We start from the raw sequence: 69,736 nt of genomic DNA, 5'->3' as shown, positions 1-69,736 counted from the left end.
GAGATTCTGTGTGTGGTTGTGTGTGGTTGTCCACATGAGCGGCCAACTGTTGTCTTCCACACTGATTTCTCTGACATGCAATCTAGATCATGCTCAACCGAGCACATGCTGTAGAGCACAGAGACTCTCTCTCTCTTTCCCTCTCTCTCTCCCTCTCTCTCTCTCTTTCTCTCTCTCATTAATGTAGCTGCACTATCCAAATACAGTAAATGATCTGGTCAACTCTCTCTGTCCCGTCCCCTCTCTCTCTCTCTCTCTCTCTCTCTCTCTCTCTCTCTCTCTCTCTCTCTCTCTCTCTCTCTCTCTCTCTCTCTCTCTCTCATAAACACCCACTGCAGGCCACGTGCTCATAGGCACAAAATGGCTCTTGAGCACAGAGACTCGATGAGAGAAGGAATATTAACATACAGGGAGGATGGAGAACGGAATAGAATGAAAGGGAGAGAGAGGAGGAGCTGGAAATATAGATTATAGGAGATAGAGGGGGCAGTGAGGGAGGGAGAGGGAGAGAGAGGGAGAGAGAGGGAGGGAGGGACAGATGGGCAGGGAGAGGAAGACAGGTTGATAAGGGGATGAGATGGAGATGAGATGACAGACAGATCTGTTGAAAGTATGTGCGACTGACACACATAGGGACCCAGAAATAAGTGAGGGAGGACAGGAGGAGGAAGAGGAGTGGAGAGGGCAGGAGGAGGAAGAGGAGAGGAGGAGGAAGAGGGGAGGAGGAGGAAGAGGAGTGGAGAGGGCAGGAGGAGGAAGAGGAGAGGAGGAGGAAGAGGGGAGGAGAAGGAAGAGGGGAGGACAGGAGGAGGAAGAGGAGAGGAGGAGGAAGAGGAGAGGAAAGTAGAGGAAGAGGAGAGGAAAGTAGAGGAGGAGGAAGAGGAGAGGAGGAGGAAGAGGAGAGGAAAGTAGAGGAGGAGGAAGAGGAGAGGGCAGGAGGAGGAAGAGGAGAGGGCAGGAGGAGGAAGAGGAGAGGGCAGGAGGAGGAAGAGGAGAGAAGAGGGCAGGAGGAGGAAAAGGAGAGGAGAGGAGGAGGAACAGGGGAGAGGAGGAGGAAGAGGAGAGGACAGGAGGAGGAAGAGGAGAGGAGGAGGAAGAGGAGAGGAAAGTAGAGGAGGAGGAAGAGGAGAGGGCAGGAGGAGGAAGAGGAGAGGGCAGGAGGAGGAAGAGGAGAGAAGAGGGCAGGAGGAGGAAAAGGAGAGGAGAGGAGGAGGAACAGGGGAGAGGAGGAGGAAGAGGAGAGGACAGGAGGAGGAAGAGGAGAGGACAGGAGGAGGAAGAGGAGAGGAAAGTAGAGGAGGAGGAAGAGGAGAGGGCAGGAGGAGGAAGAGGAGAGGGCAGGAGGAGGAAAAGGAGAGGAGAGGAGGAGGAAGAGGAGAGGAGGAGGAAGAGGAGAGGAGGAGGAAGAGGGGAGGACAGGAGGAGGAAGAGGAGAGGAGGAGGAAGAGGAGAGGACAGGAGGAGGAAGAGGAGAGGACAGGAGGAGGAAGAGGAGAGGAAAGTAGAGGAGGAGGGAGAGGAGAGGAAAGTAGAGGAGGAGGAAGAGGAGAGGGCAGGAGGAGGAAGAGGAGAGGAGGAGGAGGAGAGGAGGAGGAGGAAGAGGAGAGGACAGGAGGAGGAAGAGGAGAGGGCAGGAGGAGGAAGAGGAGAGGAAAGGGCAGGAGGAGGAAGAGGAGAGGAGGAGGAAGAGGAGAGGAAAGTAGAGGAGGAGGAAGAGGAGAGGGCAGGAGGAGGAAGAGGAGAGGGCAGGAGGAGGAAGAGGAGAGGACAGGAGGAGGAAGAGGAGAGGACAGGAGGAGGAAGAGGAGAGGAGAGGAGGAGGAAGAAGAGAGGAAAGTAGAGGAGGAGGAAGAGGACAGGAGGAGGAAGAGGAGAGGACAGGAGGAGGAAGAGGAGAGGAGGAGGAAGAGGAGAGGACAGGAGGAGGAAGAGGAGAGGACAGGAGGAGGAAGAGGAGAGGAAAGTAGAGGAGGAGGGAGAGGAGAGGAAAGTAGAGGAGGAGGAAGAGGAGAGGGCAGGAGGAGGAAGAGGAGAGGAGGAGGAGGAGAGGAGGAGGAGGAAGAGGAGAGGACAGGAGGAGGAAGAGGAGAGGAGGAGGAAGAGGAGAGGGCAGGAGGAGGAAGAGGAGAGGAAAGGGCAGGAGGAGGAAGAGGAGAGGAGGAGGAAGAGGAGAGGAAAGTAGAGGAGGAGGAAGAGGAGAGGGCAGGAGGAGGAAGAGGAGAGGGCAGGAGGAGGAAGAGGAGAGGACAGGAGGAGGAAGAGGAGAGGAGAGGAGGAGGAAGAAGAGAGGAAAGTAGAGGAGGAGGAAGAGGACAGGAGGAGGAAGAGGAGAGGACAGGAGGAGGAAGAGGAGAGGAGGAGGAAGAGGAGAGGACAGGAGGAGGAAGAGGGGAGGAGAGGAGAAGAGGAGGAGGAAGAGGAGAGGAGGAGGAAGAGGAGAGGGCAGGAGGAGGAAGAGGAGAGGAGGAGAGGAAGAGGAGAGGAAAGGAGGAAGAGGAAGAGGAGAGGAAGAGGAGAGGAGGAGGAGAGAGCAGCCACATCTCTCAGTGGTGTTGGACGGGCAAAGCTGTCACTCCTCGTAACCATCAACCACAGTTACAAGAGGGTGTCACGCACACACACACACACACACACACACACACACTCACAGACACACTAAAATGCACACACAGTGACACAAATCCTCCCCTGTAGCGTACACTCTAGCACACACTCACACACACACTCACACTCAAACACACACACACACAAACACAGAAATGCACACAGAATCCCCAACACACACATCAGGTGCAATACCGCCTGGACACATATCTAGATTCCCATGTTTGTGTTGTCAAATGATGACAACAAGACATTTGCTTCTGTCAGTCAGATATAACCAAATGGTTTCCCTTCTTGCTTAACTAACTGCACTCTCAAAACACGCTTCCTAACTACGCCTGTACAAACACACACATATACAGCTTTTGATCTCCAATCACAATGTGCAATAAGGTAAGACACACACACACACCATCACACGCACACACTCGCCTGCTCACAAGCACACATTTTTACACATACGACCATACACCAAAACATTGATATACAGACATAGGAGAACAGATTCTGTCATCATGTGATCAGTACTGTGTCTCTCTCTCTCAGATAACGCCCCCACATAGAACTGCCTGTCATCAACACACATATCCATTTCCACACAGCTCAATCGAATCATTCTAATATGTTCTGGATCTGCTGACACACAAACACATCAAAGATCCGCCCACCAAGTGAAATTCCAAATTCCATTTTTATCCACATGCACAGGCGGCTGCTGTGGTCCACACGCAAGAACACACTCTGTCCACTTTACAGGTCTGTCCATTTTTATGCCACGAGCACGAATGCACACACACACACACACGCTAACACACACACTAACCCTCATTCCATCTTCGATCCACGGCCCCGAGAGCCGACAGCCCATCGTCACAGCAACAGATGAGTGCCGTCTCCAAGGTTACCCTGGGTGCAAGCGAGTAGGGTGAAGATGGGGAGGAGGAAGAGTGAGGAGGACGGTGGAAGGATCCAGAGCTGGCAGAGACCTGGGGAGAGAGAGAGAGAGGCAAGGTTCTGAGAGCACTGCTCCCTCTGACAGAAACCAGGGAAGTCTCGGCTCTCCCCCTCCCTCACTCACTCTCTCTCTTTCTCTCTCGCTCTCTCTCTCTCTTCCTCTCTCTCTCTCTCTCTCTCTCTCTCTCTCTCTCTCTTCCTCTCTCGCTCTCTCTCTTCCTCTCTCTCTCTCTTCCTCTCTCGCTCTCTCTCTCTCTTCCTCTCTCGCTCTCTCTCTCTCTTCCTCTCTCGCTCTCTCTCTCTCTTCCTCTCTCGCTCTCTCTCTCTCTTCCTCTCTCGCTCTCTCTCTCTCTTCCTCTCTCGCTCTCTCTCTTCCTCCCTCTTCTCTTCTGGGCCAGTCTTGCATTGAGGCTCCACCCCTTCCTTTCACAGCGAGTACATAGTATCCCTGCTGGAGTGAGAATCCACACACACGCACACACACACAAACACACACACACACATAGGGATACACATAGGGATACACATACACAGGGAGATACACACACTCTCTCTCACATACAGATACACACGTTTGCAAATGTACATGCAGTGGAGCCCACACACACACACACTCACCTACACACACACCTACACACCCAGCTGGTCACCTGCTGTGGGTTACCAGGCTGTCTCATGTGCAGACGGAGAGGATGCTGATAGGTGGAGGAGGAGAGGATGCTGATAGGTGGAGGAGGAGAGGATGCTGATAGGTGGAGGAGGAGAGGATGCTGATAGGTGGAGGAGGAGAGGATGCTGATAGGTGGAGGAGGAGAGGATGCTGATAGGTGGAGGAGGAGAGGATGCTGATAGGCCCCTCCCCCCCTGCAGGGGTTTCCTCTCAAAGACGGAGATTCTTCTCTCTATTACCTCCCTCCCTCCCTTTTCTCCTGCTCTTTATGAATCTCTGTCTCTCTCTCTGTTTGTTTCTCCCTGTTCTGCTTCCTCCCTCCTCTCTTTCTCCTCCCCCGTTCCCCGTCTCACACAATCACAGACTAATTCTCTTCTACTGTTCTCTTCCCTCTTAATTGAGAAATACAGTTATTATTCTTTGTTTGCCTCTCCCCCTGCCTCCCCCTCCCCCCTGCCTCCCCTCCCCCTGCCTCCCCTCCCCCCCTGCCTCCCCTCCCCCCTCCTCTCTCTGTCCCTGATCCCCACTGGCAGGTCCAAAGGGTTTGCTGTGAGAAGCTGCAGTATGTATTTTTAATGATGGATCTCCCTGCCTGGAAATCACACAGATACAGTTTAGATCCATAAAGAGTCCACCAGCACCATCCAGAGCACACACACGCTAGAACATACACACACATAGAGCATGCACACACTCACACACACACACGAGAGCACACACACACACATGCTAGAGCATGCACTGATGGAATAGTGAGATGGAGAGATGGAGAGATGGATGTAGGCTTCATTACATCTGACTCATCCACTCTGGCCATGCGTTGCCCTGGTTACCAGAGTTTGTTCTACGACTGAGTGTAAACCGTCATGGTGTGTTGGAGCCCACACGTGCCTCTTTGGCATGGTGTGTGTGTGTGTGTCTCTGTGTGTGTCTGTGTCTGTGTGTCTATGTTAGTGTCTAAAAGTATGCATTTACATGATGCTTGTGTGTGTTTCAAAAAAAGTTCTACTGACTCAGAGCTCACAGCTTCATGCTTGGAAATGTTTTAAGATGTGTCTCTCTCTGTTTGTCTTGACAGGAAGAGAAGAGAGAAATATGTGTGTGTGTGTGTGTGTGTGTCGGTGTGTTTGAATGTGTATGTGTCAGTGTATTTTATGGGCATGTAGATGTGTGTGTGAATGAGAGAGCATAGGTGTGTGTGTGTGAGCGTGTGTGTGAGTGTTTGTGTGTATGTGAGCGTGTGTGTGTGTGTGTGTGTGAATGAGAGAGCATAGGTGTGTGTGTGTGAGCGTGTGTGTGTGTGTGTGTGTGTGTGAGAGAGTGTGATGGTGATAAATGAGCTCAGCAGACCTCAGACACACCTCTTCTTCAGTGCTGGTTGTGTACAGTGGCAGACAAACAAGAACTGATATCCACGTGCCAGAGACCCACACACACACATACAGACACTCACACACGCACACACACTCACACACACACAATCACACACAAACACACACACACGCTCACACACACACACACACAGACACTCACTTGTCCTACTCTGTGCTTCTAGAATGGTTGATCTTCCAGGTCTCCATGAAGATTCTTCAGGCTGCATTAATTATCTACAGGCCGCTGCTATAAATAGCTGTGTGTTTTGTTCTCTAAAAGCAGTACACACACACACACGCACACACTCGCATGCACTCCAGTTGACACAGTGTGCCAAGACAAGGAGCCAATCACACTAATCAGAGCCCTGGGTGAGCTTGTGGAGGAGTGAGTGTGTGACCGTGTGAGCGCCCGGCACCAACAGAGGACTGAAACCAAACACAGTCACACAGAGATCACGCCTGGTTCACAATAAGACCTTTTTTGCACGCATATGAAATCATCCGTGCATTTAGAGAAATGAATCTTCTTTTGATCAAACCTCTTGGTTTATAAAACTCAAATTGTCTCAAACTGGAATGTGTATGTATTGATTATTCCAGTAAATGAACATGACAAATAGTGCATCAGTAAATATGAACCCTCAATGATCCAACTGAACCAGAAGCTTCCAGAATCTAGGGGGCTTTTGTTCTTCATTTATATATAAATACGTTTCTTCTTCATGTGTGAGGAGAAATGGTGGATACAAATACAAATGTATGTAGTTACACATTCTGAGCACATTAACGATGGCACAGGTATTTATTTTTAAATAGACTTAAATACTGATAGCGATGGTGAGGTTTGGATAGAGGGGACTGGTGTTCCAAAGAGATGGCCCTCTGTCCTTTAGGGTATATTGACCAAGAGTTTCTGTGATAATAGAGCTGGATATCAAAGTTCATGAAAAAGAAGTTGTGAAACAGGAGGGCCGCAGGTTCACACGGTTTGACACAGTTGCCTCTTTAGTTGTTGACAGAGTCTTTATAAAGATTTTGGGGCAAAAAATGTTTTGGCCCAAACAATGTTATAGAAAGACATGCACAGTGCTGGCCTGTATACACATGTATCACACTGTTTAGCTACTTTAATACTGGGTGCTACAAGACAGGATTAATCTACCAGTGTAACTGTTACATGCCTCTTTTTTCTTTTCCCGTGCAGAGAGAATGAGGGGAGGAAGGACTGGGGAAGGACTGGGGAAGGACTGGGGAAGGACGGGGGAAGGACTGGGGGAAGGACTGGGGGAAGGACTGGGGGAAGGACTGGGGAAGGACTGGGGAAGGACTGGGGAAGGACTGGGGAAGGACTGGGGAAGGACTGGGGGAAGGACTGGGGAAGGACTGGGGAAGGACTGGGGAAGGACTGGGGAAGGACTGGGGGAAGGACTGGGGGAAGGACTGGGGGAAGGACTGGGGAAGGACTGGGGAAGGACTGGGGGAAGGACTGGGGGAAGGACTGGGGAAGGACTGGGGGAAGGACTGGGGGAAGGACTGGGGAAGGACTGGGGAAGGACTGGGGGAAGGACTGGGGGAGGACTGGGGAAGGACTGGGGAAGGACTGGGGGAAGGACTGGGGAAGGACTGGGGAAGGACTGGGGAAGGACTGGGGAAGGACTGGGGGAAGGACTGGGGGAAGGACTGGGTTGATTAAGGGACAGGGGTGCAGGGAAGGAGGGTGAGGCGGGAGAGAAACAGACAGACAGAGGGAGAGAGACAGAGAGACAGAGGGAGAGAGACAGAGAAACAGAGAGACAGAGGGAGAGAGAGACAGAGGGAGAGAGTACAAGCTGAGATATGTCCATGACAGGCAGACAGAGAACAGTTGCAAGGCACTTCTGCAGATAACATGTAATACACACACAGGCATCCTGCCATCATTGGATTGAAACTGTGAACACATGGATGGTGTTGAGAGAGTACATTTGGAACATAACAGCTGTCATTGTAAAATCATGCTGATTGAGTTTTAAATAAACAAGTTACATTTTAAATCACAACAATAACGTACAGGACTCTTGGGAGTTGCAGAGAGGCTAACATATATACAGTATACATACATAGACTAGATACATAGAAACATATACAGAATATATGGGCTAACATAGATATAATATTTGTACACTGGCTAATATAAAATAGTATTTACACGTAGACTAACACAGATACAGTACATACACAAGCTAATTTAATACAGCAAAGCACAGATACAGTGTATATAGGCTACCATAGATACAGTATGTACTGTATGTGTATACATTGTGTTTTTAAAAGGTGATCGTACATGTGCTAATGAGTTGCACCTTTCGCTGGTTTGCAAAGGTCTTCAAGTTAACAGTCTGGTGTTGCCGGGTTACACCCAGCCCACAGTCTATCCAGACTGGATTCAACAAACCGCTGATTGGGGTCACAAATAAGGCCTCTGGAAACAAGAGCATTATTTCATTGTTCATTTCACTGCCTATTTAGTTGCTAGGCTACCTTAATCACATCGGGAACTGCAAGGTAATTGGGTCCCTATTATTACTGGTGGGATGTAGCTGGTAAAACCAGCAATTACTTTGGTAGGTGCTTAATTTTATAACAACATGCATTGAAGATAATTAATGTATGGTAGAAAATGAGCTAATGTATTTTAATATCTGTGTGGAAAATACTTCTACAATACATCCTGCATTTGGATTGGATTGAGAATGTGTTGCCAGTCCATCTTTTCTTGTTGATGGAATGCACACCGCAGTCAATTTAAAGATTTGAAATGATGGTCTATTTGTTTGATAATAGAGGGGGAACCACGCTCTGCTGAACCCATGTAGTGGTGATGTGGGTCAGTTGGTCTCAGATGACCTTAGTGTCGGTTCTCCTCAGAAAGCCTCACCTCATTTATTCATTTGTTTTCTTCTCCAGGACTGTTATCTCACGGGGGATACACAGAACTGCACTCCCCTTCAGCTTGTCTGGAATCCCTCCTTCTCTGAGCACGCTCACACGTCAACAAACACAGCAGACGGATGCTGGGGCAAACACACACACAAGCACACTGACACGACCACAACTATACACACAATACCAGGTGCACAACATGACAGACGCACACACATACGTACACACAAGCCCACACAGCCACACACACGCACACTAACTGGTTGGCAGAACTATACAGTGTTGTGTGGCCCTCACCGTAACCCTCATTTATTTTCCTCACTTCTGTCAAACCGAGTTAGATCCCAAACCGCTCTCCAGCGCCCGTACACTAGCATAGAATGACATCGAGGCTGGCTAGACCAGGGTTGAAACCACAGAAATGACGCTACCCAAACCCTTCCTTCGCCATCTCCTTTTGTCACACCCCAACGACTGACCACCTTTACCTGACACACTTCATCCTTTACATCCCACCTCTGTCTCTGCTCTCGTCTGCGTAGCTGCCATGATCAATTATGTGTTCACCATATTTAGGAAGCACACGAGGGCAATGGCACCAAGTAGCACTTGAATAGGTACTCGTCAAATCAACGGATGACCCAAACAGAAAGCATGGAAGTCGATCCAGAGATGTTTTTAGATTGTGTGTGGGCGTACGCTAGAGAGGGAAGACGGTAGTAACCGTTACTCAGCTGAAGGAGTTAGCAAACATTGATTGGAAAGCTGAGAAGCCTGTTCAGGTCTAGCTCATAGCAGAGAGAGACAGAGAGTGTGTGTGAGAGAGACGGAGAGAGAGAGAGACAGAGAGAGACAGAGAGAGAGAGACAGAGAAAGAGACAGAGAAAGAGACAAAGTAAGAGAGAGACAGAGAGAGAGAGAGACAGAGACAGAGAGAGCCAGAGAGACAGAGAGAGACAGAGAAAGAGAGAGTAAGAGAGAGACAGAGAAAGACAGAGAGAGAGAGACAGAGAGAGACAGAGAGTGTGTGTGAGAGAGAGACAGAGAGAGACAGAGAAAGAGACAGAGAAAGAGACAGAGGAAGAGAGAGAGAGAGATAGAGAGAGAGAGAGACAGAGAGAGAGACAAAGAAAGAGACAGAGAAAGAGACAGAGAAAGAGAGAGAGAGAGAGAGAGAGACAGAGAAAGAGAGAGAGAGACAGAGAGAGACAGAGAGAGACAGAGAGAGAGACAGAGAGTGTGTGTGAGAGAGAGACAGAGAGAGAGAGACAAAGAGTGTGTGTGAGAGAGAGACAGAGAGAGAGAGACAAAGAGTGTGTGTGAGAGAGAGACAGAGAGAGAGAGACAGAGAGTGTGTGTGAGAGAGACACAGACAGACAAAGAGAGACAGAGAGAGTTTCTGTGCTCTCTCTGTGAGAGAGAAAGGGGGACAGAAGGATATCGTGAAAAACATGAAAAAGAGGTTGGAGTGAAACAAAGGAAGGAAACAGAGAAAGAGGGGGTAGAAAGAAGGGGAGAGAGAAGGAGAGAGAAGGAGAGAGAAGGAGAGAGAGAATGGGAGAGAGAAGGAGAGAGAAGGAGAGAGAAGGAGAGAGAGAATGGGAGAGAGAAGGAGAGAGAAGGAGAGAGAGAAGGGGAGATGGCGTGGGTGGAAAACATGAGGGGCTTGAGGCAGGTGTCAGGTCTCATCAGTCCAACTAGAAGAAGTGCTGAAGGGTGTGTGACTGTGTGACTGTGTGTGTGTGACTGTGTGTGTGTGAGTGTGTGTGAGTGTGTATGTTTTCTAATGTCTGAATTTGATGCATTTTAACAATGTGACTGTGGGTGTGTGCTGATACCAGTTCCTTAAAAACAGTCCTGATGAATTTGAGTGTTTCCTTATGTTTTACTGTGGCATGAGCGTGTAGGTTCGTGCAAGTCTGAATGAGTGTGTGTGTGTGTGTGTGTGCGTGCGTGCATGAGTGTGTGTGACTGTGTGTGTGTGAGAGACAGTGTGTGTGAGTGTGTGAGAGAGACAGTGTGTGTGTGTGAGTGTGTGTGTGTGTGAGAGAGAGACTGTGTGTGTGTGTGTGTGTGTGTGAGAGAGACAGTGTGTGTGTGTGTGTGTGTGTGTGAGAGAGAGACTGTGTGTGTGTGTGTGTGTGAGAGAGACAGTGTGTGTGTGTGTGTGTGTGTGTGTGTGAGAGAGAGACTGTGTGTGTGTGTGTGTGTGTGTGTGTGTGTGTGTGTGTGTGTGAGAGACAGTGTGTGTGTGTGTGTGTGTGTGTGTGTGTGTGTGTGTGTGTGTGTGTGTGTGTGTGTGTGTGAGAGAGACAGTGTGTGTGTGTGTGTGTGTGTGTGTGTGTGTGTGTGTGTGTGTGTGTGTGTGTGTGTGTGTGTGTGTGGGCCCGTGATAGTACCATATGTGTGAGAGCAGAGACCAGCTGGGGGTATTCCAGCGTAGGTCCACAGAGGGCCTGTGGGTGGCAGCACAGCGCTGGGGTCAAGGCTCACTCTGTCAGGACAGGAGGCTGCCCTAAGGCAACACCAAGACTGTACAGCAGAAAACACTGGGTTGGGGTTGGCATATCTTGCAGCAGACGCCAGGCCAACATGCAGCATTGGCTGAAAATCCCTTTGAATGTTCCCTGCCATGCAGTCAATTTGATGGTTTGACATCAAGTCAAATAAATGACTGGGCTCTGAAGCCGCAAAAAAGATTCCTCAGAAAGATTTATAATAAGGTTATAAATGATAAACCAGGAAACTGTATTTTAGGTCTACTTCCTGGTACCTCTGATGATGTCACTGACCAAACCTGTGTCTTTGTGTGATTTTAGTGCTGACTTTAGGATCAAAAAGGAAGTTATAAATGTCCTCCTGGCAGTCCCTAGTAGAATCCCCAGAGGTGACTGACAAAGCATGCAATCTAATGGTGGTTTTGTTGACATTGAATTCACATTTGATAAGGGCTGGTGGTTACACTGTAAGGTGAGGAGAAGGCCAATGAAAGAATGAGTGTGTATATAGCTTGATGTGTCCTCCTTGACTTGACTGTTGGTCGGAGGTGTTTGTCATGCCTGACTTGGGTGCTGGGGGTGAGGGGAGGGCCCTGTGTGACAGATGGTCGAGCGACAAGTCTGTCTGTCAGTCCACAGAGACAAGTCTGTCTGTCCATCTGGCCAGCTCTGAGGCTCAGGTCTCTCCCTCTCTCCCTTTATCTCTCTCTTTCTCTCTCTCTCTCTCTCTCCCATGATCTCTCTCTCTCTTTCTCTCTTTTTATCTCTCTCTCTTTATCTCTATCTCTCTCTTTATTTCTCCCTCTCTCTTTATCTCTCTCTCTCTCTCTCTTTATCTCTCTCTGTTTATATCTCTTTATATCTCTCTCTATTTCTCTCTCTCTCTCTTTATCTCTTTCTCTCTCTCTCTCATCTGTCCTCTGGCGAGCCTTACTCAGCTGAACCATGGTAACAGTGGCTGGGGACTGTTGAGTGTCTGTAGGCTTGTCGGCACATGGTCCCTCCATGGCCTGCCCTGAACTACTGTAGTGCTGTACTGCAGTCAGACATCAGAGCACACGCCACACACACACACACACACGCATTTACACAACAACAAATCATTTTTATTCGTGATAATATTTGTGGTTCAGATGCATTCATGCTGAGGGAAAAAAAGGGGAACATTCAGTACTTGGCCATGTACACACAGTTAGTGTTTGTCTGTGATTGAGTCTTGTTTGTATCACCGACAGTACTGTATCTCATGTGACAGTACTGTATCTCATGTGACAGTACTGTATCTCATGTGACAGTACTGTATCTCATGTGACAGTACTGTATCTCATGTGACGTGCTCTCGTTTTGTGTTAGCTCTTGTTGTGTTAGATGTTGACATGTTTAAGCACATAAGGGAAGGGGAGGTTGTTCTGATGTCATCTTTGACCTGTAGCAGTTCAGCCCGGCTACAAACAGAACTCCCACCCCAGTATCACACACTCCATCACACACACTAGTGAACACACACACACACACACACATGAGCAGTGTCACAGACTAATGACATCCTGAGATGGTTAGGGCTTGGGTGAGGTTAACTCACTGTAACTCCAGGGGAGTCTTCAGAGACTGTGAGGACTAAGAAAGGGCATTTCCTTCAAACGAACATTGAAGATGTACACACACACACTAAAAACTAAAGACCATCACTCACAAATAAATACACACCAAACATGCACCCCTTATTTTAGAATCTCTCAGGTTGCCATGGTGAAGGGTCTTGAAGCCCTCCATTACTGTGACAGTGACATCATCTCGTCCAAATATAGCATAACATTTAAGATCCGTGGGATTCGCCTCCATGGGCTTCTGCACAAGACATTTGATTGGAGGTAGCAGTACTTTCTTAAGTACTGATCTATGAATGGGCCCTCGAATGCTGTTTAATCACACTAGACACCAGTCTGTGAATGTCAGGAGTCATGCTTAGTCAGCCTATCATAGGTGTTAACGACACTGAAACACACTTTAGAGCAGAAACTCATCACTCATCCAGATGAACATGCATGCAAAGTCCAACATACTGGGGTTGTATCTATCTACAGCACATGGGCGCACACACACACCTCATCCCACCTCTCTCTCTCTCTGTCACTCACACACACACACACACACACACACACACACACACACACACACACACACACACACACACACACACACACACACACACACACACACACACACACATTCATACATACATACATACATACATACATACATACATACATACATACATACATACATACATACATACATACATACATACATTCCAACTATCACAGAGAAGCCAGTCAAGAGCTCGGGCAAGGTTTTTGACTGCTCTCTGAGAGACACAACATCTATCCAGTCGACCTGCACTGAGTTGGATGGCTGGCGGAAATCCGTGGACAAGTCAGGCCTACCTGGGAAGTTTAATGCCTGGGTCTACCAACATGGCATTCTTTCCAGGATCCTGTGGCCCTTCCTTGTCTATGCGGTCCCGATCTCAACATTTGAGGAGGGTGAGCAACCACCTCTGGAGGTGGCTTGGATTACCAAGGAGCATAAGCAGGACTGCACTCTATGGGAACACCAACAAACTGCAACTGCCTTTCGAATCTTTGGAGGAGGAATTCAAGGTAAATACAGCCGGAAAAGTGGTTCAGTACAGGAACTCAATTGATCCGAAGTTGGTTAAAGCAAGGATCCAAGTGAGGACTGTCTAGAAGTGGAGGGCAGAGGAAGTGGTTCAAGAGGCAGATGCAAGGCTGCGTCACAGGAACCTTGTGGGAGTGGTCACACAAAGTCGTGCAGGGCTACAATCCTTTCCAACTCCCCAAATGAACACCAGGGGGAAGGAAGGTCGACGACTTGTTCAGGGGGAGGTGAGAGCAGCAGTGGAGGAGACGAGAATGTGCAAGGAAGTGGGAATGAAGCAACAGGGAGCTTGGACAAGATGCGTAAAAATGCGGTGGAAAAGAAAGTGAACTGGGATGAGCTTTGGAAAGCCGAGCCACACAGCATCAAATTCCTCATCCAGGCAGTGTATGACGTGCTTCCAAGCCCGTCAAATCTCCACACATGGGGCATAGCAGAGACACCAGCATGCCCACTGTGTTCCAAGCGAGGAACCCTGGAACACATCCTCAGTTGCTGTACAAGGGCACCTGGAGATGGTCGGTACAGGTGGAGGCATGACCAAGTCCTCAAGACCATTACTGAAGCTATCAGCGCAGGACTGGCGTGGGCAAAGCAGTTCCGACCCTCCAAGAAACCCATCGTCATTGTCAGAGCTGGGGACAAGCCAACTCCTTCCAGAGGAACATCTGCAGGCATCCTGACGTCTGCAAGAGACTGGCAGTTGTTGGTGGACCTGGAACATCAGCTGAAGTTCCCCAGCTATATTGCAGTCGCCACCCTGTGACCAGACATTGACCTTGTGTCTGAGTCCACCAAGCAAGCAGTGCTGCTGGAGCTGACAGTCCCCTGGGAGGATCACTTGGAAGAAGCCTTAGAGGAAGCTCTCCAAGTACGCAGGACTGGTCAGTGACTGTCGGCAGGCTGGTTGGAGAGCAAGGTGTTTCCCTGTGGAGGTTGGATGCAGAGGATTTGCAGCCCGTTCCTTGGCCAGAGCCTTCAGTAGTTTAGGCATCGAGGGAGAGAGAAAGAGGAGAGCCATCCGCAGTACCACCGATGCAGCAGAGAGAGCCTCAAGATGGCTGTGGCTCAAAAGAGGGGAGCCATGGAGTCATGGTAGCTAGTTAGCCATCTGGACACAAGCTGGGGTCTGATCAGCCCCGGCTGGGTTACCTGGAGGAGGGCGTATGATGTTGAAAGACCCGAAATGTCAAATGATTCCAGGAATATCACTGAAGATGTGTCCAGATTAGTACACAGATGTATGTACACAACATACATGCATACATACATACATACATACATACATACATACATACATACATACATACATACATACATACATACATACATACATACATACATACATACATACATACATACATACATACAATACAATACTTCTTGTTTCCGGAATTAATGTGAACAAGCAGTTGTGATATGAAGCAACATCGATTGATCCTAAGAGCAAATACGGATTTAAAATGGCACCCGTCAGGATCACCAAATTATTGTATTGTGAAAATGTAAAACGATGTGAAGTTGCAAATTACAGTTTATAGAAACTGTAACCACCCACAAGAGCAGTATTAATGTATTAAAATGTTTCTAAATTGAATCGAAATGAGGTAATCGCTGGAGAAATGCATGCGTTTTCTTTTGTACCCGGCAGATGTCACTATAGTGACAGCTGAATACTAAAACGTTTTGTCCCTGGCAAAGTTTCCTTCTCTCCTTTGTCTTGAGTGGTTTCGATGTCTCCCTTCTCGCTCAATTTTTCGTATTAATTTATTTGTTTGAGAGTCACGAGTTGCTTTCATTCCTTTATCCTATCCCTTCACACACTCATCATCAACTATGAAAATGAAAGGAAAGGCGCTAGCAGGGAGCGAAGCACATTACTAATTTTTCAATGTGATGTGATGAAACAGAACTTCAGAAGTCGTCTTTGCTGATGTGTTGGCATATAAGTTGTTCTAGTTACTTGGACATAAGGTTGAGGAAGTGTGCTGACCTACGCGTAATTGCTTGGAGTTTACGGTAAAAGCGCTATGTGTGTATTGTTGTTAGACTGTCGTCACGAATACCTCGACAAGTTTGACGTCAATGTCTATATTTGGTAGAGAACGGAACCCTATTTGCATCTAACCCCCACTACGCGACAGGAATGTTTTCCACTTTCTGAACCAATCACACTTCGAGAATATCACTACGGGGGTGTGTTTAGAGTCTAATTGGTCCAGAGAGCCAGTCAATCAAAGAGGCTGTGAACTGACGTCAGCCAGTCTCAGCCTTTGGATAAAAGAAATCTACAAACTGTTTTTCACAACACTGTGTGGGGACCAAGGATCAAACGGCTGCGCTCCTACTCCGACTCATCTAGCTCTTACTTAGGATAAAGAATGCCCTTTGTTGCGTTGACTGGAGCCAACTAGTTGCGTTAAGAAAACAAACATACAGACTTTGAGAATTCATCCAAATCCGAAAACTATTTTTTTCTCGTGCCAATCGAGGCCCGTTAGCTTCCAAATCAACCACGGTTTCGCCTGTTTCACTCAGCGGTCGATCAAACTGCCTCCCGGAGCGGCTTGAATCATTTTATGAACCAAGGATACCCGACTAAATCCGAAATGGGCCCTGAAGTAACGGCGGCGGCGACCTTTGTATCCCGGCTGCTGAGAACAAGAGGCTTCCTTAGCGAACACCAGCTACAGGTTTTCAGGGATTGTCTCCAGCAGTCATTATCAGGTAAAAAAATGAGTCGATCTCTATTCACTCGACGTTTTTTATTATATTGGTATGTCACGTAGTGATAGTCGACACTAATTTGAAAAAGTCTACCCCAAATTTGAACGTTATATTGTGTTTTAACCTACGTTAGCAGGGGGCTAGCTCTAGCTAGCTAGATGAGGGCCTTTGCTTTGTCTGATCAACAGACAACACTGTCCTGGCCTGACAAACAGAATGCTTGCTAGGTGGCTACGTTATTAGGTTGCTCTCATCGTGTATTCATATTAATAATAATTATAGTTGGAGGGAACCCCCTTCCCCAATCAATAATTTTGCAAATGTTAGCTTGCCAGTTTAGATAAAGATTCGCTCGTTAAATTGCTGTACCGAGCTGATTATCACTTAGCTGGGGGGAGGGGGGCTACACAGCTGTTAGACATCGCTACTCCAGTCTGCTAAGCAGCAGGGTTATGTCCTAGCTTTTATCACTCAGTATGGATCCTGCTGTGTAGCTAAATAAAATACAACTTGCCGCTCGGAACTACTCGATCTCATTCTAAACTGTCCTTTGTTGTTCTCCAGAGCACTACCAGCAGCACTGGTTCCCCGACAAGCCCCAGAAGGGCTCTGGCTACCGCTGCATCAGAATTAACCACGAAATGGACCCCATTATTGGCCGGGCTGCGGGTCGTATTGGACTAACGAGCGACGAGCTGTTTTCGCTTTTGCCCCGGGAACTCACCATGTGGGTCGACCCGTACGAGGTGTCTTACCGCATCGGTGAGGACGGCTCCACCTGTGTCCTGTACGAAGCCGAAGTCCCATCTACCCCCAGCCCTGCAGCCTCCGCTGTAAACAAGACTGCCTCGCCGTACGAATCCCAGCTGACCTGCAAGAAAAGCTTCCTGATGGGCGGCCGTACCAGCCCTCCGAAAAACTACCTGATGACCGTGTCGAGCTAGTGGGGAGCGGGCTACCAACGGGACGGGACAACCACGACAGGCACTGCCAGCTCATGTGAAGGCCGTTGACCACCAAGAGATTTTTTTTTTTTTTCATCCTCTCGACATTTCCCCAAGAAAACAAAAAAATTAAATTCTGCCATTACTTTAATTGATTTGGAATATTCATAAAAAAAGCACTGGGTAATGTTTAGACATTGTTTCTTCGGGTTAAGCAGCGACTTTATGAATTTGTTGACTACCAGCCCACAGGTTTGCTTTGCACTAGGACTCTTGTAATGCTCGTCTGTCCTGTGACCATCTTTGCACACTAAACCACAAGCCTGGGCTGTACTTAAGTTAAGAAAAAACAACTCTGGGATCCAGTTTTAGTTTTCGAGTGCAATAGTATTGACATTTCACTCATCACTTCTCACGAATGTAAAGGGGGGGTGGGGGTGGGGTTCGTTCAGGTACCTACATTTTAAGGTGATTTTCTGTGACAATGAAGCTGTTGTGTATTTCACTGCACTGCTGGTTTGCAACGGGACCACTCAAAAATCAAAGACTACAAATGACAAAATGTCCGCCATACCAGTGTAAACTGCCTCCCATGTTGTACTGCCTTAAAGCGACAACGACGTGTAACCAACCCCCTTTTATTGTTGGAATCTACCTGCCAAACTCTTTCTTGTCTTAATGATCCTGTTGTGCAATAGTCAGAGTATTCAGAGAAACTGAAGTTTGGCTAAATCTCTCGACAACCAGTGGAACAAAAAGCTCTTGGATCCTAATAGAAAGGTGTGTATTTTTATAGCTTTACCGTGTCACCATAACCTGGGGCTTATCCCTCCTGCAAAAGTTTATTGGAGACCGGTAGCTTAGTGCTGGGTCTCTGGCCAGTGTTCCCCCCCCCCCCCTGCCAGGTCTCCTGCCTCTGAAGAAGCTGTGAGGTGGTCGCTCGGCGTTACGTTGGCGCCCCTGTCCCTGCCAGGTTGTGTTGGGTACCCTGTCCCTGTTGTAGCACCCCCCCTCCCCCCTGGGCTGTTGAGCAGCCCCCCCCCCCCACCCCCATCGTTTACTGTTTTAGACAGGTGTTCAAAAACATGTAGAGTTTGTAAGCTATTTCAAGCACAGTATGCATTTAATGTAAATTTTTTTAAATGGATTTGTGCATATATAGATACTTGTACAGTTTTTTTGTCAGTTTATTACAATAAACCTTTATGAAATGAGAACTGCGTTTTTGATCGGTTTCTCAATGTAGCGGCTGCTGTTCCTTTAGTACTTAGACGTAGACATGGAAATGACTGAAGCTTACAACCGCCAGTACTGTATCCGGAATGGAAGAGAAAGGCAACTGTCACCACGGCAATGACACTAAACGTATCGTAAAGGGAAAATCGTAAAGTGAAATCAAGATGCACCCAACCAGGAACCACCAGTAAGTCTCAGCTCTTTGTATTACACTTCTCACTCATTCACCTCGATTTTCTCTTCATGCATTCACTCAAGCTCAGACAAGTCCATGACTGGGCTTGTCTGGCCTCCAGCGCTGGCGTTGCTTATCAGTGCTGACAGGCAGGTCTGGGCATGTTCTCAAATCACTCACAGGTGGAGGGTGGGGCTCTGTTTTGCCTCGGAGAATTCACTTAACACTGTTGGGATCCAACTGCAGCAGTCAGCTGAAGCGGCGTTGCTCACTGAACCCAGGGTCAAGCTCCAAAGCTGGGTGTGTTGGCTCGGCGTTGATCAAGTGGCTGCTATCAGGAGGATTGACAGGTGGAAACCGGACAAACATTCAAAATAGTCTGCTGTGGAAAATGTCAACAGCCAAGCTTCAGTGTAAGCCATTACAGCTGCCGGCAGAGCCACCATTTTGTGAATGTGTGTTTGGTCTTCCACAGTGCGCCTGAGCTCCCACGAGTATCTTGGGGTTATATTTCCTCATCTATTCTCCGGCCAGCTCACACTACAATACCTGACCTCCATTCTCGGTATCCACCTCATCCCTGCATTTGTCGTCTGACTCATTCACAGGAGGAATCGAGCTGACCTGAAAAGTCAAACCAAATCAAGCAAACCAAACATCCATCAACAACAGGCTTTATGCAACTCAAGAAAATGTTTAGCACGCAACAAACGGAGATGAAAATGTTCCGCTGTTGCTTGGTGATGCTCGATAGCTCAGCAGGAGCTGTGTTCATATAACGTTGTGACTCATACAGTTTATAGAGGACCAGGAAATATGCAAAGCGTTTGACTGTACCACACAAGTACACACATGCAGATGGCAAAGGCTCCCCTGTTGGTGTGACTGTGCTTCCGTGCCCACGTACATAACTCAAACACAAGAACACAGCTAGCAGTACGCCAACCCCCCCGAAGCTCTTACACTCCCCTCAGTCCCCTCATATCCAGACCCAGATAGAGGCCACACTTAAACACAGCCCTCCAAAAATGCTAGATAAGGCGGGCAATATGTGCTTTTCTGTCCCGACCCCATTATCCCTGGGATCCCCCCCAGTTTCAGCCTGGTTTTGACCCGGGAGAGAGGAGGGGCGCCTGAAAGCCCTTGCAGCACACGACGGAGTAACAATTGGCACGGCTTCCCTCAGTGCTTTCAGGAGCCGGGGGGCATCTGGTGTTTGTGAAAAGACTGGGAGGGGGGGGTGAGACTGGGAGGGGGGGTGAGACTGGGAGGGGGGGTGAGACGGGGGCAGGGATAATAAAAATAAATTATAAACAGAAGTATGCCTCGCTGGCCCTCCCTCCCTCCCTCGTCTCCCCTCTCTCTCACCATCTGTCTGCTCCCTCTCTCCACGGCCCTCTGGCACTGAACAGGCAGCAGAAGCTCCCCTGTCAGCCTGGTGACCCCCTCCCCTGTCATCCTCTTCTTAGAGGAAACAAGTAACAGGCTGACTTTTTTACAGCAACAAGTGCCTGGAGTGGAAAACTGGTGCTGGTGTGATATGTGTGTGTGTGTATAATGTGTGTGTGTGTATAATGTGTGTGTGTGTGTGTATAATGTGTGAGAGAGAAGGGGTCAGGTTGTATAGAGACAACAGTGGAAATGGAAGCAATATCTCCAATCTGCCAAATGAGGCCTTGATACATTGTGTGTGTGCTACTGTGGAAACCTCCAAGCGTGAGGCTGTGTGTGTGTGTGTGTGAGAGATGCAGGTCCCACTTTTGTTTGGTTATGCAGGCAGTGGATGTACTGTAAGACATCCAACCACACTTTGGAAAGCCCTTAAGCTCATAAGATCTAAGCATCAACAGAGAAAAACCTTTCTGTGTATTTATCTGTCCTTTGTAGCTGAACAACCTGTTTTAAGACAAGTTGTAAGGGCTGTGTGTATCCGTGAATTGTTTTCTTTGGGCTTTGAGTATGTTTGAGTGTGTATGTGAGTGTGAGTGTGTGTGTGTGTGTGTGAGTGTGTGTGTGTGTGTGTTGTTGCAGACAGGACATGCAGCAGAGGGACAGACAGGATTAGGGGGTGGCCATCATATCATCAAAAAGGTGGTGTGAAGAGGAATATAAGTGGAGATGTCTTTCAACAAGGACTGTGTGTTAACAGAGCGGTTTAATGTGTGTGTGTTGTGTGTTTGTTGTGTGTGTGTTGTGTATGCGTGTGTGTTGAGTGTGCTCACAGTCAAACACAACAAGACTAAAAAGATGAAGTTGGTGTGAAGCGAGTGCCTGAAGGTAGTTTGGGCTCTTACGTCAGGGTGTGTGTTTGGACTGTTTTAAGAGCAGGGGACGAGGTCCAAGACATGATGAGGGGGGTCCTGAAGTGTTCAGAACTACACACACACTCACTCGAGCACACTTACCTCTCATGACGTAGGCCACAGGAGACAGAGAGAGACACATGCAGAAGCGCACACACACACCCTACATAGATCATTGTTTTGCAGGCTTAGGTCATGTCCTGGCACACATAAGCCTTTTATTGTTGCTCATTCTTGCTCTCTCTGTGTGTTTCAGCGTGTGTGTGTGTGTGTGTGTGTGTGCGTCAACTAACCATGGTTTGCAAAGTCCACAAACAACCACTCCCTAACAGGAGTTCACAGGCAAATGTTCAAAACCTAAAGATAAGAATACAATGCAATACAATGACCAACTCAGCCATATCAAGCAGAGGAGATATGGTGTTGTTTGTACCATGGGGCCTTTTTATATTACCATTACATAAAGGATGTCATAAAACACTGCCAACAGCATTGTACACTCTTTTTTCATTGTGGTCAAAGAGTCAGGCTACCACAGTATGTCTCCTCAATCTTTTACTTTCTGGCTGAATACTAATGTCTCTTCTTTTCTTTCTTTGGCCCGCTCCAACTCTTCTGTCCTCCATTTTAAAGACAGGACCTTTCACTGAGAACATATAGTTGCTCTTGTCATTATCACAGTTTCGGGTGAATCGTACAAGAAAAAGGCTTTGAAATTCCTTCTTCTTCGGTAAATCTAGCTGACGTTTGTGTGTGGTTAGGTTGAGTCCAGCCTAACCCTCACGGCTCCTTCTGAATAGCTGCTGATTCTCACTCCGTGGTTGCTACAGAGGCTACAGGCTGGTTGTTAGTGTGGAAGTCAGAGGGACTGTGGGGCAGAACATTCCCCAGACTAAATAGATACAGGATCCACTTAGCATGGTGGTCGGTAAGAGGTGTCTGGCGAAGAGTGTCTGTCAGTGTGTGTGTGTGTGTGTGTGTGTGTGTGTGTGCGTGTGCGTGTGCGTGTGTGCGCGTGTGTGTGTGTGTGCGCAGTTTCAGACCTCAGGCTCAGACAGATAAGGCAGATCTTCTAAGCTGCAGCAATGATAGGAGAAGCTAAACAACAATGGCCTTCATCAGTCTCAGTTGAAGGTAGACAGGCAATCTATACCTGGTCAGATAGTTCTAAGGGGTGGGCACAACCAAAATGAAGGGAAAAAATCTGAAATCTTTTTTTTTTTGTTTCAGTTTTTTTCCACAGCATTTTGTCTATTTCGTCTCAGTCCATCATAAAACATGTCTGCAGCCGCTTGTCCCATCTGGTGGTTGGGTAGCTATATTGTGTTCAAATAGTGTTCTTTGAGTGAAACAAAGAGAAAATAGTTATTGCATTTTAATTTTTTTGTTTGAAAATTAATTGGCATTCCAACATTTTTTTTGGGGGGGGGGGGGGAGGAGGCAGTTAGTGTTGTTGGATTGTAGGCGTCACAACACATCTGGTTATTGCACACAGCTGCCGCAGCACTCAGGTTGATTCGTCTTCCGAAGCCTATAAGTAGTACCACCAGTGAGTCTAGTGATACTAGTTGTGATATTTTGAGTACGGGGGCACTCTCACCGGTGTCGCACTCGCAGGCGGCTATAAGCAGGCGGCTATAAGCAGGCGCCTTGCCCCAGCCGAGTCATCCCCTATACCGCTGCCAGCTGGAACTCAGCTCCGGGGTCGCAACCATGCTGCCCCTGTTCAAACACTCCATGTTCCGCTACCACCATGGTGCAAACCGCTCACAACAAAAGGGATGGCAGACTAACCATACAAATATACATCAAATTGTACTCAAAGTTTCTCTCAGATGGCAGCAACTTGAAGCTTTAAACTGCTAAAATGTAGAAACATTAAAATAAATGTCTCATTGTCTCTACTAAAGTGGGCCAGAACCAGGCCTGTCAGCCAAGGATCCTAGCTGGCCAGGAGAGAGCGGAGGACAAGCTAGCTAGTGTGTTGTTGAAAAGCTCCTGGTGGGTGACTGTGAAGAGGAAACGACTGTAGGAGAGCAGAAATGAATCTTTGGTCTTTCTTTTTCCTAATCTCCTTCGTACCGAAAGACAGTTGGACCCAAGTCACCCTGAATCAAACCACAGAGAATCTCTCTTACAGTTGAATTCAGTGGTGTGCACAATTACTTATGACCTGTACATGTTTAGGCCCATTCAGTGAACAACCTTAGTCCCAGCTCTAGCATGCAAATATATTCCTTGTCCTCACCTCCCCCCGCCTCTTTCCCAACCAGACTGCAGAGTGGGATGTTGAAACAGACCATTGAAAACTCGGTAGGTGACCTCTGACCTCTAGGCAGCTGCTGGGTCGCATCAGAGTCGTGAGAGACGTGTCTGCCTGCTGATTGGAGGACAGGGGGGCAGCAGTAACCAGGCAGGTCTCCTCCCCTGGCTGTCCTTTATCTCGCTTTCTCTCTCTCTTCTCTCTGTATCTCTCTTTCTCAGGCTCTCCCTCTTTCTCTCTCTCTTCTCTCACCCTCTCTTTTTCTCAGAAACTCATTAAGTTTATTGCTACAACAACTTGTATTTCTGGTTATTTGGGAGGCTGGCTGTTTTGTTGGGCCCTTTTACGAGCTGAGAGGGTGAGACAAAAAGCAGCTCTGACAAAAAAAAGTTCAGGTAAATATTGGTGACTGTACCTTTCCCTCAACAAAAAAACTCTCTCAATCAACAAGTTTTGGCCACCTGTGGTTTAGCTGCGGAGGACCCCCCCCCCCCTTATGAGCCACAGCAACACAGGCTTCTTAAACACACTCGTCCTCCCTAGCCGAGGGGAAAGGGGGGGCTTGTTTTTTCACCAACAGTGCGTCATTAAGATAAAGCAATGGATAGGAGGAGGTGTTTTTTCTTGCCTCTGTGGCTGTCAGTCTGTCCTCGCCCTCTCTTGTCTCTCATTCCTGGCAGTGTGCTGCCCTGCCCTGCCCTGAGGGGACCAGAGTGTTGTCTCAGGGTTTAGGCTGCACCGCCCCAATCCTCCAACCAGACAACACCAGCTTCTCTCAAACGCAATCCTCTCAGATTACATGCACACACACACACACACACACACAACCAAAGCTCTGGGTGGTTTGGGCATTGTTTGGCCATCCTGCTACATTTACTGAGTTAGAATTGGAGGAAGGGGGGGGGGGGTGCAGTTAGTTAGTCTGTGGGACCAGACAGGCAAACAGGCAGACAGGCAGGCAGACAGGCAGGCAGACAGACAGACAGGTCAGAAGAATGGGTCAGATTTCCCCCTGTGAGCCCACCATTTGGCTAATCCCCTACGGTACCGTGTGTCCCCCCCCCCCCCTCGTCTCTGGGCCTGCCATTTAGGATTACCTCAGAGGGAGTTGTGTGTGGGGGGGGTGTAATTGGTTTGGCGCCCCTGAATGGCTTCATTTCAACGTCATTATCTAACAAAGGGAGATGAAGACCATCTGAGCTGATGTTGTTGTCGTGGTTCTGGGTGAGGTCACTGCAGAAAAGTCAAGCGGTGGGCCCGTTGTGCATGTTCTGTTGACTGGGTTTACATCTGGTTTAATTACAACACAATTCAACAGGTGTGACCACTTCAAGTGTGTCCACTTGCGTTTTTTTGTTGAAACCTCCTCACGCCCTTTACATCATTTCCTGTTTCCGAGTGAAACGACTTTCTGCATCAACCAAAAATAAGTTGGTAGAGAGATGGTGGAGGGGAAAACACTTGCTCTTTCACTTCCTTACTCTGAATCTTCCTAAATCTCTCTGAGTGATAAAAGGGCCACATTGTTCAACAACAGACCTTCCTTTTATGTTATTTGGTCAAATGTGGCCTTAGATTTGTGGTGGCTGTTGAAACTTGTGGTTACAACAGTTACTGTTAGATGATTGAACCCCTAGTTGATCTCAAGAACACCTAGTAAGACTCAATGAGAACCATAACAAAATGTAACTTGGCAAAAATTTGAATATCCCAAAATATTATTTGATTACTTTTGAGTCTTTTATTCTTTTGAATCATCAGAGTCCTTGTTTCCTTGGAGTTTTGGGGGGTTTCCTCCGAGGCATTTGAAGAGAACAATGAACATCACACTGTGCCACCCTCGAGATTCAGGTTACAGACTATAAGCAAGGGACAATGTGAGGTAAACAAAGTGAGAAAGACAGAAGGACTCAATGCGAGCAGTGTATTGGAGAGAAGACAGTATTTCAAGTCCCTAATCTAGGTAATCAGAACCATTAGTCTGGGAGCAGCAATTTATCAACAGAGATAAATGGGCTTATCTGCATGTGTATAAAGTACAGGAGATAGTCAATGGTCAGAGGTGACAAGCTCTAACAGTGTTTCAGTGGTTGGTCAAGGAAGGATCTGTATTTCGTCAGACTCAGAGCAACAACATCATTACACAGCAGCCATCTTCAGAGGCACAGAGGCAGGATGTTGGTGGCTGAGATTCTCTCCTCTCCATCTCTCTCTCTCGTTCTCTTTATCTCTTGCTCTCTCTCTCTATGTCTCTCACACTCCGTCTCCCTCCCCATCTCTCTTCCACACTCCTCAAAGGTGTTTTGTAAGTGCCGCCTCGAGAAATAGAGGCTGGTTTCCCTCCCAAGATGGCTTCTTCTTTACCGTTCACAGCATCTAGGTGAAACTGATGTGTGTGTTCTCTTGTTTCACCCACATCAGCGCTCTCTTCTCTCGGTGAAAATGACAGTTTGTGTCAAGCGCAAAGAGACTCAGCTTTTCAGGGGGAGCCCCTGTAGAGCAGAAGTTGTGGGCTGTTTACTGTGAAACACAGACACGACTGACTGCGTGGATCTCAGTTTCTCTCTCTCATTGCTTTCTCCAACCTTCCCTCCACATTTCCACAGCTCAGCACCACCCACATGTTAGAATTGTTTTGGGTAGAAACATTCAGTCAACCCCCTGGTTGAGATTCTAAGATTGTTTTGATATTGTCTTTGTGTTTTGTCTTGTCTTTTTAATGAAAGTGGTTAGCTTGTTTGGCGATTGTATATTTTTGGTTTGTTGAAAACCCAATATTTCACAAATCCTTTGAGAACTTTAGTTTCCATGTACTGACAGACATGCAACATGTAGTTGTCAGTCAGCAGTTTCTGACCCCACACTGTCCCTTATGATCAAATAACCGCTACACCCCACAAAGCATTTGTAGTTTATGTACAAAGTCACTTGGTGAATGAAGTCTTGTCACAAAGACTTTCACCCCAATAACTACCTGTGTCTTTAAAGTCAGGCCCTTTACTGAAACTGGGGCACTGGACAAACAACAATAAAGTCCAATGACCACAGAGTTGGCCGTGGTCAAGGTGCAAAGGTGACGGTTTAGAAGGAGGGGTGAATTTTATGGTCTACGTGAGTCTTTTAGCAGCTGTTGGCTAAATATCTATACCTCCTCTCTGTCCTGTTTCCTTCTCCCTCCCCCCCTCCCCCTCCCCCCGCCTCACAAAGCCTGGATTGTTCCCTGTGGATGCCGTGAACCCTATCCTGGGGCAGCTGTCCGAACACACACACACACACACTTGTATGTAAAAAAAGATTCCCCCCGCACTTCCATTCATTCACAAAGTGCTTCTCTGGCTGCGCAGACAGAGTGTGTGTCTGACTGTTTGTGTCTTGGGAAGGGGGCAGTCATGTGGTCAGACATTAAAGAGACACCCCTCTCACACCCCATTCTGCTCCTACCCAGCCTCAACACCACCCCCACCACTGCCACCTTCCCTCCCTCCCTCCCTCCCCCCAAACGATCCTCCCACTTCTCTGAACCCCCAAACAACCACCACATGGCAGTTCTCACCCCCCACCAGCCAAACACTCCCCAGCTGTGGTTAACCCTTTACTGGCACACACACACACACACACACACACACACACACACACACACACACACACACACACACACACTACTGGCAACCACACACACACATTACTGGCAATCACACACACACAAATGCAGAAACACTGTCACTTTACTGACACAGTACAAAACAGTGTGTGTTCGGCACACATCAAAACAGTGTGTGTTTTGCTTTCTTGTGGGTCTGGGTTTTCCATCACATCGACAAGGGGTGGGGGGAAGGAGAGAGAAGGGGTGGGGGAGGGAGGGAGGGAGGGAGGGAGGAAGTGGCAAGGCACAACTGTTGATAGCAGGAACAGGAAGCAGCCGCCAGACTGAGATGAAAACAAAACAAAGGCTGAGAAAAAAAAACATTAGAATCTTCGACACTCAATCTCCCCGTCCAATCTACCATGAAATGGTTGTTTGCCCTGCTACATTCACTTACTGGGTCAACCTAAAGAACATCCCGTTCAACGTTGACAAACAGCTAGTTGTGAGTAGTTCTACAGGTTGTGAACATGCTCTCTGTGTCCTCAAATACAGCCTTGACCGCAGGCAAGCAGCCCTGGACCCTACCACCCCCTGGACACTGATCAAGTTGGTCTGATTCAAACACACATTCCTCAGTTCTTTCTGCGTTTTGGACTAGGAAGGAAGGGAGGGACTAAATTGAATGTTCTGACAAATGAAAAACCCTGAGCGTTTGTTGAAAAAACTAACAGTCCCTTTCCCTGGACTGGTCTAGGCCTTAACTTTGTTAACTTCACCAGCTGTTCCAGGCTGCCCACTGATAAGGCTGATAAGAGGCTGTGTGTGCTAGCTTGTCTGCCTGTATATGCATGTGGGTGGGTACGTGTGTAAAGTCATGAAGGCCTTACTTAACCCTCTGGCAAACAATAATAAGCCCACATACCGAAGATAGGCTGCCGGTCAACATGCTAACCCTCACTAGCGGTAGTGTTGGGGGTTAACTCTCAGTAGCGGTAGTGTTGGGGGTTAACTCTCAGTAGGGTAGTGTTGGGGGTTAACTCTCAGTAGCGGTAGTGTTGGGGGTTAACTCTCAGTAGGGTAGTGTTGGGGGTTAACTCTCAGTAGGGTAGTGTTGGGGGTTAACTCTCAGTAGGGTAGTGTTGGGGGTTAACTCTCAGTAGGGTAGTGTTGGGGGTTAACTCTCAGTAGCGGTAGTGTTGGAGGTTAACTCTCAGTAGGGTAGTGTTGGGGGTTAACTCTCAGTAGGGTAGTGTTGGGGGTTAACTCTCAGTAGGGTAGTGTTGGGGGTTAACTCTCAGTAGCGGTAGTGTTGGGGGTTAACTCTCAGTAGGGTAGTGTTGGGGGTTAACTCTCAGTAGGGTAGTGTTGGAGTGTGTGTGTGTGTGTGTGTGTGTGTGTGTGTGTGTGTGTGCCCCACCCACCCTCATCCCCACCCCGGTGTGTTCATCAGCTTAGTAGGTCAGAGTGACATGATCAAGAACTTTGGATGGTGTAACACACACACACATACTCACACACACACACACACACGCACACACACACACACACACACACACACACACACACACTGGGGGAAATGTTCAACCGTGTTTGTCTGAGGTAGAGATTCAGGTCACAGACTATAAGCAAGAGACAATGTGAGGTAAACAAAGAAATAAACACACACACTCACACACACACACCCTACACACACACACACACACACAATGACATGCACACATACACCCTACACACTATACACACACACACACTCTCACACACACACACTCTCACACACACACACCATGCACACACACATACACCCTACACCCTACACACACACCCTACACACAAACACACACACAATGACACGTACACATACACCCTACACACCATACACACACACACACACACACACACACACCCTGCACACATCTACCTGTGTCAGTACTTTAACACAGGCTTCATGCTCTTGATAGACATCAGGGAGACAGGATACAATATGAGCACCAGAGCCATGGCTAAGCATCAGCAAACAAGCCTCCCACCAGGTTCATACTCAGTCCTGCTACCTACTGATCTAGTCTCTGTGGGAGTGGGAGGGACTGTGTGTCTGTACAGATTAAACGTGTATTTTTGTGTTATAATTCTACTAATTTATTCACTCATTTGTCTGGTATTGTTCTGTTGCCCTGTGTTGTGCACCAGTACAGTTTCACCCAGGGATTTGTATTTTTTGTATTTTTATATTGTAAATTACAGCAACTAGTTTATTTGAATTCAAATTCCACTTAGTATTGCTAGTTATGTACCCTTAGAATAGTTAGTCCTCATATTTAAATTTTAGATTGCATGTTTATTGTATGCACCTACCTGCCAGAGCAGTTCCTTGTCTGTGCAAACTTTCATGGCGAATAAAACCCATTCTGATTCTGATAAATATTATTTGATATGAAACTGCATGCGGCCAATATGATCTGATATAGAACCACGTGTTTAATATGATCTGATATAGAACTGCATGCATGTGATACTGCACCTACCACGAGAGAACAACAACAACTGTACAATGGTGTACATTAGAGTAGAGTAGGGTACAGTAGAGTAGGGTAAAGTAGAGTACAGTAAAGTAGGGTACAGTAGAGTAGGGTAAAGTGGAGTACAGTAAAGTAGGGTACAGTAGAGTAGGGTAAAGTAAAGTACAGTAAAGTAGGGTACAGTAGAGTAGAATAGAGTGTATCCTAACTGCTGCGCGGTGAGGTTGTGAGGTGGTGGTTGGTCGAACCATCAGAAGGTTGTTTTGTGGCGCTTCCACTAAAAACTACCGAGTCCCCTGAGAAATTAACCAAATGGGGGGGAGGGTGTTCTATTACAGTAGAAGATACTGCTCCCCTGTGCTTAGCAACATATGAACAAAAACTGAAAAAAGAAACTATCAACAATGGCACGGCTCATATGGCCTGTGGTTTGGCTGGCTGGCTCTGGATGTGTGCTCCTCTCCCCTCAGACTGAAGCAGGAAACTCCGGTCCATCCAGAACACGCCTGTTCATAAACATGGAAGGGAAACAGAGCAACCTTTTGGGGAGTTCATACAAACGACAGGAAACCAAGAAGTGATCATGGCCCAAACCGTGCCACTGTTTTGTCTCCCGCGCTCTTTTCCTCTCCTCTTTTTGTGTTTTGTCTCACTCCTGCCTCATCCTTCACTTCTCTCCTAAAATATATTTTCATTTATTGAACATTTTCCTCTCTGTCTCTTATTAACGTCACACCTCATATCCTTTCCTTCTTTGATTTTCTCCATTATATTTCACCTCTCTTCTAACACACGATCGAACATTCCCTCCTCCCCTTCTCTCTCTCTCCGTCCTCTTTCTCTCTCCCTCCTTCCCTCCTTCTCCCCTTCTCTCCCTCTCCCTCATCTCTTTCAGTCTCTCTCCTCCTCACTGCAGCTGTTTGGTTCCCAGTGGCAATGATGTCACAGCCGCTCAACCAATCAGGCTCTGTTGCCAAGGTAGAACAGAAGCCACAAAGGGGAAGTGGTGAAGAGGGGAGGGCTGCGAGAGGCGAGGAGGAGAGAGGAGGGCTTTGGTGTGTGATCCCCGTCGGTGGAAACTGGTTGATATAAACAGAGGTTTATGTACCCCTCCCCCCACCACACACACACAACTCTGATCTGTGCTCAGCTTAGTGTCTGACTGGGAGGAGTCAGGGGTGGGGAGGCTGGTCCTGGAACAGCTGGTCCTGGAACAGGGGGTGTTCCTCGGTGTCAATGGTGCTGGGTATCATCCAGACCACTGTGCCTCCGCCGGGCATCCACACCCTCCTTCACCCCCACCTGGAACGTCTTCCAGAGCCCTGCTTATCAACTACTCACAGCTTCTGATGAGATTCATGGTGCTCTTGACTGGAACAAAAGCTCTCGTCAAACAGCGCAAAGGCAAGAATCCCTTCCCAAGCAGTGGAATCGCTGCATCTATGTATCCCTGTTGGAGACTAAATCTGTCCTTTACAATCTGTCAAATTGTTCATTCCTTATACATGATTCTTTTCCTCATCAAAGAATAGGCTTTTGACGTGACAAAGAACAGACTTGACTTGGCCGCAGTGCGTTTAGGCAGCTAGCTACCGTAAAAGCACCACAATAACAAGCGTCCACAAAGCAGGGCCTGGTGGAGGGGGGGGGAAGAGGCTGAGCTGGGTTGGAATGTGGAGTTCCCGGGGAGGAGAGGAAGGGAGAGGGGGGGCTGTGCAATGCCATCTGTCCCTGCTTCTTTGTGAGTGCGAGGTGGGGAGGGTGAGGACGGGTGAGGGGCACAACAAGTGGCAACTCAAAACAAATGATCTGGAGGTGGAGACGGCCTCCACACAACATGTCGCTCCCTGTTTTGTCTTCTCTCTCTCTCAAGAGTTGAATCCTAGTTTTTCCCCCCACCTCTTTGTTGGCAGTTTTGTTGAACTACTAAGTTGTATGAATTAGAGAATTTTCATGAAAAATCATATTGGAATGATAAACATATGAATGGACTCGCAGGCACTTCTGCTAAGGGCAATTTACTCTATGTGTGGGATTTGGCCTGACCAAAAAGTATTTTCAATGTGTGGTTAAGTGCACCATTTATCTGCCAACTTGATATGTCTTGCGGTCCTTGACATGCTTCTTTCCATCCAGAATGTCATGACATTTGAGTTAACCTTTGGTTAAATGCAAACACATGGCAGCCAGCTCTCGGCGATTGCCTTTAAATGCCTGAATTATAATCTTTGGGAACTTTCCAGTACAGCAACTGTCAGCTATGTCCTAGAGCAAGCATCTACTAAACCAACTGTGGCCTTCTCAAAACATGAGCACTGGGAAGTAACTTTGTAGGTGTGATGTGCCCCTTGTGGTGAAGCACAGGTACTGCAGACGATCAAAACAGGCTTCATTTTGTAAAAAATAATGTTTTCTTTTTTTGGCTGTAGACTGCCATCTAGTGTAGAAACTTGCCGGAAAGGTTTAAACTCAAATTTCCCCCCAAAACCTTTGTTTCAACAAACACACGAAAACAAAAGATAAAGCTAGTTTATTGACAAATGTGTGAAGTCATGCATGAACCCCGAACCTGATATGTCACACACGGTTTGGGTTTCTACCCTTGTGCTTGTCCACCTGCTAATCACAGATGCAGACGAACAAGCCTGTAGCTCTTCACGTCAACAGACAGTTTCTTCAGAGAAGACTCGTGTTATTTCCTAGTACCAAGTACTTCTCAGACCAACCCACAATGTCCACCGACTGTTCAGCACCAGTAGAACTTGAAGGGCCTGTGTTCGGTCACACCTGAACTCAAACCCAAACTTAACGTTTCAAAGTCTTAAAGAAGCAAACCGAAGCCCTGCAGCATCCCTGCTGAGCCCTGATAGCCTGAGCTGTGCCCACACAGAGCTGCATCTCCAGGATATTACACCATGGCAAAAGAACAGTCAAAAAGGCCAAATAAATAAAATCCCAGCACTGAGCCCAACCCCCCCCCCCCACCCCCCCCGGTGTCATGATGACCAGCCCTCACGGCCCCTCCCCTCAGGGTGTGATTGGTTGATGGTTGTCTTCCACAGCTTCAGAAGAGGAGTGTTCCAGGGGGGGTCCTGGAGGTCTGGGAGTGAGCCGGGTGCCAAGCCCTCCTCAGAGGGGTGCAGGAGGGGGGTCAGCTGCCCCCCTCAGGGACCAGTCCTCCGTGCTGGATGGCTGCTGTGGCCATGCTGATGGCCTCCTCCAGGGTCTGCTGGTCCTCCAGCTACACACACACACACACACGCAGGCACGCACACACACACACACACACACGCACACACACACACAGAGCGTTATTTGTACGTTTCCGCTCCCCCTTGGCTCCAGCGCTCCCCCAGCCTTAATGCTCTGCGTTCGCCGACTCCCCCAGAACACACTGACAGGTTCACACGGGGTTGTGGCTCCTGAACCGCGTCAGGCGTAAGTGCCTCTGTGTTTCTGTCTGGGATGTTTGGAGGAAGACAAGGCCTCAGAGGGCGGGCCCACCTGGACGGCTATCTGGGTGCCGTTAGCCGTGGCCAGCAGCGCCACCTGCTGGTACAGAGACGCCGTGCCCCCCCGCACCAGGCCGTCCGACGTCACTATGGCAACCTGCCGAGCAACGCAACCACAGATGACATAACAGAACTATCCAAAGTACTCTTGTGGTAATGCGTGTGTGTGTGTGTTGGGGGGAGGGGGGGGTGGCACATACCGGCTGCAGCTCATTCCCTTCCCCGGTAACCATGGTAACGTGTCGCTCCGTCTGCCGTCCCGGCACAGCGATGGTGGTGCCATCCTGGGTCACCATGGTGATGGCGTGCAGATTGTTGGGTGACAGGCCCTGTGGATGGCAAACAGCTGAACCCCTCAGACGACCACGACACTACTTCCTGTGTAACCTTCTCTACTTCCTTAAACACTGTTTGTTTGCTTGTTATGAAATCAGAGAGCTGGTGACATCACAAAACGGCATGTAATATGTCAAACATATATGGTTATATTTTGACGTGTCTCCCTGAACATGTTCGTGTCCCGTCTTCTTCCCTCAGATCTCCAGAGGAGATCTGTAGCTGCTGGAAGGATCCGGAACAGCAGACAGCAGCTGCCTGACCCAGTCAGGCCAGCAGGAGAAACTAGCCACCTCAGATCCTCTACTAGTGACACGCCCCCCAAGAGAGAGAAGACCTCTGCAGCCCAAACACAGCGGGGGGAAACAGGATGTGATCAGACCTGAGGCTCCTCCTCTTCCTCCTGCTGCTCAGCCCCCTCCAGGTAGGAGTCTTGCGGTTGGTCGAGGGCAGTGTCTATCGCCTCCGCGTCTGGCCAATGACAGGACGTTTTAGTGGCATTGTCAACATGCAGGGTAAAGACATTTGTACGTACATATACAGGGCCTAGCAAAAGCCTCTTCAAAACCCTGACCAATTCTTCTACTGACATTTTGTTTGTCATTGACATTTGATTTAACCACATTATCAAACTCAAAATCACTTGAGGAAAGGTGACAGGTTTGATATTGTTTATAGTTTCTAAGAAGACGTGGGCACTGCCACACAGGCCTGGGCTTCAGAGCTCCTGATAGGGTGACCGGTGCACCAGGCCTGGGCTTCAGAGCTCCTGACAGGGTGACCGGTGCACCAGGCCTGGGCTTCAGAGCTCCTGATAGGGTGACCGGTGCACCAGGCCTGGGCTTCAGAGCTCCTGATAGGGTGACCGGTGCACCAGGCCTGGGCTTCAGAGCTCCTGATAGGGTGACCGGTGCACCAGGCCTGGGCTTCAGATCTCCTGATAGGGTGACCGGTGCACCAGGACTGAACTCTCCAGCTCATCTGAAGGGGATTGAGGGTCTCTCTATTACTTCTCTCACAAGTTGTCTTGTTGTTTGAGCTTTCAGGGACAACCTTCATTTGCCTCCAGATTCAGTCTGACTCAGGATGTTTTAACAGTGATGCTTTTATGAAGAGAATGGGGAAGCCACTAGAATGGTCACTGAAGTGACGTGGAGGCCAAGTGTGGGGGGCTGGTGTAACCTGAGAGCTTCCCCAGCACGAGGCTGAATACTTATGTAAAGTTTTTAGTCGTTTCTGTTAACAGGTTGTGTGTGTGTGTGTCGCACATTCAAAAATGTTAGTCAGTTCTGAAACAGCTTGTGCGTTTTAATGTATTTCTGTGTTTGTGCGTGACAACGTGACAACAGAGCACATTGACACGGAGTGACAGCCGGCTATCATCAACCAAAATTAAGGTTAAGAACGTAAAGATGAAGTTTAACTGGTTATATAACGTTGGATAGAACGGTAGACCGGTTACTGTATCAGCTAACAGCAGGCACTGTGCAGTAGGCTAATTAGTGAGCGTTATGTAATTCAATTAACAGGTTGGTTGCACCATAACAATTATTTGCCCACACTCAAATGCTCACAAATATATTTTGAGAAGCACAATTTCAGAAGCATATGAGACCCAAAATGGTTGCAATTTCAAGCCCTGATATGTATCTGTTTTAGTGTGTTTCTGTGTGTGTGTTTTTCTGCGTGTGTTTTTGTGTGAGTGTGTGTTCCTTCCTGTGTGTGTGTCTCTCTCTGTGTGTGTTTCTGAGTGTTTCTCTGTGTGTGTGTGTGTGCGGGCCAGGCCTACCCTCCTGCTCTGCGGCCGTGTCAAAGTCCCCGTGGCTGGTGCGCTTGTGCATGGCCAGCGTGGAGGTCTGCCGGTAGGTCTTCCCACAGTGGCTGCAGCTGTAGGGCTTGCAGTGTGTGTGCACCACGTGGTGCTTGTACAGGCTGGAGTACTCCGTGAAGCGCTTCCCACAGTTGGGGACCGTGCACAGGTACGGCTTCTCACCTGGAGGGGGGGCACGGGAGTTAGTGTGAGTCATTCATCTGTGCTTCTGTTGATGTGTGTGTAGCTGATGGAAGTGTGTGTGTGTGTATGAGTGTGTGTGTGTATGACTGTGTGTGTGGTTCCTCCCCCTCACCTGTGTGGATCCTCATGTGGTTCTTGTAGTTGGTGGCGCTGGCGAAGCCGCGCCCGCAGGAGGGCTGGGGGCACATGTAGGGCCGCTCGCCTGTGTGCGTCCTGATGTGAACCTTACGGATGTTGGAGGTGGTGAACGAGCGGCCACAGCCCTCAAACGGACACTGGAATGGCTTCTCACCTAACAGAGACAGAAAGAGAGGGGGTCTTACTGGTGTGTGTCCTACTGGTGTTACTGGTGTGTCCTACTGTGTTACTGGTGTGTTCTACTGTGTTACTGGTGTGTGTCCTACTGTGTTACTGGTGTGTCCTACTGTGTTACTGGTGTGTCTTACTGGTGTTACTGGTGTGTCCTACTGTGTTACTGGTGTGTGTCCTACTGTGTTACTGGTGTGTCCTACTGTGTTACTGGTGTGTCCTACTGTGTTACTGGTGTGTCCTACTGTGTTACTGGTGTGTCTTACTGGTGTTACAGGTGTGTCCTACTGTGTTACTGGTGTGTGTCCTACTGTGTTACTGGTGTGTCCTACTGTGTTACTGGTGTGTCTTACTGGTGTTACAGGTGTGTCCTACTGTGTTACTGGTGTGTGTCCTACTGGTGTTACTGGTGTGTTCTACTGTGTTACTGGTGTGTCCTACTGTGTTACTGGTGTGTCCTACTGTGTTACTGGTGTGTGTCCTACTGGTGTTACTGGTGTGTTCTACTGTGTTACTGGTGTGTCCTACTGTGTTACTGGTGTGTTCTACTGTGTTACTGGTGTGTCCTACTGTGTTACTGGTGTGTCTTACTGGTGTTACAGGTGTGTCCTACTGTGTTACTGGTGTGTCTTACTGGTGTTACAGGTGTGTCCTACTGTGTTACTGGTGTGTCTTACTGGTGTTACAGGTGTGTCCTACTGTGTTACTGGTGTGTGTCCTACTGTGTTACTGGTGTGTCCTACTGTGTTACTGGTGTGTCTTACTGGTGTTACAGGTGTGTCCTACTGTGTTACTGGTGTGTGTCCTACTGTGTTACTGGTTTGTCCTACTGTGTTACTGGTGTGTGTCCTCCTGTGTTACTGGTGTGTCCTACTGTGTTACTGGTGTGTCTTACTGGTGTTACTGGTGTGACCTGCTGGTGATACTGGTGTGTCTTACTGGTGTTACTGGTGTGTCCTACTGTGTTACTGGTGTGTGTCCTACTGATGTTACTGTTGTGTCCTACTGTGTTACTGGTGTGTTCTACTGTGTTACTGGTGTGTCCTACTGTGTTACTGGTGTGTGTCCTACTGTGTTACTGGTGTGTCCTACTGTGTTACTGGTGTGTCTTACTGGTGTTACAGGTGTGTCCTACTGTGTTACTGGTGTGTCTTACTGGTGTTACAGGTGTGTCCTACTGTGTTACTGGTGTGTGTCCTACTGTGTTACTGGTGTGTCCTACTGTGTTACTGGTGTGTCTTACTGGTGTTACAGGTGTGTCCTACTGTGTTACTGGTGTGTGTCCTACTGTGTTACTGGTTTGTCCTACTGTGTTACTGGTGTGTGTCCTACTGTGTTACTGGTGTGTCCTACTGTGTTACTGGTGTGTCTTACTGGTGTTACTGGTGTGACCTGCTGGTGATACTGGTGTGTCTTACTGGTGTTACTGGTGTGTCCTACTGTGTTACTGGTGTGTGTCCTACTGATGTTACTGTTGTGTCCTACTGGTGTTACTGGTGTGTCCTACTGTGTTACTGGTGTGTGTCCTACTGACCAACTGGTGTTGCTGGTGTCCTACCAGTGTGTGTCCTACTGGTGTTACTGGTGTCCTACCAGTGTGTGTCCTACTGTGTTACTGGTGTCCTACCAGTGTGTCCTACTGGTGTTACTGGTGTCCTACCAGTGTGTGTCCTACTGTGTTACTGGTGTCCTACCAGTGTGTCCTACTGGTGTTACTGGTGTCCTACCAGTGTGTGTCCTACTGGTGTTGCTGGTGTCCTACCAGTGTGTCCTACTGGTGTTACTGGTGTCCTACCAGTGTGTGTCCTACTGTGTTACTGGTGTCCTACCAGTGTGTGTCCTACTGTGTTACTGGTGTCCTACCAGTGTGTGTCCTACTGTGTTACTGGTGTCCTACCAGTGTGTGTCCTACTGTGTTACTGGTGTCCTACCAGTGTGTGTCCGCACGTGTTTCTGCAGGTCTCCGGAGGTCTTGAAGGCCTTGTAGCACATGTCCTCAGGGCACTTGTAGGGCTTCTCCCCAGTGTGTGTGCGCAGGTGGGACTTGAGGCCGTAGCCCGTGGCGAAGGCCTTCCCGCACGACGCCAGCTCACACCTGTACGGGCGCACGCCCGTGTGAGCACGCTCGTGCACCTGGACACATCACACAGCACAGCACTCACTAACACATCACACAGCACAGCACTCACTAACACAGCACAGCACTCACTAACACAGCACAGCACTCACTAACACAGCACAGCACTCACTAACACAGCACAGCACTCACTAACACAGCACAGCACTCACTAACACATCACACAGCACAGCACTCACTAACACAGCACAGCACTCACTAACACAGCACACAGCACAGCACTCACTAACACATCACACAGCACAGCACTCACTAACACAGCACAGCACTCACTAACACAGCACTCACTAACACATCACACAGCACAGCACAGCACTCACTAACACAGCACTCACTAACACATCACACAGCACAGCACTCACTGACACATCACACAGCACACTGTGTGTGTGTGTACTTTGAGGTGGTGTGCGGTGGTGTAGTATGTGTGTGTGTGTACTTTGAGGTGGTGTGCGGTGGTGTAGTATGTGTGTGTGTGTACTTTGAGGTGGTGTGCGGTGGTGTAGTATGTGTGTGTGTGTACTTTGAGGTGGTGTGCGGTGGTGTAGAGGCGTCCACAGCCTTCGTAGTCACAGCGGAAGCTCTTCTCTGCGACCTGCTGGTTTTTAGACGACCCCCACTTCCCTTCAAACACCACCTTTAAAAGGATGAGAGGACAAGCCAAACAACAGGGGATAAGGGAAACATCCCCGCTCGGTTGATGGTGTTGCTATGGATACACAAGACACGTCACATAAACAGAAAGTCATTCATCCAGTGCTCGGCCCATTCCCTCACCTGCACAGTGGTATGATCCAGCAGGCTGTTAGCGCCACACATGGCTTCGCTCACATCGGTCTCAGACCCGTAGCTGTCCAAGGTGCTGACGGCGTCTGGCTTGGCGCCCTCGTCTCCCGCCAGCTCCTCCAGAGCGCCCCCTGGTGGCAGCGCGGCCGACGGGTGGTGGATGTACGCCGTGCTGCCGTCCTCCAGCTGCACCGCCTCCACGCCGCTGGGGTCGTAGCCATCTGCACGGGGTCAGAGGTCAGGAACTGAAGGAGGGGGACGTGTTACTAGACCTAGCACAGTGGACCTAAGGAAGTGTGCAGGATCCGGTTCTTAAGGCCAGCCACTTAAAACCGAGCTGTCATCTTCCAAAATGGTCTGGAAATGCATGACTAGCCAAATGACTGTGTTCAATCTGCTCCAAGATGGTGGGACTACAATGATCTTATCAGGATTCAGCAGGAACACCTATATAACTCCACAGGTTCAAAAGACTACCCCGAACACTGTGTCCAGTACAGTAGAACATGGAGCTTGGGGTGAGGAGGTGGTCTACCTCTGGGGGTGTGATGGATATATGCCATGGTGCCGTCCTCCAGCTGCACCGCCTGGCCATCCTCAAAAGGAAGGGGCTCTGTCAGCACAAACACATCTTTTCATTACACTTTACTCACAAGACATACAAAAACATCTCGCATACTTCAAGCGCAATATATCGTCAGAAAAATGATGAACTGTGATTGAGGGAGTCTGAGGGGTCGGTCCAAATAAGATGTGTGACGATCTCAACGGGTGTGAACTCTGACCTTTGTGCTGCACGGTGACCTGCTGGATGTAGGCTGTGGTGCCGTCCTCCAGCTGAACGGCGTCTCCTTCCACCAGGCTCCCGTCTAGGGAGGGGGAAACGGAGGGGTCACCGGTGTGTGTGTGTGTCTGTGTGTGTGTCTGTGTGTGTCAGCCAGGAGAGCATGGTGTCTGCTCACCTTTGATGGCCTGTTCAAGGGTTAATATGTGTGTGAGACTGCTCACCTTTGATGGCCTGTTCAATGTAAGCAGTGGAGCCGTCACTTAACGCCACCGCCTGCACTCCCAAACTCTCCATCTTCCTGCTGCTGCTCCACCACACACACAAGATACCATTCTATTCATTTCTTTCCACAGCGCCTATGTAACTCAGCAGAATTCTTATTAATTTAGGAGGTTGTAGCTACAGCAGTGTTTATGTTGGGAGGTCGTAGCTACAGCAGTGTTTATGTAATTTGGTGTTAGCTACAGCAGTGTTTATGTTGGGAGGTCGTAGCTACAGCAGTGTTTATGTCAGGTGGTCGTAGCTGCAGCTGACAAGCAATCTGTGACAATCACTGTTATGCATTGGGAGCCTGTTCACAATTCAAGATTATTTTGTTGTGCCGCTAAGATGAAATGTTGGCTAGGGCTTTCACCCATGCAGGCTGCAGCCATAAAAGACAAACATCCCACAATCAAAAGTGCATAAAACATACAGCAAGGTTGCTACAAGAACCTAAGAAAGGCTTGCTGCAACAGAAAAGACCCATGTGGAGTAAAGGAATCAAAGTATCGTGATCATGAAAGACCCATCTCCTAACAGCGACTAAAACTGGATGATGCTAAGAAGTGATTCTGGCTTCAAACTGTATTAGTCAAATATTGATTATGATTGAAATATCTATATTTTATTATTTATCCTGAAAATGCTTATGTGTAGGACATCTGATTATCTTATGGGGCTGAATAGGAGTCGGGGAACTCTTCCCTGGCCAGAGAGTTGATGAGAACAGTAGTTGTTCACTCTTTAGCACAGTTGGCCTACAAAATACACTAGATTCGCAGTTCAATATATAATGAGGCTGTTTGGGGAATATCCTTTAATAATTATTTGTGGCGATCACATTTTTCGGACATAAAGATAGGGATGTGCATCATGGGTCAGTATGGCGAACGCTGGAGTGCTTCCACTGAGCAACTGTCATGGAAGTTGAGCTACCTTCGACTACAGTAGCTAGCCACAGTAGCTAACAGGCTATCTTTACTTTAGCCTGCTAAATCTATGCAATATGCGTTGTCACATCTAAAACAATATTTTTAAACTGTGATCACAGCTTTAAGACTTGTAGTCACTTTACAACAAATGACCTGCCCAAATTACTAATGTTACACATTAGAGGCAGCCCCTTTGGTGCATTACAAGCAGGCTAGCTAACTAGCTAGCTATACTAAGACAACAAGGCCTCTTCACTTCAAACTCGACTGAGCTCGATTTAGCCATTTGGCAGCGCAACCAGTTTAGTCCGTCGGAACCACCATTAATTAATCCCTATCAAAGTATATCTTGAAATGTAATAATGTATCTATATAACTAAAGAACTACTACAATTCCCTGAGCGTTCCCGCTTCTCTCGCCCAAATCCCCCATTTTTCTATCCCATCTCTCCCTCGGATGGTGAAGTTGCAGCAGCGCAAACTGGGATACTCACCGCCAGCAGACCGCCATGCATCAGGGTTCAGACCCACCCGGGAACCTGAATATTCACTTTGGAACACTTGCAGTTTCATCAGAGCCCGTCCACGGATTATTAGACCCTAACCCTTATTAGACATTCTCTGGTTTCATTAAATTTTTCTCTTCAAATGAGTGAATGAGAAAAGGCCCAATTATTTAAATTATCACTTCCATAAACTACTCCATAAACATAAATTACTATAGCTACAAAATCTGCAACGCCAAACATGGGGGTAGAACGTTTTATTTAGAAACATTATCCAAACATTCTGCGCCTGACGAAACTAGTTAAATCAACATCACATTTTATACATCTTCATTGCACGTTTTATACTGTATTAAAAAACTAACAAAATCAATAAGTGACAATAAGTATCTAGATTTTAAAGGATTCGTAAACTTAAGTGGCCCAATCAACAAAAAAATATAGTATCTTAAGTATCTTTTCGTGACTGAAACATTTTACATCCTAGTTTGAAAGATGAAATGTTTAACTTTCTATGCATGTCCCTGTTCTTTGTTTAAGTTGAATGATGCTCAAGGCTAAAATAAACAACAAGTTTGAATTAAAAAAAGAAAGATTGAAAGCAGGTAAAAACCAACTGTAATCGCATTAAGGCTTAGGAAGAAAAGGCAAGTTTGGATCCAAGGCAGACTGTCGGAACCTTCAGTAATCAACTGATACAGAGCAGCCTTGATCCAAACTAATATCTGAGCAGCAAAAATAACATAAAAAAACAACATTCCAAAAGGCCTAATGGTAGACAGAAGACACTGGAACCAACTGTAATGAAGGACTTTTTTGGGGCACGGTCCTTTTTGAGAACACAGGGCCAATCCCAGCACTGAGATCAGCCAACACCAAGAACGCCCTCCATGAAAGTGTCTAACTGAAGAAGCGGGTTCACTTAGCCCAGCGGAACGTAGATGCATCCCCACCAGGGCTCCACCACCCTGGCTCCTCTGCATCCCTGACATCCAGCCTGGCTCCTCTGCATCCCTGACATCCAGCCTGGCTCCTCTGCATCCCTGACATCCAGCCTGGCTCCTCTGCATCCCTGACATCCAGCCTGGCTCCTGAACGTGTCCAGGGTTACAACCACATCTGGTGCACTCCCATCCACTTGACTCTCACAACAGATAATAAAAAGCAGTATTGAAAAACAAAAGCCCCTTGTCAAAATCCAGCCTAAACTGTCAATATTTGGATTATAATGAGACATTGCCTAAAAAGTTCTGCAATAATGTCTGTGTAAAGGTGACGGTATGGTAGTTCATGTTATAACCTGAAAATGAGTAAAATGGTAACTTAAGATAAGTGTTAAGACTGCTTTAACAACCCATAAGTGGTGTGTGAAAGAGAAAGAAAATGGCTGACCCATTCAAAGGACTTGACAATGTGTGACATCTTGAAATACCGTGCAACATATTCAACAAGGGCAATCAATCAGTTAACCAATACAAGATAAAGTGCTTTCACTGTGGAAGGGACAAGATTCAGAAAATCACCCAAAAAGTATTTGAAAAAAAAACGAAAAACGAAAAAACAAAAACTCATGCAAATGTGGATGGCAGCCACCTATGCTAAATACATACACTGCTTGTAAATAATTACACCTTAGTGAACTGAACATTTTACAAATAATAAAAATGATTTGCCAATGTCAGAATGATCACAATCATGCATGTCACACATCCCTCACTGTGAAAAAAAAATAAAAAATGTCCGTTTCAGGAGAATACAAAAACATGAACAAATGCAAACATTCTATTTTGGAACGTCCCCGGTAATTCTATTCGATTCCACCTCAATATGACACCTTGAACTGACAAAAGGTCTAACATTCTGACAGGCAGGACGATTTGTCTGAAAGCTTTTCCCCCTCCCAGCAGCTCCCCTCCTGTGAGGCCGGACAGGTTACCGCCTCCAAGTACCACTGAGAAACCACACCTGCTACTTTGGATCTGCAAAGGACCAGCCAGCAGCCAGAATCTGGGGCCTTCGTTTGGTATGATGACGCAGTTAGTGAATGGCTTCAGTGTAGTGATGGAGCACATGGAGTGGAAGTCGTGATGAGTGTCGTGGATGTTGCTGGGGAGAACGTTGGAGAAGACACTGGTGTAGAAAGGAGGAATTTAACGAACTTGTTAGGGCTAACTCGGTATAGAGGGGTTGTTGGCGTTCTGCAAGCAGCCTTTATTAGGAGAGCGTTGATCCAGCGAGCGTGAGCGCTGGCTCGTGTTCTGAGTGAGAGCGCAGGTTCTGCATCCAGGCCCCAGCAGGGCCAGACGAACCCTGGACGGGTCGGCCAAAGCTCCAATCAGCCCGTGTCTCCAGGGCAAGTCGTTCATATCAGATCCAATCAGCCTGTGTCTCCAGGGCAGGTCGTTCATATCAGATGCCACTGAGAGAGCTGTGGGCTTCTGGAAAGAAGGAAGGGATTCTGAGGACAGGTTCTGTCTCCCTCTTTTCCCTCTCTTCTTCTGTGGTTGTCAGGGGCGAGGGCGTCCCCTCCTCCCTCAGAAGGCGGAGCCGTCGCAGACAATGTTTTGGCCTCTCCCGGGGAACAGCTCCATCTGCCAGTAGCGGGGGTCGGCATACACTGGAGAGGGACAAGGTCAAGAGTGAAGAGCAGAAATATGGACATTAATATGCTTTACTGTGTTGACTTGACAGAAACAAATGTACCTGTAAACCTAAGAGGTAAACAGCCATGAAGAGAACTGACAGTAGGCATATAGTATGTGGCAGGTCAGTGATGACTGAGGCAGGTCAGTGATGACTGAGGCAGGTCAGAGATGACTGAGGCAGGTCAGTGATAACTGATATGAAATATGTGGGAGGGGTGGGGGGGTGAGTTTGTGTGTTCACTGTAACTATTCACCCTTTGCAGTTGTTATACCAAATCAGCTCATAAATGGCAGCTGGCTGCATGCGCTCGAATTACAAGATCGCTAAGAAGAAGCCGTACATTCACAGCCATCTGAATGTACATTTACATTTAGCAGACGCTCTTATCCAGAGCGACTTACAGTAAGTACAGGGACATTCCCCCCCCGAGGCAAGTAGGGTGAAGTGCCTTGCCCAAGGACACAATCGATCTTGCAACCTTCAGATTACTAGCCCGATTCCCTCACCGTTTAGCCACCTGACACTATGTAGAAGCTCTATGTAGAAGCTCCCTGATCCAGACCTGTGCCCCTTCACAGAGGGGCATGAGCTCACGTCACGCTGAGCAGGAAGCATCACACACACTCACAACCTCTGAGGGCTACTGGCGGATCCACAGCTACTGTCTTTGTGATAGGGCGTGTATCTGTGAGGCAGTGAGATTGTGATATTCAGTGTGCATGTGTTGGCTTGCATGGTCCCAGTATTTCTGAGTGAGTGTGTCTTAGTTCAAGCCCCAGTCACAGTACGGGTGGGTGTGTGTTCTCACCCATGTCTCCAGGGCCCAGCCAGAGGTTGAACGAGCTGCAGTGTTTCTGACAGCGATGCACGGGCAGCACTCTGACAGTGGGCAAGCCTTCTCCTACCACCAGCCAGCCAAGAACTCTGACTCCCTGCAGGACACACACACACACAACTGTCACACACAACTGTCACACAGCACTGTCACACACCTGTCACACACCTGTCACACACACACACGCTCCAAACTCACCCTGCTCTGAGAATTAGCACTGTGAGTGACCAGGCATCGCTGCAGTGTAGTTCCAGCACTGTCCAGAAGGGGGCAGAGTTCTGCCTTGGGAAAGAGCCACCTCAACACCTTCTCCCTGGCTCCAGAATGAAACCTCCTGACAGGGGCAAGGACAGGAATGAACAAGACACTTCCTGTCAAACTACATACTGAATATGCCTTAACAAGGAGCCCAGCTCAAACCCCACAGTTTTCATGAACACAACCTTCTCATACAGCTGAGCCCTACTGAACACTGCTGGCCGGTCCTAAGCTGTACCAGAGCAGGGTGAAGTTGGCCGGGCCCTAAGCTGTACCAGAGCAGGGTGAAGTTGGCCGGGCCATAAGCTGTACCAGAGCAGGGTGAAGTTGGCCGGGCCCCAAGCTGTACCAGAGCAGGGTGAAGTTGGCCGGGCCCTAAGCTGTACCAGAGCAGGGTGAAGTTGGCCGGGCCCTAAGCTGTACCAGAGCAGGGTGAAGTTGGCCGGGCCCTAAGCTGTACCAGAGCAGGGTGAAGTTGGCCGGGCCCTAAGCTGTACCAGAGCAGGGTGAAGTTGGCCGGGCCCTAAGCTGTACCAGAGCAGGGTGAAGTTGGCCGGGCCCCAAGCTGTACCAGAGCAGGGTGAAGTTGGCCGGGCCCTAAGCTGTACCAGAGCAGGGTGAAGTTGGCCGGGCCCTGGGGGAACCCTTGGTCCTGCGGCAGCAGGCTGTCCTCCTCCAGCAGGATGGACATGGAGCTGGAGTGGGCTGAGTACAGCTCCTCCAACTGCTGCCTCTGCACCAGCAGAGTCTCTCCTCCCTGCAACACACACACATACAGACACACACACACGTACACACACTTAAGTTAACAGATCTTACACACACAAGCATAAGGCACAAATCAAAAAGCTGTTCACAAAAGATGAATGAAGAATAAACTCAACATGTTATTATAATAAAATGATTTACTACTACTAAACCAAAAGTCCTTCTCATCCAATATATTGATGTATTCACTTAGTAGACACTTTCCAGTGTTTCCCCAATGTTGATTTTGTCGTGGTGGCCCGCCACGGCTAAATTTCTGCCGCCACGGTATCAGAAATAGGGCTGTACAAGATTTTAGGCCGTCTATCAGCAGTGATTGTTAGAGTGCATGTCGGAGAATAGCAAGAACACGCGCTTCACAGCGCAGTTGAGATTGCGTGTGTGCGTCTTTGAGAACTGTAAGTCGTATAGCTTGTGTTTTCAGTTCATTAAAGCCTGTTATTGTATTAGTCAGTTATTGCAAATTTAAGTTAACTGGTGATTTTCGTTGTTTGTATTCTCCCCCTGCTAGCATAATTGCATGCCTGTTGATTTCGATAGCGATTGCTGCCCTTGCTCACGTTTGTATTTTAGGTGCATTATCATGCTGAAGTAGTTTTAATTTAATAGTGGGTATATTGTTATTATTTTCTAAAGAATGCTTAGCCTATCAAGATCAAATGAAGCCGACAGTGAACATGCTTTCGAGTACCTTGATCGATAGGCTAGACCTACCATTGTGATATTTTCCAAAATATAAATTAACATCAAAACCCGGCCGTAAATGCACGAGCAGAAAAGAAGCTCGACCCTCATCACGTAGCGTCTACACTAAACCGCTTCAAACAGGGCGCCAGGTCAGCTTGGCCTTCTCTCCGGTGGTTGGTCACCTTGAGCAGGACGGGCTGGGGCCCGCGGCGCAGGGCTCCCGACTCTCTCAGGGTGTCTGGGACCTCCAGCACCGAGGTCACCTCCGCACAGCCTGAACAGTTCACCAGGCCCTGCCTCACGGCCCCCGCACTCCACCACTCATGGAACCCTGTGAACACACACACACACGTACACACAGACAGGTACACACACACGCATGTACAAACACACACACGGGTATACACACACACAAACAGGTACACACACACAGGTACACACACACACACACACACAGGTACACACACACACACACACACAGGTACACACACACACACACAGACAGGTACACACACATGCACACACACGGACACATACACGATTGACATCATGAGTAACAGAGTGCCACTGGGTCATAGACCAGGTTGTCCAAGGTCCTGGTTGGTAGCAGTCACTTGGAGGGGATATGGTTCAGTAGTTACACAACTCAACGCAGAAACAGGCAGAAAGAGGAAACACCAGTAATGCATGCAGGATTTGTCCTCTGACACTTAACCGGAAAACAAAACGTTGCTCCACAACACAGCTGGCATAGAGTATGTGAACTTACAGCAGGGCTAACATTTCTTCAAAAACATGTACTGTACATGTTTCCTTTAGCTTGGTTAAAGTGCAGTGAACCTTGAACCTACAGTCTACAGTGTGATGTACCTTGCAGGTTGTACTTCTTGGCGATGGGCAGAGCCAGCAGGCGAACGTGACTGAGGGGGGAGGACCAGTTGTGGCCCCCCATGTTGATTAGCCCCAGCTGGGGGGGGCTCTGTGGGTAGGAGAAGGCCAGGACCACCCCCACAACCAGGACCACCACCACCACAAACTAGGACGACACCACAAGTTTGTCTTCCATATATTGTAAAAGGTCAACATGATAGATTTTATGTCTAGTATACGGTAAATTGCCTTATCGTGGGAACTGCATAAACACATGAATAATTATGAATAAAGGTGTGTGGCTCGTTATATGTAAATGACAGCTTACCATTGACGGCTTGTGTGTGTGTATTTTAAGGAACTAATCGTATCATTGTCTTACCTTAACAGTGGCTCTTAGGATGGGAAACTGGGGTGGGTCTCTCCTGGGTTCGTTCGTTTCCAGGACTTGCTTGATAAACTTCTCAATCTCACTCTCCGACATGCCGTACCGATAACCCGACTGGCGCAGGATATCAATACTTTCTGACAATTTGTCATAAATGCACGGCTCACTGAGTGTAGTCCCCATGGCCAGCTGTGTTACTTCTCAAAACGTTCTGGCAAGTCAAGTTAGACTCGCTGGGTTGTTTCAAAGGTCTTGGGTCGACGTGGAGCAAGACGAAGCGGCAAGAGAAAACATTGTGCATCCCCTGTTGAAACAAAAAATGGGAGGCTATTGGTATTCCAAAAACACAGCATTGAGTAACTAAACGTAACCATAGGCTGAACTTGTATTTCAAGTTCAATGAATAGCCTAATAGCGAGCTAGCTTGATGTTCACACAAACCCAGCTAGATACTTTTAAACCTTTTATTTGGTCAATCAGTCTTATCTAGACAATAATAATTACATTATTTAGAAGTCGAATCACTTTGTTTGTCGCCTGCCTGGTACGCTTTTTCGGCTTATGCTGGCAGCTTTTGCTCGCCGCTAACTAGCTAATAGCTGACAATGAGTTTAGATCCGTGTTTTATAACACGTGTCCAACAAGCAAAATACGCAAAGGTAACATAACAATGTCAACACGCACTTACTTAGCGATGCAGTGTTCATTTAATTTTCATGGTATTTTTCATTTTGCTTGCGCCGAACTGGCTATCCCATCTGCTTGCTGTTGTGAAATATGACGATGTCAAATCACTTCCCTATCTGTCAGTTTCGCGTTTGACACTGATGATAGCCAACTCGGCCATCACACCTTGCTTTCAGTAGGCCTATATAAAAGTTACAAAACGTGTACGTTCATGCATTATTATTATGTATTGTGTTTATTCTGTCGTTTTTTCTGCAACATTTTAGTTTTAAGTTTCTGGCGTTGAGAAAAATATTTTGACGAATCTGCAGCGTTAAACAGCAGAATGCAATATCTTGTGACCACACAGTTATCTGCCAGCAGGCGGACCCATTTGGAGCAAATCCACAGTGCGGTACGGTCTACCTTCCAGCAGGGATCGCCATACAGCGAATGAACCCCTCAACTTGCTGTAGCTCCGTCAATGCGCCCCTCTCCACGCATTGTTTCGAATCAGCTGTGCATGGATCTATCGTAACCCCACCCAATGAGGAAGGGCAAACCTAACCAATTTTATACAGACAGTAAGGAAATATTGCCGGGAGCGTTTAGCATTTGTTAACGACAACATACGTAACATAGTCTTACACATTTTGATTGTCCAAGATTGGAACGGAAAGTCTACATCTTCACATTCCTCTCTCCTATTCGCCGAGGCGGTGAAGAGTCAGCTGATATTTTGCTACGAGTCCACCTAGGCGCTATCTCAAGATGATTGCCTTGTTTAACAAGCTTTTGGACTGGTTTAAAGCGCTGTTTTGGAAGGAGGAGATGGAATTAACACTGGTCGGTTTGCAGTATTCGGGGAAGACCACCTTCGTCAACGTTATAGCGGTAATTTCAGTGTTTTAGATTGTATGGGTGCATCGATTTATGACTGACTGGACTATGTGGCGATCCCGTGATTGAGCTCCGATCGTAAGGGAAGCATTTTTCTAAACGAAAACGAGTATGTAGCACTAGCTCCCTGTCGATAAAGCTGAAACTATTTTATCACCCCAAAATATTTTTCTATATGTAATTAGGAATAAATGGCTGTTTAATGACACAGTAGTGTACTAACTACCGAGACACCACATGATGCGCGTATGATGACGACATAGTGATGCTGTCGGGAAACGAGACGGTCAACCTTGAACAGCCCAGTTTTCAGATTTTAAGCTACCGCACACAACCGAGATCGCTTTCCAAACACATCTAGAAAGTGCATTACCTTGTTTGGGGGTTAGTAAAAACACACACACAAAAAAAAACGATATGGAAATGGAGAAAGACCACGCGACCTGACTGGATAGAAGTAGGCTACATGACGGTTTGTCACGGCCCTTGTGTAGTTGCAGTTATTGAACTGGAATAAAGCCATACCCTTTTAGACAGTGTACTCTCTGTCACCCGAGTTGGCATAGTAGGACGTAGTGATCGTGTGTAGTTTCGTCAGTTTTTACAGTCGGTGACATGTGGTGATAGATAGGTAACATTGTGTACTGTACACTGATATATGCATGAGAGAGGTACAGGGACAGAAAGTTTGCCTGTGAGTCTGTCTGTCTGTCTGTCTGTCTGTCTGTCTGTCTGTCTGTCTGTCTCTGTCTGTCTGTCTGTCTGTCTGTCTGTCTGTCTGCCTGTCTGTAATGATAGAGTTATAGAGATACAGATGTGCACATAGCTGGGGACTCTATTCTGCAAGCACACATAAAACCAAGATGGAACAGGAGAAGGTCGTCTATGTCTAGTCACACGTTTTAGAGCACACATAAATTTACCTTGGTCCTTGTCTCAGTCTACTCCAAACAACACCTGGACAAAGAGAACACCTTTGGATTATATTACTCGGCTGGTGGATGGAGTTAGCAAGTCAGTCAAAAGATTTGATAGATGTTGGTAAATATCTGAAACTCTTAACTTTGCTCATTGAGTTTTGTGCTGTCTAATACAGTTGATAGTTAAGCTAACAATCCTAACTGAACATTGTCTGTCACAAATTAGATTTACTATAAGCACTGAGATAAATGTGAGAGTAGAAATGGACATAACTCAAATGTATAAATCCTGTAAAGGATAGTCAGCCTTCCAAAAACAGCAAAGGGGGCACATGCTTAACTCTTAGTTAACTTAATTGCAGAGATACTTTGACTGGTCGAAATACAAAGTTGCCCCTTAATATCTCAACATTTCATCTCCACATGGTATAGAGTGAAATAGTATTTCCCAGCTATAAGCTACATTAATATACAGAGTAAGGTCCAAAAGACTGAAACCACATTTAACATAATGGGGGATTTGAAGACAGAGAGAGAGAGCCAAGTGTGAGGAGAGGTCCAGACCCTCCTGTATATGTAGACATGGTCACACACATGTTGCATCATCCACTGGCAGTCTGAAAGACAACTGGGCCTCGAGCAGCACAGCCAGACAGATCGTAGCAGGTCCACTCTCTTCTGCTCTCCTCTCCCTCTGACCAAGCCCAGGTGGTTTAAAGTCTGGACTTGTGATGTCATGTCCGAGGGGCCCAGCATTAGAGTGCACTGGGCAGTAATCCCTCTCACCCACGGGATGGGAGATGCCTTCATTGGGGTGGGTGAGTCATCCTTGTCATTGTCCTATCTGGACTCTTATTTTGAAGGTCTGTGTGTGCGTCTCATTCTTGTCATCACATTCCTAAAGAGTTACAGGAAAGTGTCCTTAAACTGTCTGGCTTCATGACTAAGAGCCTGGAGGCAGATGGCTTGTTTGAATGCAGTTTGGCAAAGGGGAATAGAGGTGTATTTGGCAGTGTCTAAACTGTTCCAGTCGTGTGATTTATTATTACTGAAGATGTCTGTTTGTCTTTGTCAGTGTGATGATGAGTCAGGTATGTGCTTGCACATTGTCCTTTTATGTTTTAATCTATATCAAAATAACCTGAACTATCTTAAAAGAACCCCCTGAGTATATGGAGGAAGTCCAGCACTGCGAGTTCATATCATTTCACAGGTCCAGAGGGGATTACAGCCATAGCTATCTACTCAAGCACTTCCATCCAGTAGCTTTCCAGCTCTTAGTTTTACTATTGTACAATCCACGAGGTTCAAAGAGGTTTCCCATCAAAGTGCCTGTCACTATTGACAGTTTTTTTTGTAATCAATTTTTCTTAGGTATCCAAGCAAGCCATCTCTCTCCCTTTCAGTATTGAACTGTGAGAGTCTTTGCATCGCAGGTTCATCTGTCATAAAATTCCTAGCAGAGTCCTGATTAAATATCGTTACAGGATGGTCAAAACCCACGTAATGCATTTGTCTTGTCGAAAGCTGCAATTCTTCAAATGGAAGTAAGGCAGCAGTTGGAGAAGAAAGCTAATCCACCTGTGTGCAGTGACAAAGTGGTGTGAATATGTCAACAACACAAACTGGCCTTTTGCTGCTGCACTTGACTTCCTGGTTGGTATGGATTGAGAAAGCGATTGAAAGTGTGTCAGGTGACTGATGAATGAACCTGTTTTCTAATGACAGTAATAGCTTGAGGAACGGTGCTAGGAGATGGATGGCTTCATAGCTTCATTTAATGACAAAGCCAATTATACAACACAATTTATTCCCAGTGAAAATTCACTGTCTCTCTTCCTCTTTTTGCTGTAGTGTGTGGCCTACAGCTTAGTGGGACATGGTCAGACATAGTGGCATGTTGTTGTCCAGGAAATGCTGCTTTTTGATCTCCTTCATCCTTCTCATGCTCAGGAGCTTACCAACTGTAAACGCTCGACCTGGTTTTAGGGTCATTGTAAGCAAGCAGTATGTTTGGGTCACGTGCATCTTGGTTGGGGTGGATTATTATTTTCACACATTAACATAGCAACCACGGTTCATCATCAGTACTGTCTCACTATTGACAAAAACTTTATTGTTTTTAATCTCTCTGTTTCTCCACCTCTTCTAACCCTCCTTTTGATGCACTGTATCTCTCTCTGCTCCCCTTCCTCTGTCCCTCCCCTCCTCCATTCTCTAACACTTGCCTCATCTCCATATTTTGTCCACACCTTTCTCCCTTAACTGTTTCTCTCTCTCCCTAACCCATCTTTATTGCTCTCCCACTTTCTCTTTCCTTCTCACTGTAATTTCCTCTCTCAATCTCTATCCCCTCTCACCCCTATCTCCTCTCCGTCTCTCTCTTTCTCCATCCCCCTCTCTCCTCTCCGTCTCTCTCTCCCCCTCCCCCAGTCGGGACAGTTCAGCGAGGACATGATCCCCACAGTGGGCTTCAACATGAGGAAGATCACCAAAGGCAACGTCACCATTAAGGTGAGTGCTGGTGCCGGGACGAGGGAGGGTGTGGTTTCCACCCGTGGTCCTCGTCAGTGACGGGCAGCCAGCCCTGCTCATGGTTTCCGTGGGGATGCAAACCTGTGGTCTCTGTCCTCGATGGAACGGCCTTTAATGTTTATCTGTCTGCTGTGGGATTTGAGGAATCATTTGAGGAATCATTTGAGGAATCATTTGAGGAATCATTTGAGGAATCATTTGAGGAATCATTTGAGGAATCATTTGAGGAAAAAGCAAGAGGTATGTGTACATGGGTTCCCATGTGTGTGTGTTTTCCATTTGTGCAGGACTATAAGTGTGTCTAGATGTGTGTGTTGTATGTGTGTTGTATTTCTGCAGCTCTGGGATATCGGAGGCCAGCCTCGATTCCGTAGCATGTGGGAGAGGTACTGTCGAGGAGTCAGTGCAATAGTGTAAGTACACATACACAAATACACACACAAATACACACACACACACACTTCTGTGACCACTAACCATACATCTTATCCACAAAATGATGTACTTTTACATTTAGTCATTTAGCAGACGCTCTTATCCAGAGCGATAGATGTATAACCCGGGTACTATTTATTCACTGTTCACTTCTTCCCAGTTTTGATGTTCGCTCTCTTCTCTCTGCCCTGCTCAGCTACATGGTGGACGCAGCAGATCAGGAGAAGATCGAAGCCTCCAAGAATGAGCTGCACAACCTCCTAGACAAGCCCCAGCTCCAGGGCATCCCGGTGAGTGGACTCTAATATTGACTTAACAAGACACACATGCTCCATGTTGACTGTTGTGATGAAATGATTGTACTGTATTTTCAGTATTGGCAAAGTTGCTGTGGCTGTGTGGATAGAGTCCCCTTTGGTGTGTCAGTTGAATCGTTTTAGACTTTAGACTAATGTTATATGCTTTAGTTATATGCTGCTGGTCAGGAGGCCATGTAGCATACAAGACACCAGCTAGCAACCATGTAGCATACAAGACACCAGCTAGCAACCATGTAGCATACAAGACACCAGCGAGCCACTGTGTAGCATACAAGACACCAGCTAGCAACCATGTATCATACAAGACACCAGCTAGCCACTGTGTAGCATACAAAACACCAGCTATCCACCCTGTTGCATGCAAGACACCAGCTAGCAGCCATGTAGCATATAAGACACCAGCGAGCCATTGTGTAGCATGCAAGACACCAGTTAGCCACTGTGTAGCATGCCACCAGTTAGCCACTGTGTAGCATGCAAGACACCAGCTAGCCACTGTGTAGCATGCAAGACACCAGCTAGCCACCCTGTAGCATGCAAGACACCAGCTAGCCACCCTGTTGCATGCAAGACACCAGCTTGCAGCCATGTAGCATATAAGACACCAGCGAGCCACTGTGTAGCATGCAAGACACCAGCTAGCGGCAATGACAGTCTGCTGCTGTTGCCTCTCCTAGCTGTCACAGAGGCTCGTTCTAACATGAAGATGATCCACGCTGTGACAGCGCTGTGACAGCTGTCTTGTCCTTACACACACACAGACTCTTCAGCACCGACATGAATAATGAACGTGTGTCTGAGTGATGACCGTAGAACTGGGGTTCTGTTTTATTGACGGGAAGAGAGAAAAGAAGAAAGGGGGGGGGGGGTTAAGGGGGTAGAAAAAGAGTGTAGGGTATGATGACAAAAGGAAAAAACGCAGGAAAACTCTGAGGGAAAGGAATTAATAGGGGAGGAGGAAGGAGAAGGAAGGAATGAACAGGGGAGGAATTAATGGGGGAGGAGGATGGAGATGGGGAGGAATAAATGGGATAGGAGGAAGGAGAGTTGCAAAGACTGCAAATGTGCAAGCCCCTCCAAGTGGAGGAAGGAAGGGAGGGAGGGGGAGAGATGTATCGACAGGGGAAACCATTTGAAGGACACACTAGTGAAATCTATACAGGATGGATTGCTTACCAAGGGAGAGGGAGGCGCAGGTGGGAGGAAGGGGGGGTTGAAGACGTTTTGATCACCTGCTGATACCTCGACATGAGTGGGAAGCAGCACCATAATGTCAGGTTGACTCATGGTGCTGTCAGATGTGTTCTCCAGAAGCATTTGTTCAGTGCCTTTATGTATATTGAAAGCAAATTGGACACTGAAAACAAGGTCTATGAGGTCAAAGAGAAAGAGCAAACTCACTAAATTAAACAGTATTCAGATCCATAAATCATGAAACATCTAGGAATTACAGTATTTATGCATGCATAGTCCCCCCCCCCCCCCATTTTAAAGTACAGTAATTGGGCCAAGTAATATAATATGAAGTGAAATTGACATATTTGATTTGGATTCATTCAAGTTGGATATGCTTCGCAAGCAATACTTCAACTCTGACCCAACAGATCACCCAACTCCTGTGGAATACTTAGTTGATTAAGAATGACCAAAGCATCAACCTATCACAACCACGGCTGGGTTGAATGGTGGGTAGGCTGTAGAAGTAGGCAGTTGTGTTTGGGGGAGAACGGTCCATGTAACTGCCCTGTCCTGTCCAACAACAGGTGGATTTGGGATTAGTGAGGTTGGTAGCCTTTTGAAACCAAACCAAGATGGATGAACAGGGTTCGGCCATTCTCCCCTACACTCATCTACTCTCATTAGCCTGGTTTGGTAACTCTAATAGATGAGAAACCCGTTAGCGCAGGCATGCAGAGAGAGCTGCAGTTCCAGCTCTCTGGAGTTACATTAAACCGCATTAAACGGCATGTTCCCCCCAGAATATTTATTTTTTTATGAAAGAAATTAGGGGGGGTAATGAAACTTTGGGGGGGGCTCCAGCTAGATACGCCCTTGCTCTGCAAAGTTCATATTTTGAATGTGTCCTCTTTATAAGCCAACGGAGTGCAGTGCTGCAATTTAAGATGTTTGGATGAGCATTTCGACATTTCCCTAAAATAATTTGCAGACAGTTGGGCTTGCTGTCTTCGCTCTGGACTCAGCCATCTTGATTTGACTAAGCTGCACTAAGCTAGCTCTCGCAAGCCAAAAGTATATGGATAAAGCGAGCTGAAAACTATCATAAGACATGAACTATACACTTTCAGTATAGATGTTCCATACATTAGTTTACTGATGTCAAATCTGCCTACACATTGCAAATGTGTTACAACATTATAATCACCAGCTGCATCACGGACATGGGCACTATTCTTGACGCATGGGTATAGCGATCCACAATCAGGTTTACGACAGGAACAATGTTAGTACAAATTTTGTCTCCTTGGTCAATTGTCGTGTCTTATTTTTGCGAATGCAATATAGAAAATACAAGTGTATTTCACAGCATTGCATAGCACAAATGAAAAAATACAAACGTTAATTTAAACATAGCAAACATCCCAATGGCAGAACTGTACATGCAAGAGCTGTATGGTGATTTTGACCTCATGACAACTGGCTCAACCATTGTGCATGTAATGACTTCTGTTATGAACTAAGTTTGTGGTGGTAAGAAAATGTAACAGAGAACCAATATAATACAATTTGATCAACATAACATAAGCAATTGATAACGTGGGAAACAGCAGACAAATAAAGGCTAAGATAAAGATAATTTGCATGAATGTACTAGAGCTTTGGCAATTTGTTTAAAATAATGAGAAATGGCCTTTATGATGTGCATAAGTGACTACAATAGCTGATCAGAGAAATATAGGTACCAAAGGCACTGAGAAGAACTGTCCTCACCAGCTGCATCACAGGCACTGCACTATCTATCTATAATTCTAGAAATCTGTGTCACCAACTGCATCACTGTGCACTAGTTTACATAATTAAGGCTTATTTGGTAGAATAAGTAGCTTAATTCCAGACAAAATAGGATGACAGAATTCACATAAAATATGACAGATGATCAAATGGAATTAAATGTTAAATTGAGTATGCAGGTGATGCTGCGATGGAGTGGTTTCATAGCACCAGAACACCATGTTTGGTTTCCTAACATGGTTCCTGATGGGTGCTTGTGTCTCTCAGGTGCTGGTGTTGGGGAACAAGAGAGACATTCCAGGTGCCTTGGATGAGAAGGAGCTTATCGAGAGGATGTAAGCACACAGTCTTCTGAGGTTTTCACAATGAAAAGCATGTCTGGAACATCAACATGTGAACTATCAAATTACTCACTTCCTATTTTTGGGTGGCATATTTTGAGCAGAGATTACATGGAATGACTTATCGACTTTAACTTAGTTTTGATGTAAACCAATCCATGGCCTTGCTGATGTTGTTTTAATGTCCAAAACCACACCAGTTAGCATTTTTATTATTATTTTGTTTCCTAAAAAACTAAAAGTCTCATACATTTTTTGTATTTGATGTTAAGGAGTTGTTTCTGCTTGTATATCAAATAGTATTTATTCTGAAGTTACTGTGATTATCTACTGTGATAGATAATTATCTACTGTGATTTAGTGTTTATCTACTCACTCTACCCTCACTTCCCCCTCTCTCTCTACCCCCACCTCCATTTGTCTCTCCTTCTCTCTCTCCATCTGTCTCTACTTCCTGCCCTGGTTGCTCCTCACAGGAATTTGTCAGCCATTCAGGACAGAGAGATCTGCTGTTACTCTATCTCCTGCAAGGAAAAAGACAACATTGGTAAATATCTGTCTGGCTACACAGAACAGAATTACAAATCTTGTCATACTTACATACTACTACTTAAATACCAACGCTACTTACATTTTTGCAAACAACAGTATCATTTAAATAGAATAATTCTGTGTGTCCCCCCAGATATCACACTACAGTGGCTGATCCAGCATTCTAGAACCAGGAGGACATGAGGCCTGAATCCCCCTCCTTCTCCTCTCTCTCCTTCCCTTCTCCTCCTCCTTCTCCTCTCTCTCCTTCCCTTCTCCTCCTCCTCCTCCTCTCTCTCCTTCCCTCCTCCTCTCTCTCCTTCCCTTCTCCTCCTCTCTCTCCTTCCCTCCTCTCCCTCTCTCTCCTTCCCTCCTCCTCCTCCTCTCTCTCCTTCCCTTCTCCTCCAACTCCTCCTCTCTCTCCATCCCTCCTCCTCTATCCCTCCCTTCCTCCCACGGCCACCCCCCCCCCCCAAGACAAATGGTGTCCTCCCCTCCTTTACCTTCTCTCACCCCTCCCTGTCCTCTATTTCTCTCCTTCCTGCATTTCATCCTCCTCCCTCTGAACATTCCTCTCCTCTACTCCCCCCCCCATGTCCCCCACAGCTCCTATGCCAGTTTGTATTTACCTCTGTGGTTTTGGATGGGTGGAAGAAGTCATATACAGTTTGGCTGACAGCCATGAAGTTAGTCCCTATCTGTTCAAACAGAAGGAGGAGGAGCCAGTGGACCCCCCCCCCCCCTTCTTATCCTCTGCCCCCCAGCAATGGATTCCATTCTTGTAAAGATTGTGAGATAATATGATTTGCACTGTTTGAATTGTTTTTGTTTTATATCTACGCTTTTTTTTACGCCATGTACTTAAAGACTGGATAAAGCTGGCTTCTGACAGCGATCCAGACTCCTCTTCATTCTCCTGGGTCCTGCTGTAACACGGCAGGCGCTGGTACTGATACAAGCAGGATCAGCTTGACTGCTGGTGGGGGCCTAATGTGTGTTCAAACGCTGACATTTTCAAACTTCTGTGTCGACTTAGAACACCAATATTTGTCACTTTATTTAAATGAGAGCAATGTAATAAAAGTTGACACATTGTAAAACTACATTTTGCTGGGCAGACATGTATTACAGAACTATTCCTCTCACGTTTATTAGGAACTAAACAACCAACACATGATTCATGATTCATTAAAAGCAAAGGTTTCCTCTCACAAGCTCCTTTTTACAACAACAAATCTAGTCAGTTATTAAGACTGAAGGATTTTCTAAGGATCCATTAATGTTCTATTAAAAAGCTAAATGTATGCTGTATTGTTGTATTTGAACCAGACAATGCAATATAAAAATCCTACTGAAAACATACAGAACAGATGTAATGAAAAGCACACAATGTATGCCATTTGAATGCACCCTGGTCTTGTTTGTGTATTTGCTTTTCTTTGCATTTGAATTAGATGTATTAATTTGAGTCATAACAACGTCGTTATAACATTATGTCCACCCACTTATCCACACACAGTGACCAAAGGTTACAGGTAGGATCATCAAAGAACAGTTCGCAGCATAAACAGGTGTTTGTCGTCACGGTTACGTCGTCCTCGTTATAAAGTCAGGCAGGGAATTTAACAGTGGCTTCGAGCGCCTTCGAGCGCTGGGCAGTATGTGGAGATTCAGTTGACTCCCCTGGTGCCGGACGAGTGGACTGCACAAACACCCTCTCCGAAAACAGCAGGCCCGCTATCCCAGCTAGCTAAGGGCTGCAACACGTGCCACTGAGAGCCCAATGGAGAGCCTCCCTTTCACTCCCAGCCATATGGGGTCGGATGCAGATCGTTTTCGTCGGAATAATAAGCACGGTTAACTTTCTATGAACACCTGTTAACACGGCCCTCTTGAGTGACAATCATGTTGCTCTTATTTTAAGAATATTTAAACATGATAAATAAACCATTTTCCCAACATGGTCACTCATTAGTGATAGCATACACATCATGTGATATTAATGTAAGTAGCCTAAGGCTGCTAGACGACTTAGAACTAGAAGTACCTTTGCATTCAATATGCTTATTGCACATGATAATTGCAACAGTCTTACTAGCTAAACTCAACAGTTTAAGCCTTATTTCAGCCTCTCCCTTTATGGTTAACAATGTGATGAAAAGTTATGGCTGGGGGATTTAAGATTACATTCTAGGATACATGAAATGATTTCAAAGTGTCACTTTGAAATTGTCCAGTTATGTTAATGGTGCCAGCTGATTCACAATTTAAACAAAGGAGAGTGATGATCTGCAAATCCAATGTTTGGTTTGCAACTGAAAGGTCACATGATGTTGAGAGAGGATATGGGGTCACAGATGCCCTGCGTTTAGGTGGCCAAATCAGTTCCATTTATATCCATTTGCTGTGCCATTCCACGATTAATCAGAAACCTTGTCCAGAATTGCTGTTGGTACTTGCAACCACACATGAAGTTCAAAATTAATGTGTTTTTCTACCATTACTACCATTACTAACATTCAACTAATTCAAATGTTAAAAGGCTTACACTAATGAATACATCTACCAACTGATGCTCTTCTAAACTAAAGATCCAAAGCAGTAGTCACCTGAGTGTGTTGAGGGGAGGGTACATCAGTCAGTAGTCACCTGAGTGTGTTGAGGGGAGGGTACTTCAGTCAGTAGTCACCTGAGTGTGTTGAGGGGAGGGTACTTCAGTCAGTAGTCACCTGAGTGTGTTGAGGGGAGGGTACTTCAGTCAGTAGTCACCTGAGTGTGTTGAGGGGAGGGTACATCAGTCAGTAGTCACCTGAGTGTGTTGAGGGGAGGGTACTTCAGTCAGTAGTCACCTGAGTGTGTTGAGGGGAGGGTACATCAGTCAGTAGTCACCTGAGTGTGTTGAGGGGAGGGTACATCAGTCAGTAGTCACCTGAGTGTGTTGAGGGGAGGGTACTTCAGTCAGTAGTCACCTGAGTGTGTTGAGGGGAGGGTACATCAGTCAGTAGTCACCTGAGTGTGTTGAGGGGAGGGTACATCAGTCAGTAGTCACCTGAGTGTGTTGAGGGGAGGGTACTTCAGTCAGTAGTCACCTAAGTGTGTTGAGGGCAGGGTACATCAGTCAGTAGTCACCTGAGTGTGTTGAGGGGAGGGTACATCAGTCAGTAGTCACCTGAGTGTGTTGAGGGGAGGGTACATCAGTCAGTAGTCACCTGAGTGTGTTGAGGGGAGGGTACTTCAGTCAGTAGTCACCTGAGTGTGTTGAGGGGAGGGTACTTCAGTCAGTAGTCACCTGAGTGTGTTGAGGGGAGGGTACTTCAGTCAGTAGTCACCTGAGTGTGTTGAGGGGAGGGTACTTCAGTCAGTAGTCACCTGAGCTTTTCCTGTCTGACGACATACCGCGCTGCACCTGAGCTGCTCCAAACTTTTCCCAAACTTTTTCTTGTTAACCGCTATATATTATATATTAATTCGTTTATTCATTTATTTTGTCTTTACCGATTTAATCCATACATCTACTGTCTAGTTATAGGTTTACTCGGCGCGGCTTTCTTCCTTGGAGCTCGACGCTACTGTTCCCGTTGAACTAACCAACTCAACGCTCTTGACGGATTATCTTGGTTGGCATAAACTATTCACGTAAGTTAACTATAATGTCTCACGACCACTCACTTTGTCCTACATGTGCCATTTTGTTCGATAAGTTGACTCTGTTAGAGAGTCGCGTTCAGTCGCTTGAGGAAGAACGTATGCTAGTAACTTTAGATGCGACTGGCGCAACATCACAGACAGGGAGTCCTAGCGTGAGGGAGAACTCAAGTTTAGCCCCACCGGTTTCACCTTTGCAGCATGGTGGGAGTGGGACTCCTCAGACGTTAGTGATCGGTGACTCCATCACTCGTAACATTAGATTAGAGCAACCAGCGACAGTTTACTGTGTACCGGGGGCCAGAGCTACCGACATAGAAGCTAATCTTAGGGTGCTGGCTAGCACTAGGGCTAAGGCAAAGGCCCAAGCTAAGGCACATGGCGCACGCACTGATGATAGGTATGAGAATATTGTCATTCATGTCGGCACCAATGATGTAAGGCTGAGGCAGTCAGAGGTCACGAAGGTTAATATAGCTCGGGCATGTGACCTTGCTCAAAAGATGAGTCGGCATCGAGTAATAGTCTCTGGCCCACTACCTGTTAGGGGGACTGACGAGATCTACAGCAGGCTTGTCTCTCTCAACCGCTGGTTGGCTCGCTTTTGCTCAGAACAGGGTTTAGGATTTGTAGATAATTGGTCTCGTTTCTGGGCCAAACCTGGCTTGTTGAAAAGTGACGGGCTCCATCCTAGCTGGAGAGGTGCTTTTCTTTTGTCTAGGAATATTGAAGCTATTTTAGAGCAGGCCTGACACTCACTAGAACAAGCCGGGCCACAGTCTCTTAGAGAGTCTGATAGATATGTTGATAGGCATGTTGTGAGCTGTTGGGGGCCCGATAGCTCAGCTTGTAGTGTAGCCAGCGTGGATGCTGATGTTGTTTCTCCCATTGAGACGGTGTCTGTCCCCCGCCATTTTTCCAAATTCCGGCCCTCAATTATTAGGAATTATACCAATTTGATATGTATTCAGCCTTGCTCCCCCGTTGCTCTTCCTACTAAGTTCTCTGATAGCAGTGCCACCTTTTCAGAAGGATTACCTACGTCTAAAGCTGCCAAAAACCCATACTGGAATGTTGGGCTCCTAAACATCAGATCTCTATCCCCAAAGGCAGTTTTGATTAATGATCTGATGTCTGAATGCAACCTGGACCTGATTGGACTCACTGAAACCTGGTTAAAACCTGAAGAATATTCCTCCCTGAATGAAGCATCGCCTCCGGATTTTGCGTACTCACACATCCCTCGTGTCTCAAAGAAAGGTGGCGGTGTTGCTATGATATATAAAGCTAGCTTCAACCTTAGCCTAAAATCCGTAAATACCTTTAAATCATTTGAGATAATTTGCATGAAACCACCAACTACTCTAAAAAGGACTAATTCTTCTACTATTGCCCCCCCTCCCTCATTTAGTTTAGTTACTCTATACCGGCCCCCCGGCCCGTATTCCCTCTTCCTAGAGGAATTTGCAGATTTTAGTGCTGATCTTGTGACATATACTGATAATATCTTAATTATGGGTGATTTTAACATCCATGTGGATGACCCAAAAGATCCTCTAAGTAAGGCCTTTACTGCTCTATTGGATTCCACAGGTCTCACTCAGGTGGTTTCTAAACCTACCCATCTTCACTCGCATACATTGGATTTAGTTCTCACACGGGGAATCAAGATTAGTGACATCATTGTCCACCCCCACAATCCTATATTATCAGACCACTGCCTGGTTACCTTTAAAATGGATCTCTGCCAGAGCCTTGGAGGCACCCAGAATATTTCTACTAGCCGCTGCATAACCCCAAACACAGCTATGGAACTGGCTAATATTCTACCTGCTGCACTAGAAGCACTGGACGTCCCAAATAAATCATTAAATGCTAAAACAAGGGATCTGAATTTGGTTCTTCAGTTATCCCTAGATTCTGTTGCCCCACTCAAACCAAGGAAAAGAAAAGACAAGAAAATGGCTCCATGGTATTCAGAGGAAAGCCGCACTCTCAAGAGGTCCACTCGAAAATTAGAGCATAAGTGGCGTACCACTAAATTGGAGGTTTTCCGCCTGGCCTGGAAGGACAGCCAAATTGAGTACAAGCAAGTCCTCATCAGGTCCAGATCAGAATATTTCTCGAAATTGATTAGTAAGAACAAACACAACACAAAGTTCCTATTTGATACTGTTGCAAAACTCACTAAGAAAAGTACACTCTGCGTTAGTTCAGATCTCTCTCCCAATTATTTCTTAGATTTCTTTGACCAAAAAATCTATGCAATAAGGGACAAACTACAGACTAGGCCTGGAGGAGTGGCCATCAACACAGAATTTGACTCTATACCCAGCATGCTGCATGTTGAGGCTCTTACCCACTTTAACCCTATTTCTATGGAAGCGTTCATCGAGCTGGTAGATTCCTCGAAACCCATCAGCTGCCTTCTTGATCCCCTCCCTGCCAAACTTTGTAGGGAACTTCTCCCTATTATTGGACCTTCCATGCTTAGTATTATTAATGAATCTATTGTAACTGGACAAATCCCTGACAATTTCAAACAAGCTATTATTAAGCCCCTTCTTAAAAACCAAACCTGGATCCAGGTTGTATTAGCAACTATAGGCCAATTTCAAATTTGCCATTTCTCTCCAAAATTTTAGAAAAAGCTGTGGCACAACAGCTAACTGAGCACCTCTCCTCAAATCAGCTTTATGAACCTCTCCAGTCTGGATTTCGTCTTCACCACAGCACTGAAACTGCATTAGCTAAGGTAGTCAATGATCTATTATTAGCCTCTGACGCGGGCTCTATCTCTGTTCTGGTTCTTCTAGACCTTAGTGCAGCATTTGACACTGTGGATCATGAGATTCTCCTGGAGCGTATGGAGAACTATGTTGGGATCTCTGGTACTTCACTTCAGTGGTTTAGATCGTATCTATCTGATAGATCACAATATGTCCACTATGATGGTTGCTCATCCAGGAGCACTACTGTAAAATACGGAGTACCACAGGGTTCAGTTCTAGGCCCTCTGTTATTTTCACTCTATATGTTGCCTTTAGGAAACATAATTAGAAGCTCTGGGGTAAATTTTCACTGTTATGCAGATGATACTCAGCTATACATGTCCATAAAGCCTGGAGAATTTCCACATGCTATGGAAAAATGTGTTTCCGGGTTGAGAACTTGGATGACAGCAAATTTCCTTCTTCTTAATTCGGATAAAACCGAGGTTCAAATTTTCGGCCCTAAAAAATACAGAAATAATTTATCCAATCTGACCTTAAACTTAGATGGTGTCAAAGTATCTCAAAGCCAGTTGGTAAAAAATTTAGGAGTCACATTGGACCCAGACCTTTCGTTTGAGTACCATATTAAACAAATCACCAGAACTGCATTTTTCCATCTACGTAATATTGCCAAAATACGAAAATTCCTCTCAAAGGATGATGCTGAAAAACTAATACATGCTTTTGTTACGTCCCGATTGGACTACTGCAATGTGTTGTTCTCTGGCCTCCCAATTACCTACTTGAAAAATTTACAGCGGGTACAAAATGCTGCTGCTAGACTATTGACAAAAACAAGAAAGTTTGATCATATAACATCTACTCTTATCTCTTTACACTGGCTCCCTATCCAAGCCAGAGCTGATTTCAAAGTTTTACTACTAACTTACAAATCTCTACATGGATTGGCACCACTGTACCTCTCCGGTCTCCTTGCACCCTATTGCCCCGCAAGGACTCTAAGATCTCAAGATGCCGGCTATCTGGTAATACCCAAAATTAAGAAAAAAACTGCTGGAGGTAGGGCGTTCTCATATAGAGCACCTCTTCTCTGGAACAAATTACCTGTCTCAATTAGGGAGGCTGATACTGTTTCGACATTTAAAACTAGATTAAAAACGTTCCTGTTTAGTCAATCCTATGATTGTTAAATGTGTGTACTTTCTATGTAAACCTGGGGTGTGCGTTTGCCTATGTGTGTATCACATGTAACTTTTAAATTGTAATTTTAGCTTATGTTCACACTGCCCATTTAAATGTTACAAATAAAGTAAACCTGTTATTGTATATTGTTACTGTAATAGTTCCGTTGCTGTATATTTTAATTGTTATAGTTTACTAGTTGGAGACAACGGGGGGCTGGTTGTTTTCATCCTTATTCGTATAAATATAACCTATTTTAGAGTTGTTTCCCCTGGAACAGATTTCATGTTCCAACCAAGGGGGGCTGTCGCTGTCTTGGTGTGTGGGGCTGCATCACATACCCTCTTAGCTTTGTTAAATTGCTGCACTAGTCCACACTTGACCGGTGGGGATCTCATTCTATTACGACTGAAACTGTTAGCTGCTCCTGGCATTCTCTAATCCCTGTTCTCCTCTCTGTCCCCCCCACACATCCCTTGTGGTGTGGGGGGTCTGAGCTGTCAGGACCTGCCTGGTCGTCGGTCTACCAACGCTGGACCAGGTCGTCAACCGGAAACCAGCCTCCATGACGGTCAACAGCGAGTTTCCAGGTCCCATCCAACGTCTATAAAGCCGAACAATGGATTTTTGGTGTTTTAAAACCCATTGACACTGTATGACTATGTTTAGCTTGTGTTCTGCTCCTCTCTCTTGCCAACCGTCTCTGGAGGAGGGGATCCCTCTCTGAATTGCTCCTCCCAAGGTTTCTTCCATTTTTTCTCCCGTTGGGAGTTTTTCTGGGAGTTTTTCCTTGTCTTCCTTGAGGGTTTAGGTTGGTTGAGGGGCAGTTCTATGGGCGTATGTGAAGCCCTCTGTGACATGCTTGCGTGTAAAAAGGGCTATACAAATAAATTTGATTTGATTTGATTTGATCTGAGCGTGTTGAGGGGAGGGTACTTCAGTCAGTAGTCACCTGAGTGTGTTGAGGGGAGGGTACATCAGTCAGTAGTCACCTGAGTGTGTTGAGGGGAGGGTACATCAGTCAGTAGTCACCTGAGTGTGTTGAGGGGAGGGTACTTCAGTCAGTAGTCACCTGAGTGTGTTGAGGGGAGGGTACTTCAGTCAGTAGTCACCTGAGCGTGTTGAGGGGAGGGTACTTCAGTCAGTAGTCACCTGAGTGTGTTGAGGGGAGGGTACATCAGTCAGTAGTCACCTGAGTGTGTTGAGGGGAGGGTACATCAGTCAGTAGTCACCTGAGTGTGTTGAGGGGAGGGTACTTCAGTCAGTAGTCACCTGAGTGTGTTGAGGGGAGGGTACATCAGTCAGTAGTCACCTGAGTGTGTTGAGGGGAGGGTACATCAGTCAGTAGTCACCTGAGTGTGTTGAGGGGAGGGTACATCAGTCAGTAGTCACCTGAGTGTGTTGAGGGGAGGGTACTTCAGTCAGTAGTCACCTGAGTGTGTTGAGGGGAGGGTACTTCAGTCAGTAGTCACCTGAGTGTGTTGAGGGGAGGGTACTTCAGTCAGTAGTCACCTGAGTGTGTTGAGGGGAGGGTACTTCAGTCAGTAGTCACCTGAGCGTGTTGAGGGGAGGGTACTTCAGTCAGTAGTCACCTGAGTGTGTTGAGGGGAGGGTACATCAGTCAGTAGTCACCTGAGTGTGTTGAGGGGAGGGTACATCAGTCAGTAGTCACCTGAGTGTGTTGAGGGGAGGGTACATCAGTCAGTAGTCACCTGAGTGTGTTGAGGGGAGGGTACTTCAGTCAGTAGTCACCTAAGTGTGTTGAGGGCAGGGTACATCAGTCAGTAGTCACCTGAGTGTGTTGAGGGGAGGGTACATCAGTCAGTAGTCACCTGAGTGTGTTGAGGGGAGGGTACATCAGTCAGTAGTCACCTGAGTGTGTTGAGGGGAGGCTACTTCAGTCAGTAGTCACCTGAGTGTGTTGAGGGGAGGGTACTTCAGTCAGTAGTCACCTGAGTGTGTTGAGGGGAGGGTACTTCAGTCAGTAGTCACCTGAGTGTGTTGAGGGGAGGGTACTTCAGTCAGTAGTCACCTGAGCGTGTTGAGGGGAGGGTACTTCAGTCAGTAGTCACCTGAGTGTGTTGAGGGGAGGGTACATCAGTCAGTAGTCACCTGAGTGTGTTGAGGGGAGGGTACATCAGTCAGTAGTCACCTGAGTGTGTTGAGGGGAGGGTACTTCAGTCAGTAGTCACCTGAGTGTGTTGAGGGGAGGGTACATCAGTCAGTAGTCACCTGAGTGTGTTGAGGGGAGGGTACATCAGTCAGTAGTCACCTGAGTGTGTTGAGGGGAGGGTACATCAGTCAGTAGTCACCTGAGTGTGTTGAGGGGAGGGTACTTCAGTCAGTAGTCACCTGAGTGTGTTGAGGGGAGGGTACTTCAGTCAGTAGTCACCTGAGTGTGTTGAGGGGAGGGTACTTCAGTCAGTAGTCACCTGAGTGTGTTGAGGGGAGGGTACTTCAGTCAGTAGTCACCTGAGCGTGTTGAGGGGAGGGTACTTCAGTCAGTAGTCACCTGAGTGTGTTGAGGGGAGGGTACATCAGTCAGTAGTCACCTGAGTGTGTTGAGGGGAGGGTACATCAGTCAGTAGTCACCTGAGTGTGTTGAGGGGAGGGTACTTCAGTCAGTAGTCACCTGAGTGTGTTGAGGGGAGGGTACATCAGTCAGTAGTCACCTGAGTGTGTTGAGGGGAGGGTACATCAGTCAGTAGTCACCTGAGTGTGTTGAGGGGAGGGTACATCAGTCAGTAGTCACCTGAGTGTGTTGAGGGGAGGGTACATCAGTCAGTAGTCACCTGAGTGTGTTGAGGGGAGGGTACTTCAGTCAGTAGTCACCTGAGTGTGTTGAGGGGAGGGTACTTCAGTCAGTAGCAGCTATGTGTCAGAGCGACATCACTCACACGTTTCTTCAAAGGTTTTTCACTAACAGGGACAAAAAGAGCTTTACCACCAAATAGTCAAAAGTCAAGATAGGAATGACCACGATTGAAGAGTTTAGTCACACATGAATATTAAATAAAGGGGTTTAACTTTCTTTTGCTGTTGTAATATTGACTCTAGTTAAGGAATTTGATTAGTGCCTATAGGCCTGCAGTTCTCAATTGTAACCACCAGAGGGAAGCATATATTTAGGTTTCCCTCTTACACTTCAAGTGCAGAGGAGCTTGGGGAAAGTATGGGAATTGTTCCTCTCCTCTTGAGAACCCCCTCCCACGCCAGGCCCTCTCTCTTTGTGTCTCTCTCACACTTTTGTTGTCACACACATACACACACACACACATGCTGTAGTGCCGCCCATGCAGTGAAGCGACATACAGCCCTCGAGGATAGAAAGAGCTCTAACAGATCAGGAGTTTGTTCTTTGTTTCGTCCACAACACCAGTGACTGGTTGGAATCCTGTCTGTCCCCAACTGCTTATTTAATTCGTCATCTTAAAAGTCGTATTAGCCAGAGTTTACCCCGAGGCCTCCTTCAGATGTCCATTCTTGGCTTGGCTTCACTTAGTCAAGCTTTGCATCAGTGATGGGACTCAATGAATGCAGTATTTGTTAATCACAGAAAGTAAAAGACCTCCATGTTGACTTGTGAAAGCTTTATTGATGTTTCCCATGTCGACAAAACCGTAAGCCAAACAGCTCACAAAGAGGAAGACCTCCCTCTGGCGTGTCGCTGGTACCGACCATGACTGCAACAAGAACCACTCTCACAAGCCCCCCCCCCCCCTCCCGCTGGGCTCACTCCGGTCCAGCTCCTCCCCTACAGAGTCGGAGACAGGGCCGTGACAGACTCAGCTGGACTGGTTCTGTGCTGCTGACAGGAGGGATGGATGGCGGCTGAGAGGGCGAGCCCTCCTAGCCTGCTGACCCCAGACGTTCCTGCCCCAGACCCCTGGAGATCCGGAGCTCTCAGAGCCGCTTCTGTTTGCATTCCACGCTGGCTGTGAGGCCGTCGGCGTGGCAACGTGTGATGCTAAAGGTTCCTGAGTCTGCTGGGAGCCGATGGGGAACAAGATGGAGCAGCTACCAAAACAGAGAGAGGCTGGGCACAGTGCAGCACACACATACACACAGTCCCAAAAACAGCCACGCAGTCACAACAACACACTCAATACAAACACAAACACAGGCATACACACAGGCCAAAGGTATGAATTAACCACAAATATCATATGAGCATATGATGTGGACAGGATCATGAATAAGTACACTGAATGGAAGCCTGGGTGAATACAAATATGAATAAATATAAATATGAATGTGCCTGACTCCACCTGCAGGTGGATCACAGACTTCCTGTCTGACAGGAAGCAGTGCGTTAAGCTGGGAACACAAGTCTCTGATTCCCGGTCCATCAGCACCGGATCACCTCACGGCTGCGTCCTTTCTCCTCTGCTCTTCTCCCTGTATTCCAACAGCTGCACCTCCAATCATCCGTGTGTCAAACTCCTGAAGTTTGCAGACGACACCACCCTCATTGGGCTCTTGTCTGGTGGAGACGAGTCTGATTAAAGGTGGGAAGCTGACAACCTGGTGACCTGGTGTAGCCAGAACAACCTAGAGCTCAATGCTCTCAAGACAGTGGAGATGGTTGTGGACTTCAGGAAGAACACAGCCCCTCTCACCCCCATCACCCTGTGCGACTCCCCAGTCAACACTGTGGAGTCCTTCCGCTTCCTGGGTACTATCCTCTCCCAGGACCTCAAGTGGGAGCTGAACATCAGCTCCCTCACCAAGAAAGCACAACAGAGGATGTACTTCATGCGGCAGATGAAAAAATTCAATCTGCCAAAGACAATGATGGTGCACTTCTACACAGCCATCATTGAGTCCATCCTCACCTCTTCTATCACCATCTGGTACGCTGCTGCCACTGCCAAGGACAAGAGCAGACTGCAGCATATCATCCGCACTGCTGAGAAGGTGATCGGCTGCAATCTGCCTTCCCTCGAGGACCTGCACACCTCACGGACCCTGAAGTGAGCGAGGAAGATTGTGGCCGACCCCTCCCACCCTGGACACTCCCTGTTCCAGCTACTCCCCTCCGGCAGAAGGCTGCGGTCCATCAAGACCAAAA

At 47.2% G+C, this 69,736-nt stretch overlaps 4 protein-coding genes, 1 long non-coding RNA gene and 1 pseudogene across 8 annotated transcripts; 4 read left to right on the top strand and 2 right to left on the bottom strand.

Annotated features, from left to right (window-relative positions):
• The first annotated feature begins 13,332 nt into the window (after window positions 1-13,332).
• Window positions 13,333-14,806, top strand: LOC146273989 (uncharacterized; annotated as a pseudogene).
• A 1,187-nt stretch (window positions 14,807-15,993) lies between these two features.
• btg2 (B-cell translocation gene 2) lies at window positions 15,994-18,591 on the top strand. Its single transcript, XM_084704522.1, has 2 exons — window positions 15,994-16,430; window positions 16,995-18,591. The coding sequence occupies exons 1-2, from the start codon at window positions 16,283-16,285 to the stop codon at window positions 17,372-17,374; spliced, it is 528 nt and encodes a 175-aa protein (XP_084560648.1). The 5' UTR covers window positions 15,994-16,282; the 3' UTR covers window positions 17,375-18,591.
• Window positions 18,592-31,967: 13,376 nt separating this feature from the next.
• On the bottom strand, window positions 31,968-41,126 carry znf76 (zinc finger protein 76). 3 transcript variants are annotated; one of them, XM_084704459.1, is made up of 13 exons: window positions 41,022-41,126; window positions 39,556-39,638; window positions 39,333-39,416; window positions 39,083-39,160; window positions 38,539-38,768; window positions 38,159-38,398; window positions 37,556-37,757; window positions 35,428-35,607; window positions 35,091-35,294; window positions 33,684-33,772; window positions 33,166-33,294; window positions 32,958-33,062; window positions 31,968-32,694 (listed from the first exon to the last, which is right to left on the bottom strand). In XM_084704459.1, exons 1-13 carry the CDS (start codon window positions 41,036-41,038, stop codon window positions 32,605-32,607), a joined length of 1,731 nt encoding a protein of 576 aa, XP_084560585.1. In that variant the 5' UTR covers window positions 41,039-41,126; the 3' UTR covers window positions 31,968-32,604. The 3 variants fall into 3 exon arrangements, with proteins under 3 accessions (XP_084560585.1, XP_084560587.1, XP_084560588.1); XM_084704461.1 differs by having other exon boundaries at window positions 38,285-38,398; XM_084704462.1 differs by lacking the exon at window positions 41,022-41,126 and having other exon boundaries at window positions 38,285-38,398; window positions 39,556-39,662.
• Window positions 41,127-41,275: 149 nt separating this feature from the next.
• c9h6orf89 (chromosome 9 C6orf89 homolog) lies at window positions 41,276-48,313 on the bottom strand. Of its 2 annotated transcripts, none has more exons than XM_084704491.1 (8): window positions 48,174-48,313; window positions 47,480-47,789; window positions 47,098-47,263; window positions 46,410-46,558; window positions 45,381-45,529; window positions 44,713-44,848; window positions 44,488-44,611; window positions 41,276-43,650 (listed from the first exon to the last, which is right to left on the bottom strand). In XM_084704491.1, the coding sequence occupies exons 2-8, from the start codon at window positions 47,666-47,668 to the stop codon at window positions 43,568-43,570; spliced, it is 996 nt and encodes a 331-aa protein (XP_084560617.1). In that variant the 5' UTR covers window positions 47,669-47,789; window positions 48,174-48,313; the 3' UTR covers window positions 41,276-43,567. The 2 variants fall into 2 exon arrangements, with proteins under 2 accessions (XP_084560617.1, XP_084560618.1); XM_084704492.1 differs by having other exon boundaries at window positions 48,170-48,286.
• On the top strand, window positions 42,964-45,697 carry LOC146273986 (uncharacterized). The gene is made up of 2 exons (XR_014766548.1): window positions 42,964-43,056; window positions 44,500-45,697. It is a non-coding gene; the product is annotated as an uncharacterized LOC146273986 (long non-coding RNA).
• A 245-nt stretch (window positions 48,314-48,558) lies between the features above and the next one.
• arl8a (ADP-ribosylation factor-like 8A) lies at window positions 48,559-58,208 on the top strand. The gene is made up of 7 exons (XM_084704521.1): window positions 48,559-49,045; window positions 52,405-52,485; window positions 52,846-52,919; window positions 53,138-53,231; window positions 56,499-56,566; window positions 57,049-57,119; window positions 57,258-58,208. Exons 1-7 carry the CDS (start codon window positions 48,923-48,925, stop codon window positions 57,305-57,307), a joined length of 561 nt encoding a protein of 186 aa, XP_084560647.1. The 5' UTR covers window positions 48,559-48,922; the 3' UTR covers window positions 57,308-58,208.
• Window positions 58,209-69,736: the final 11,528 nt, after the last annotated feature.

The sequence above is a fragment of the Hypomesus nipponensis genome, chromosome 9 (assembly GCF_054491055.1).
Source record: "Hypomesus nipponensis isolate SF chromosome 9, ASM5449105v1, whole genome shotgun sequence".
Lineage (NCBI taxonomy): Eukaryota > Metazoa > Chordata > Actinopteri > Osmeriformes > Osmeridae > Hypomesus > Hypomesus nipponensis.
This window is presented reverse-complemented; position numbering and strand designations above follow the sequence as displayed.

Excerpts from the sequence above, each read along its gene's own strand:
- btg2 (XM_084704522.1), top strand. The coding sequence starts at position 16,283 with ATGAACCAAGGATACCCGACTAAATCCGAAATGGGCCCTGAAGTAACG. Across the intron at positions 16,431-16,994 it reads TCTCCAGCAGTCATTATCAG|AGCACTACCAGCAGCACTGG; the intron begins GTAAAAAAATGA and ends GTTGTTCTCCAG.
- znf76 (XM_084704459.1), bottom strand. Across the intron at positions 38,399-38,538 it reads TGGATCATACCACTGTGCAG|GTGGTGTTTGAAGGGAAGTG; the intron begins GTGAGGGAATGG and ends ATCCTTTTAAAG. Across the intron at positions 32,695-32,957 it reads GCACCCAGATAGCCGTCCAG|CTGGAGGACCAGCAGACCCT; the intron begins GTGGGCCCGCCC and ends GTGTGTGTGTAG.
- c9h6orf89 (XM_084704491.1), bottom strand. The coding sequence starts at position 47,668 with ATGGGGACTACACTCAGTGAGCCGTGCATTTATGACAAATTGTCAGAA. Across the intron at positions 44,612-44,712 it reads GTGCTAATTCTCAGAGCAGG|GGAGTCAGAGTTCTTGGCTG; the intron begins GTGAGTTTGGAG and ends TGTGTCCTGCAG. Across the intron at positions 43,651-44,487 it reads GCTGGGCCCTGGAGACATGG|TGTATGCCGACCCCCGCTAC; the intron begins GTGAGAACACAC and ends GTCCCTCTCCAG.
- arl8a (XM_084704521.1), top strand. The coding sequence starts at position 48,923 with ATGATTGCCTTGTTTAACAAGCTTTTGGACTGGTTTAAAGCGCTGTTT. Across the intron at positions 52,920-53,137 it reads CGAGGAGTCAGTGCAATAGT|CTACATGGTGGACGCAGCAG; the intron begins GTAAGTACACAT and ends TGCCCTGCTCAG. Across the intron at positions 56,567-57,048 it reads AAGGAGCTTATCGAGAGGAT|GAATTTGTCAGCCATTCAGG; the intron begins GTAAGCACACAG and ends TGCTCCTCACAG.